The sequence below is a fragment of the Arabidopsis lyrata genome (assembly GCF_000004255.2).
Source record: "Arabidopsis lyrata subsp. lyrata unplaced genomic scaffold ARALYscaffold_2, whole genome shotgun sequence".
Taxonomy (NCBI): domain Eukaryota; kingdom Viridiplantae; phylum Streptophyta; class Magnoliopsida; order Brassicales; family Brassicaceae; genus Arabidopsis; species Arabidopsis lyrata.
Genome location: NW_003302554.1, coordinates 3,690,579 through 3,751,526, shown reverse-complemented (window position 1 = coordinate 3,751,526; position 60,948 = coordinate 3,690,579). Strand labels below are relative to the sequence as shown.

The window sequence follows — 60,948 nt, the reverse complement described above, 5'->3', positions numbered from 1 at the left end:
ATGTATAGAAATAAAAGATTTTTTTTGCGACTCCATAATAAAAATATTAAACTCTTATTTTCTACATTTCTTACACATAATATCCTCTTATTCAATAACAAAAAATATATATTACATATTTTTAAAAATATTTATAATATTTAAATTATATAAAAAATTTGTAATATTAATATTATTTCAACTCTATACAAATTTAATATATATGTATATATATCTTATGGGAACCATTTAAAAGAAATTTTTAAATTCACTTGAATTATATAGCTCTTAAATAAAAGTATTATTAAAAAGAAAAATAACTAAATAATGTTTAATTTCACGGGACGGGTAATATGATGGGACGGGTTTGAATTGATATTTATAAAAGATCGTATACCACGGGTGAAATCCTAAAATTAACAATCAAAATAATCTATCAAACAAATTACATTTTGATTTTTTTTAAGAAAATATAGCCCCGCGGTGTACCGCGGGTTAAAATCTAGTGTTTTTAACATTCTCTGTAATAGCACATACAATTTTTAAAACGTTACCATAGAGGAGTTAACCCTAATAATTATTTAGTGCCCGCCTCTATTTTTCATGGCCGCCAATGTTTTTTGGTACAAAAATTTTTGACTTATTTTTATCTGTGAACTAAAAGACATTTCGGTGGCTGCTCCTTAACTAGGTGAAATGGAGAGAAACAAGATAGAGAGCATATGAAAACATCGATTATCTTCTACTTGAGCGAAAATCAATTGAGTGAATCAATTTCTCGTTTGCACTTCCACATCATTTACCCATCGCCGGTTCCTTTTCCGCTTCATCTACCACTTCCCAATCTTTTTCTTTCACCAAATCCTCAAACCCTAGTTCCAGATTTGGCTGTTTAGGATCCACCATTTCGGATCCTGCTTCGTCCGCAACTTCACCGGCCTCTTAACCTGCGCTTCAATCGACTGTTACACCATCATCTCTGTTCGGAGCCTCTTCTTCCTCATATCCACTTTCATCTCTCTTCGAAGCAGCGCCAGCAAGTGCTTTCAAGTCTTGGTATCTTGATTTTGTTTTTTTAAATGTAAGTTTCTCCTTTGAGTCACTCTTGTCGTCTCTCTCTCTATTCTTATCTTCATTCGATCTTCCTCTCACTCTCAGATCTGGTTGTTTTCAGATGAGAGTTCTTAAGGTCGCTCCTACTTCTCATCATATGGTTTATGCAGATTCAATTTTGGGCGCTAGAGATGGCGGTGGTTGTTAGTCTCAGTTTTGGAGAATTATCTCTACTAGAGAATTGATTAGGTTTCTTCCTCATACTCGTTCCTCAAGGTTTAATTTTTTTCAGTTTGTTATGAGTTATGTTGATTAATTGAATTGAGCTGATGTGATTTTTTTTCACTCAATAGATCCATTTATTCTACTCATGACGACAAAGCTATGATTTAAAAGCAATTCGTGTTTGTGTGTTTTGGATCTGAATATGGACTTTGTTTTCTCTACGAAATTACCACTTACTAGATTCTTTTTACACAAAGTTTGAGTCTTCACGTTTCTTTTTTGGTCTTGTTTTGTTGTTTAGCTCTTGGCAAAGGAGGAAGCTAATAATGATGATGATATCGGAGAAGACGTTTCAAAGATTGAGGTCCAAGCGGTCTAAGGGTGTGAAGAATTGAGAAGTTAAAAACAAGAGTAGTATGAAATTTATCTTTAATTTGTACTTTTACTTTGTAATATAAGTCTTTTGTATATGATTTTCATATAAATGTAATAAAATATGACATTTTATTTTAATTTGTCAAATTATCCAAAAAATAAAAAATTAAAACCTAGAAAACAATTACAAGAATTGTTACATATATAAAATGAATAAAACAATTTGTAACAAAATATAATTGCTATCGTAAAATATACAATGACATAAAAAAAATCGTTATATTTGACTAAGATACGATAGCAGTGCTAAAAACCGCTATCAAAAGCGGCGGACCTATTATGACGGGAACAGACATAGCATTTGTCAAAACGCTATGGAATAGTTAGATAGCATTATTCAGATGCTACGAAAAACCATTTTTCTTGTAGTGTGTGTAAGAATATTGGTTTGTGTTAAAAAGGAGCTGTCATCAAACTCTTCCTCAAGCTCCTTCTTATTCCATTTTGGTACTTATAGGAATGATTTTGAAATTAACAATTTATTCGATACTTGGGGACAAGACATGCACGTAGCCACATACATCATCTTTAACTATTTGCCCATAAACTTTCACATCATCCTCTTAGACTTAAAACTATTCTTTTTTTTTTGAATAATATGTAAAATTTACATCAAGTGCAACGATTGGTTAAAAAAATTTATACAACTCATTAGACTACTCCTTATCTTGAAGCAAACCAAGCTTCCATACATTCATCATATATTCTATCTCCTTGTTTCCGTATCGAGGAAATCCTATTCCGAACCTGTTTGTCGAGGTTACGAAGCAGTTGCGCTGGCGGTAATGGTGATTCCCCATGCCTCCTGCTATTTCGTTCCCTCCATATAGAGTAAATAGCGAGCTGAAAAGCGTACCTCATTAGGAAAAGGCATTCAGTTCCCAATAACTTGTCTCTGAAGATTTTGAGAATATCTCCCCATCTTGTACTCAAAACTATTCTTATTCTCAAGAAACTAGGAATGCTGATTTAAAAATACAGTTCGGTGATTATCGAATATCTTAAGCTTTGGAACATATTGTAGGGGTTTAAGAATCTCGATTTGAAAATTCGAAACCATTTTTTGGTCCGATTTCTAATAAAATTGATACGCCACTGTTTTATAAGAGCTGAAAAAAAAAAACTTGTAGAAATGGTGGGATCATAGTATGCTATATAAATTTCTCAAAAATAAAAATAAAAATATCAAGGTTTTTATCTAAGAAACACCATTATTTTATAAAAACACCTTTACTAAAAATTGAAAACATTCAGGAATACTTCTTAAATTTGTAGAAAGCTTTCCTAAAAACTTCTTTTTCCCTTACTAAAAATTTATTGTATTTTGAATTTTGGAATTGTGTAGTTTAGACTTTTGATATTCAAAAACATGGCTAACAAAATCATTTTTTAATTTAGTTTTTGCCTTTGAATTTATTCAGTTTTTACTTTATCATAATTTATCGCAAATATTACATAAGGCGACATTCTTATTTTCCGTGAAAAAACACTTTAAATTGGTTTGTCAATCATAAAAGTGGCATGAGTGCTGTGCTACCCACATATTTCTTTATTCCTAGCTCGATCTACAAACTTTAGATTCTGATATGTTTCTCCACAATCTGAAGAATTTTTTTTCCATGAAATCTCATCCATACAATTTTATATTATTCATTTCTAAAAAGATAAATATATATTATTGATTCTCTCTCAATATTATTTTCTTTGTGTAGGGTGGAAATACACAATTAGTTCAATGCCTCTGTCGTTACTTTTCTGCTACTTAGCAATATATTACAAGTACGTATAAAATAGTACAATTGGTTGTATTTTTGCAAACAGAGTGGGAAAAACGTAAAAAAGGGTTGAAAAGACGAGACTTAAATACAAGTGCAAGTGCTTTTTTTTCTTTCAAATTTATAATGACTAGGTCCATTACGGTTTCCTAATTGTGGTTTTGGGTGACGTCTTTTCGTTTAATCTTTTTCACCTCATGCATGTCAGCATGTGTTATGTGTACATATATCTATACATTCTTATTTTTTAGTAAACTATATGTTATAAACAGTAACTTTAATAATTGAGAGTTTGGTTTAAGAATTAATTGAATATTTTTTTTGTTAAAATTGTAGTGAATTGATTAGTTTAAGAATAGAACCAAAACCAAGCTTAATTAAATTAGATTGATTCCTCATGTTTCAAAAGAGGATTTTAGACCCAAAACAATGGTGATTTTTTCTCAGTATCATTAGCCCAAAAACAATTTTATAATGGACCAAACCACATAATTGGGCATGATCCGTATCAATAAACTGATACATGTGATACTCAGTTTCGTGTGACGTGGCAGAAAGCCATTGGACCGTGAAACGCGGTTTTGGTAAAAACAGAGAAAACAAAAAATCATTTGCTCGAATCGCCTATTTTTCTCTTCTCTCCTCTTCACGGCGAATCGTCGATTCTTCTTCTCATCCTTTCTCATCGCCGGCGGTTCTCTGTAGATCTCTGTCGAAGAAGCACATGCACATGCTTCACCTCTCTGTGTCTCGTCGTCATCTGTCTCCGTCGATCTTCCGTAGATCTCCGTCGAAGAAGGATCTGTCGGTTGGAGAGAAGAGATCTCTGTTGATACCGATATCATTCTCACTACTGAAAACAGATTTATTACTAGTATCATAAAAATCTCAAACAATAAACAAATATTAAAATTAATAAGAAAAATTGCTAATGATACTCAATGAGTACCAACTATGTGTATATACTACCACGTTGCTGGCTCCAAGAAGCCTGGAACGCTGCTCCCAAATGCTGCTGCCGCTGTTAATGGTGTGGCTTTCTACCGGACCCTCGCTGGCAAGCTCGGCCGCAAGAAAGTTTACGGTAACCTTTGCTAATTTCTTGACCTTAAATATGTTCCAGTACTTTTACGTCGTTTTAAAATGTTCCATTAGTTACAAGAAAGTAGTACACCATATGGATTAAGTATTTAGTTGCCGTGAAAAAGTCTATATTCTGAAGTTGTTGAATTTAATCGATTGGTAATACTAGAACTATTAGTTCGCGGGAATAATAGTAAAAAATAAAACGAATCACGGGAATCTTAATAAACAAACGTGATTTAACAGAAAACTATACGTAAAAAATTCATCTGATATTGGTTATCAAATTTAGTGCAATGGCGGATTCGACTCGGATCGGTGGGACTAGTGGTTACTTACCGCCGGAGAGTTTCCTAAAGACAAACCGTTGCTAGTTGCCACCCTAAAACAGATGTTTTCAGCTTTGGTGTTGTGGTTTTTGAGATTGCTTCGGGTAGACATGCCGTTGATCTTTTCTTCTCTGAAGATAAAATCATTTTGCTTGATTGGGTTCGGAGATTATCTGATAACCGGAAATTACTTGACGCCGGAGATTCTCGGTTACTAAAAGGATCTTATGATAACTCCGATATGAAGAGATTGATTCATCTTGCTCTACTTTATTCGTTAAACAACCCAATACATCGTCCCAACATGAAATGAGTGATCGGAGCACTTTCCAGCGAATTTTCATGTAACTTACCGGCGTTACCTTTGTTTAAGGGCCATCCTCTTTATATTCCTTTATCTACTTTAAAATCAACCTCAACTTCGGCCACGACGACTACGACTAAAAAAAACGATGACCACCACCTCCACAACTAGCTTCAACGCGTCTTTGGAGTCGACGCCGTCGTCAAACTACGTTACTACCGTTGAGGATTCCATTTACCAGACGGCGGAGACTGGAGAAAATCAGTACTTTAATTACAACCGCTAGAGAGTGACGTGATCAAAGTCTTTCGTATTGGACACGCTAAGGGAGACTTCATACAGCGACCTCGTTTTATCCACTGATAATTTCTCCGATGCGCGTCCGGTTGCTGAGGTTGATTTCGATACGGCTTATTATGGTTTACTAAACGGAGACCAGCAGATTGTGGTGAAACATCTCAGTATGACTAAATGTTTCGACGCTTGTTACCCGGTTCTCCACCGAATTACTTAACCTAGCTAGGCCGGCTTCGACATCGTAACCTTGTTATGCCCAGTGGGTGGTGCACTGAACATGGAGAAATGCTTGTAGCGTACGATTATTCCGCGAATCGTAAGGTAAGCCATCTTCTTTTCCATAACCGTATTTCGAGAAACTCTGTTTTGCGATGGAAAAGTCGGTACAACGAGATTAAATCGCTTGCTTGCTCTGTACGTTACCCTTCTAGGAATGGGACGAACAAGTCATTCACCGAAACATTACTTTACTTCCTCAACAATATTTTTAGATAAAGTTATGAATCCGCGGCTCTGTGGATTTGCATTGGCCGAGTTTTTGTCTAGAAACGATAAGGCTCATTCAAGCTACAAAAAAGGAAGGATCCGCTCAAGGGATCTTCGGTTATATGGCACCAGAATACATGGAATCCGGCGAGGTACAACCATGACGGATGTATACAGCTTCGGCATGGTGGTGCTGGAGATGGTTATGGGGCATCCCTTAGTGGATTACATGAGGAAAAACGAAGATGCTCTTTTGGTGTTGACTGTTGAGAATCCGCGAAGTAGTTGGTGACCGGAAAAAAACTCTTCGAGGAGATTGCAGATATTCATTTGGAGGATGTGTACGAGAATCGAGAATTGGCAATGCTATTACGGTTAGGGTAGGTTTGCACGAGAACCGATCCGATGTTAAGGCCTAGCATTAGCCAAGTGGTGAATATATTGGATAGAAGCGAAAGGTTCTTCGAAGAGGAAGGAGGAAAGGAAGGTGACGTGAGCCGGAAGCAAATGTATAATTCATTGATTAGACAAATGCAAGCGTATATGAATAATCTCAGAAAAAATCATACAATACATAAAAATTTAAGACGACAATTAGTGACTTTACATAAGAACACAAATTAATAAAATAATACTCTTACAAATTTAATAAAATGATAATTATGTATATGAATATACTACGTGACATATAACATAATACATGAATCTTTTGTAGTATCAACGAAAGTAAAGATTCGATTTTAATGGAGATTAATAAATGTTTCATCGATATGGAAGGAGTCAGCATCACGACCACACCTGTTAAGTTTTTCACAACCTCTATGGTAATGGTTAACTGGTTGTTTGACACATGAATTGGGGTTTTTGTAGCCACATGCCGGAATTTTGTCTTTTCCAAGTACAGATCCGTACCCTAATGTTCTTGCTTCTCCACTTCCACAAAACATAAATAATATAATCATCATTGTAGCAAATAGAAAAACAATAGGACTCTTCATGTATGCAACCATTTTTTTTTTTTGTAAATTTTATTCTTAACTATTTTGGTGCTTTGCTACAAGAATTAGTGAGTAATTTTTGTATACAATGTTTCAGAAATTTATAATGAGACAAGAGTTGGTTAATAAAGTTATGTTGTTACATATGCCAGGGAAGAATGCATATTCATGGAGTTCATTTGTCATAAACATCTTTGTTTTTTTTTTTTTGTTGATAATTTGTTTTATCGACTGTAATATTTAAAATAGATAAATCAACTTTTGGAAGGTTTGTGAATATGCCAGCAATGTTTTTGGTTACATAACAAATTGTAAAGACTTTTGGTATTTGTATTTTAAACGGTTAAAACTTTAAATAAAACTACAACATTTTAATCTGTAAAACTGAAACGGTTGATACCCTAATCAAAATTAAACATAAACAGCCACAGTCAAAAATTAACTTTGTTTGCAATATTGAACGTAAAATGGTTTCGAGTCTGTTTATTGGTTCCAAGTAGAGTTTGGATACACCAATGAACAAGAGCAAACACAATTGTTCAGAGTTCAGATTTTGAATTATAAAGGTCAAAGAATGCTAGGGCCGGCCCGATAGATATTGTTGTCCAAAGCAAAAACAGAGTCCTTAAATACCAACTTCTAATTATCAATGTTGCATAGACGATTGATAATGAGTTGGATGCATGACATTTCCCGATAGAAAACCTGTAGCAGCTACTTCTTGGAGTCCAATAGCTAGCAAATTCTATGGAGGATATAATATTACATGCCCATCTTCACAATGCAAATGCACTTCTGGTGCCACACTGTTGACATCGTTCCGTTTATGTAATCTGGTGTGGACCATTTCCGCAGATGTGGAATGTGATTCCGAGACTTGACCGCACAGAATCCCAGCAGTAACTGTCTTAACCGATATATCAAATGAGTTTCCACCAGTCTCTTCAAAGAGCACAAGTAGATTACTGGACGTGGTACATGGTACATGAACTATGATATTATATTAGTACCATGGGATTCAATAGTTATTGAGGAGTTATTACATGCACAATACCTAGTTTGTATAGGCTTTCCACAATTTGTTGTGCAATTATCTGAATAGTATGCTCCACGATATGTATTACATTATTATACTAAATTTAATTATCTGTTTTTACTTTGTGAATATGCATGGTTCATTATTTTTCAACTCGAAATCCCAAAAATCTAGCGTCCACTATATTATGTCACCTCTCTTGTTCTTGCTCTTAAAAGATTCCACTTGTGTCGATCATAAAATCCACCTTGACGAAAGTTAATTTACTTTTTGCTTTTTGAATTGAGGAATAAGAAGGATTATTGTACACTATTAGTTATTATTCAAAATAATAATTACTTTTGAGTTTTGTAGTTCTTTTAAAATCTAGTATTATTAGTATAAACTTCGTATAAATAATTTTTAAATATACAAATTTCAAGATATGTTAGATATCAACTGGATTCATAATTAAAGTTTTTAAAAATAGAAAATTTTGAATACACAAAGCTCTTTAAGAAATCATTAAATCTCTCAACCGTCTTAATAATAATAAAAAAAATTAACTTCCACTTTTCGCATGGTATTTTTTTGACATCTACAAAGTGTTAGTTCGTTTCTTAACCCCAACTCATCAAATATTCAAACTTAGGGTCTGATTGGTTTAAACGCAGCGGTTGCGGTTGCGGTTGCGGGAGTTTGCGGAAGCGGGCGGTTGCGGTTTCAAGCGTTATCAAGCGTTTTGAACGACTGGTTTAGCGTTTGAAAATGGATGCGTTTGCGGAAGTTTTATGACTGGTAAACCAGCGGGTGCGGTAGCAGTTAAATAAAAAATGACTATAAAAATAAAAAATATTACAAAAAAAAAGAAATAAAAACACCAATATATTATTATGATAATATTAGAAAAAATGAACAGGCTTAATAATTAAAACCATAAATAAAGTACTAAATAATTATTCAAAAATAAAAAAAAATTATAATAAGATAGTACTTTATGCTGGGTCGTTAACACCAAAAATTGTATCAAGTAATGGGACAAACTGTAAATAACATTGAATTCAATCAAAAAGCAAGTAATTTTCTATTCGAGAAAACAAATCGAAACATATATTCAATCAAAAAGAAAAGCAATATATAATGAAAAAAAAATATATTCAAATTGATTTTCATCAGTTTGGGTGGAAGACATTGAGAAAATAAGGTTTTAGAATATTGATTAGGGTTTCTGATGAGAACGTGATACAAAGATGAAAGATATATATAAGATTAATATATTTTATAATAATTATAAGTAAACGTTTGATTTTTTTTTTTTTTTTTTTTTAAATCCAACCGCTACCGCCCGCAACCGCAAACGCTTGCGGGAAGGACCTTTTAAAATTCAGCGATTTCGAGCGGTTTGAAGCGGTACGGAGCGGTTTCTATGATTGGTACCAACCGCAACCGACCGCTAACAACCGCTAAGAGGATGCTAGCGGGAGAACCAATCAAGCCCTCAGTATCCAGTATTTTGAGAAACAACATTGGTTTCAACAATTTTAGTCTACCGTTGCTGAAAAAAAAAAAAAAAAAAAGTCTACCGTTAAAAATTGATGATTCGGAAGATACGTTGACAAAGGACATTTCTTTTATACAAACCACATCGTTTTGTTTTTCTTTTCAGAGTCCAAATAATGAAAACGACGTAATTTTTAAACACTGATGATTTAGGGATTTCAACATCTTCTTTTTCGGTTCATTCGTAAGTTTATGTTTCTCTACTACGACAGTGTGTTATAGTTTCAAAAAAATCGGGATATGAGGTTCTCTATGGATTAAGAATAACATGAAAAAGAACGACCTGATGTTGAAATTCCTAATGTGTGCCTTAATTTCAAAATTACGTCGATTTTTGGACTATAAGAAGCAAATGACAGATGTAGTTTTTTCTAAACAGAATATCACTTTGTCGTTCTCTTTTTCATCGTTTTGTCCGAGTTATCAATATTTAAAGGTTAACTAAAATTTTTAAAAGTTAATGTTGGTTTCGGTTCAAACCTAGAATCTGGGTCATATTTTTGAATTTGGATGAGATTGGATTGAAAAAAATCTTATCTTACTGACCCCTTGTTTAAATTAATAAACTCTATGTATATATACATCTAAAATTCCATATAGAGACATTAAACGAAGTATATTGTAACGCCCCGACCGTTCCTACCAGTGGACCCCAAGTCCTCTTTCGGGTCCATGGTCCCACCCCTGTCCGACGGCCAGTCCGTTACGTCCGGGAGGCTTTAAAGACTTGTTTACCGACCCTACAAATCACCACATGATCTTTCCTTGTGTTTTGTCCTCACTCACACAGTTCCGACAATCACTTTCCGGAAAGTCACCCATCCTGAAACTACTCCAGTCCAAGCACGCTTAACTGTGGAGTTTTCTCAGTATAGTTGACCGAAAAGATAAGTGCACTTTGGTGACATAGGTGGCCAAATCAATTTTTTTTTAAACCTCTCCGCATGTACCACCATATTCCTGAAACCGGGGTGTTATAATTCACCCCCATTAACAAATCGCAACGTCCTCGTTGCGCACCAAGACCGTCACCCCCTACGGTGTGAGCCCTCTTGACTCTACATTCGTCTGGGTTCAGCTTTGATACCACTTGTAACGTCCCGACCGTCTCTACCAGTGGGTCCCACGTTCTCTCTAGGTGGCCAAATCAATTCTTTTAAACCTCCCCGCATGCACCACCATATTCCTGAAACCGAGATGTTACATATATTACAAAAATAATTTGTTTGTGAATAAATTAAGCATATGAGATGTTAAAAATATTTTTTACTTTTTGTTATAAAAAAAAAAAAACTAAACAGAATGTCATAGCAATGTTTCATTTGTTTTAAATTGCAAGCAATGTTTGAAAAAGAAAAAAAAGCATATACTAAAATAAATATTTTGAAAATAAAGGAGTAATATATCCAACAAATGATTTTATTACTTTCTAATTTGCAATCAGTAGTCTTTACATTATTGGTATTTTAATATGTTATTTGAGAATAAAAGTTGACTAAAATTATAAAATAAAATTTTCATATTAAAAAAATATGAAAGTTCATTTTACCAGGACTAAAGACATCAAAACTTCTATTTTGTAGTTAGAATTTATAGGTTGAGATCATAGAATATTACATTTCCCCTTTTTCCATTTTGGCGGCAAATGGACACATCCTATCTTTGTTTTTCCTTTTCATTAAAAAAATTTTTGACGCTAAGTGGGTCTCATAATTCGATGGTAAATAATTAAATATTAAGTATAAATTATCCACGTCATTATCTCTTCCTGATCATTCATAACTTTATACACAAAGTCAAAAGTCAAAGGCTTTGACTTTTGTAACTAGAATCTATATATTCTTTCAAAAAATGATTATCTAAAAATAAAAAGAAAAATATTATAATGAATGGTAATGACTATGATACTATATATATATATATATATATATATATATATATATTATATATATATTCCTCAATTATTTTGATTCACTGAAGATGACATAAAATTAATTTTTCCTCTTGCGAGAGAAAGAAAACAAAAGTGACAGGAATGGTAAACTAAGGAACAATTGTTGGCCGTTCAAAATAAAAAAAAAAAGGAGGAACAATTGACGGATTAGGTCTATTGATGGACATTAACAAGACTAAATGAAAGTGATAGAATTGTTGTGACAATCATTTCGGACTATATGGAAGTCAAAGAGTTACACTACTACTTTGTCTTTAATTTCAATAGTATATTCATATTATTGGCATTAATATAACCAATAACCATTCATACCTCAACTATAATTATGTTGTATATTATTAACAACACTAAATGGAAAAGAAAAAAATAATAATGAACACTTAATTGGCAAAGTTAAAGCTATCAACGCCAACTCTTCGAAACGGTCTTAGTGCCATTGCCCATTTAGAACTTCTTCTTTTCATAACTTTATGTTTTTTTTATTGCACATTCTCACGTGATTAATCACTATTGTATTATCACATTTTAGCAAAACACTGGGTAAATATAGAGAATTGAGTTTATATAATTGACTTTTCAACACTTATCACATTTCTTTTGATTAGTGTATATATTTATTATAAAAAACTTAGACCTGAATTTAAGACTAATATAGATGTTGTAAAACGTTTGGAAGTTTGACTTTGACTGTTTATATATAGTGGCTAACAAAACAAATCACAAATCCACTTATCCTCAACAACCGGAACAACGACAATACCACTTGGTTAGTGTTTGTTGATAAGATTTAAAAAAGGTCATAATTTAAATCCAAGTAAAATTAACAATTACTACAGACCACATTAAATGTTTCTGATTATATCGTGTAGGAACAACAATATTTGGTCTTCTCTTCGGACCAGAAAGTGTGTGCTACGTACGAAATAACGTAATCCTATAGATCAATAGTAATGTTATTTCACGTCCCAATAAAACTTTAGGTTGTCCTCCACTTACTAAATCGAGTTTGCCCCCCCCCCCCCCCCCTACATGCATGTCACACCTTGAAAACACTACTTTTCTAAATCTGGGTGATAAAAAAAAGTCATGGAATTCTTTTTTAGAATTTGTCAATTTCAAAACCAAAAGAGGAATGGTATAATTTGATGCATTTAATGTCAAAGAAACGCATTTCTTATAGAATAGGTATGACATGAATACATGATTCCCCTTGACACTATATTACTTCATCATTCTTATTAAAAGTGTCCTTTTAAATTTATTTCACACATTAAAAAAAAGCAGTTACCATTTATGTAATAAACTTTTTTAATACGGATTAAGGCATTAAACGAGATTTTTTTTTTTTTTTTTTTTTGTCATCCGAAATTAATTAGAGCTCAAAAGAGCCATTCATGTGGAATGTTGTTTACAAATGTGATATGAAGCGATTTTGTACGAATTTTTCGTGCCAGATGATCCGCTTTTACATTAGCATTGCGAGAAATTAAAGATAAAGAGAATGATGAGAATTTTTCCTTGTCGCTCTGAAATTCCTCCAAGTACACTGAAAACGCCGGCCATTCGGTTGGAGAAGACACCATCTTAACCAGATCAGAACAGTCTGTAAGGAACTCTACCTCTTGATTATCTGCGCCTATCATACACTTCATCGCCCAGAGAAGGGCCTCGAACTCGGTATGTAATGGAGATAAACTTCGACGGAGATTTGCAGCTCCCATGGTTGGCGGTTCTCCGTATGATGATGTACAAAACCATCATGTACCAGAAAACTTTGTGTACGAGATTCTGTTAAATAAATTTGTGTACCCAAAATACAAACGATTTTTTTTTTTGAACACCGTAAATACAAACGATATTTATGCAACAAAATAAATTCATAAACCTTCACGTCGTAGAAACAGAGAGAACAACTTTTAAAATAAATTAATTGTATTCTTCAGTATATATACACTATATATATATATATATATAACAGTATATTGAATAAAAAAACATGTAATTAAAAACTAATTTTGTGTCAATAATTCTCACGCATAGACTACTATGTTTAAACTCATGTAGTAACGTAATGTAACGCAATGAGTTTGCCATACACTCGTGGTTAAAGATTAGTCTTGAGAAGTCTACTTTATACATGGCTGGAGTTTCCGAGATTCAAAAGGAAGAGATCCTCCAACAATTTTCTTTTGAATATGTTACATTACCGGTGAGATATTTGGGACTTCCGCTGTTAACAAGAAGGATGATATTTTCGGATTATCTACCACTTTTGGAAAAGATCATATCACAAATTAATTCTTGGACGGTCAGGGCTCTCTTCTTCGCCGAGAGACTTCAGCTGCTAAGGTCGGTGATTTTCAGCCTCACAAATTTTTAGATAGCAGTTTTCTGGTTGCCTAAAACGTGCATTCATTAGATAGATAAAATATGTTATGCGCTTTTATATATGGTCGAGACGTTCGAAGAACTCTCGGAAAGTGAAAGTTGCATGATCCGATGTTTGTACCCCAAAAAGGGAAGGTGGCCGTCTAGGACTGCAATCAATCTCAAGACGCAAACAAAGTGAGTGTTTTGAAGTTGATTTGGCGTATACTATTAGCATAGGAATCACTGTGGGTGAAATGGGTGAAAATATCTAATACGAAGTGGTTTCTTTTGGGCAGTGAAAGATACTAAGACTTGTTGTTCTTGAATCTAAAAAAAGCTTTTGTATATCGAGAAATAGCAAAGAAGTTCCATCGAGTTGAGGTTAGAAATGGAGAAGCTTCATTTTTTGGTTTGACAAGTGGAGTAATATAGACTGTCTCTATGAGAAACTTGGAGCGAGAGGTTGTATTGATTTGGGAATCTTGGTAATTACTACAGTAGGAGAGGTGATGGACATGAATCGCAGAAGAATGCACGAGGCAGTTTTATTGAACCATGTCGAAGAGGCAATAAGAAAACAAAGACTCACACGGAATGCTAATGAGCCCGATGTTGATTTATGGAAAGGGAGATATGATCATTACCAAAAAGAGTTTAACTCAAAAGAGATGTGGTTGCAGATACGCACCTATAAGCCATTGATGGAGGAAAACAAAGGAATCTGGTTTGCCTACTCGACTTTGAAGTACTGTCTCATTACATTGCTAGTTGCAAAAAAACAAAGTAGCAACGTGAGACAAGAAAATCTAATGGAATAGACAAGAAAATTCAAGCTGCATTCTCTGCCAACACCATGTCGATACAAGGAATTATTTTTTCTTCATGTGTCCTTATTCTCTAAAGGTGTGGAAGAAACTCGCAACATTGATACTCTCATACTCGTCCCTAATTTCACAGCAAACTCGAAGGACATTCTCAAGCTGAACAACGACAATAGTATTGGCAAGACAAATTAAAGTGTTTCATATATATTAAGTTAAGGTACATTTTTCAAAACGAGCGCAATCCATTCCCTTTGAAGAAAAGGGAATAACATATGACATGACGATGAACCATCTCCAAGTGAGAGGCTATTAAAAATGATTGATAAAAACATTCCAAACCGCCAAAGCACAATTCAGAGTGGAGGAGATTTGAAGTACGCATAAGGCATTCAAGATTGGTTGAATCAAGACAAAATGAAAGATAACTCTGTTTTTTAGTCTTTAAAAAATAGTATGCATTAAATTGTAAACACATTAAAAATATATATATACTTTATCACTATATTCTTAAAAATTAAAATAAAACAAACTCAAGGCAAACTTTTAAAGTATATGTTCTGGTTGTATACAAGAACAAAAACTGATTTTGTTCAAAAATAATCTAATTATATAACTTAGGAGGCGTAAGTTATGCAAATTATCAACTCAATTTTTGTCTGCAAATCCATCATTTACATCTGTTATGGTAGACAAGACATGTCATAGAAATGCTTCATTTTCTATATTCAGAAGTAATTGGAATCTCATCAGATGTTTTTTCTTTTTCCTTTTTTTTCCCTAAGAGAGAGCATTTATATAGAAAGACTAACTTAACAACGAGGTCGCATCATTATAATTGCTTTTGAAGAATTTATGTCCAAAGTTACGAGCGATTTTTAGCCATTCAAGGGGGAGAAAATATCGGCTTTATAGCCCAACATGGATTTGTAACATCCTCCATTTTCAGAAAATATCCAATATATCATAAAAGAGTTAAATTAATCAGATTACTTTTTGTATGGAGTTTGGTAAAAGCATTATATAGTTCTAGTGGTAACGTCTGCACTGTTTGATCCACCTGTTTCTTCATTATAATACAACTAGATTCTGACCCGCACCTACGTGCGGGTTTCATATTTTAAAAACATTTCTTACAAATTTTATTCAATATAGATAATTTTGTTATTTTATGATATATATTTTAGTGTATTAGATCTAGATCCACACGTACCTGCAGAAATTTTTTTTTAGAAATTGTTATATAGATTTTCAAAATTAAAAATATTTTGTTGTGTTAGTGAACTTCGTAATAATAGAAATATTATAAAGTTAGAGTAATGAATGAAATTCAGTTGCGTTAGTGCATGCATAGTTATATTTTAAGATTCGGACCTACACGTACGTGCGAAATTATATTTAAGATAAGATTAAGATATTATTTAGTTGCAAAAGTAAAGTGATGTTACGTTTTTATTTTCTAAACTAATCAAAACATTTCTAACAGTTTGATTATATATGTTAAATAGGATATTAATATTGATTCGGTTTTAGTTTGGGTTATTTCATGTATATTAGCGTAACTATTTTGGAATAAGAAACCTATCTCGTCATGTATCTGTCATAAATTCTTCGTCCCATAATCCTTCTTGTATACATGAAATAAAAATATTACGGTCCTGTATCTGTCATAAGTAGAATATGTGTAACTGAAAACGTACGTATAGGATTATATGTGTAAACAAATTTATTTTATATAGTGCTCATAACACGAACTCATACCATTTGACTAATATATCTCTGCTGGATAACCATCCAAAATTGTTGCTAGATCGAACGTGCCGATCCAACAAAAGATATGTCTAAATCGAAACATGTAAGACTTCAATATTTAAGACGAAGATGTAGGCTCCTAAGAAATTTAATGTACATATTTTCTTAGATTGACTTAGGTTGTCCAAGATCAAGTGAGAGTTTAAGACTGATCGAGATTAAAAATATAGAACTGGAATAAGAATTCAATTATAATAAGTCGTAAATATTTGTAAAAATTCTAGTTTGAGAAACATAATTTTATTTTCTGTACATAATCTTCATTTCTAAAAAAAAATTGTTTTAGAAACTTAGTTACTTCTATCTATAAGTGGATATATCTTGTAACTTTATTATTATGATAATCAATAATAGTATTTGCTGAACAATTTAATGTTCTTAATTTTATCAATTTATCATGAACATATGAACATTTACGATATACGTCATGATCCAAGATCATTAGGCTGATGATGTAATCGCACATTGTTTCAAACTATCGTCTAACCTTGACTCATATACCACTTGTTACTTATCAATCATGATGTTAATTGACCTCCAATTCTCTGGAAATCTTATTGATCCATAGGATTCACTTTTCTCTCACAATCGATAACTCAGAAAAAAAAATTCATACACGACTTTTTGATTGTACGTACCCGTTATAAGACTTATACAATAGTATGTAGAAAAACTTAAGTGATTAGTTAAATTTATATAATTTGTGATGCACATTTCAGGGCCGAACACATGTTAGAAAATTTTGGATAGCGATATATACTTGGACTGATATTTTAATATGCAACCTATTTTTCAGATACAAAATATATATTTCTATATATATATATATATATATATATATATATACATATCTTAATATCCAACCTCATACCTTATCAGAATACAACTTTTTAATAATAATATTTATTTGAATTTCAGTATTACTTGTTTTTTATATGAAGGCATGAAAAATAATTTTGTATTAAAAATATGAATTTTTTTTTATTAATGATAAAAATGAAACTAAGTTATATATATATATATATAATACCACTTTAAACAAAACTATAATTATATATATATATATATATATATATATATATATATTGAGTCGTATAGGTGTATATCATGATATATATTGGGATGGATTAGGAAGACTAACAAATTCCAAGTTCTTTTTCCATCCCTATTTTTTATTTCTGCCACAGTTACATCACAAAGTCTTTAATCATTTTTGTTTTGCCATTATGCATGTAATTAGTAACATAGTTGATATTTTTGAAAAATAGTACAAGATTTATTTTTCAATAACATGCACTATGAGGGTTTGAAAATTGTATTGTTTCATAAACGATGGTACTATACGACACATAAATTTTGAGAAAAACCAATTAGTATTGTATGTTCGTTTCTTCAATATGCTTAAGTTTTTATTTTTGATTACCATAAAATATTATTTTAAAAATTAGAAAACTATTCCAAAAATAAATATTAAATAATAAAATAGTATTGTTAAATTGATCATCAATCAATCTCTAAAGATATGTTTATGGATTTTTGATTTGAAGACATGAAACAAATATCCTCAATCTGCCGTACTCACCATTCCTTTATTGTTTTTACGCCAAATCAATGACTATCAACATATAACTCCGTCACAAAAGTAACTAATACAAATATAATCTACAAGTTAGGTGGATAACTCCGTCACTAAAGTAACATATTCCATAGTGTAAAACATGAGAAAAAGAATCGTTCGAATCAAGATGAATAGATGATTAGTTGATATATAATGTTGTAATAAATTTGTAAATAGCAAATAAGCATTTGGACGTACTTGTGTAGAATCTACTGACCAAATATAGGGTAAGAGACATGTAATTGTTTGAAAATCGGCGTCAGACCCAAATATTTTACGAATTTTCCATACTAAATGTTTATGCTCACATGCATGTAAAAACTACTTTTCAGTAGATCATCTATACTAACATACATATGGATTAACACTAAAGTTTCTATAGATCGAAATTATAGCAGTTTTTTAAACCTACATAATTTTGAACGTGACTTATATACAACAATTATATATTTATAAAAAAAAAAATAGTTGACAGGAAAGTAAAAATTTATCAAAAGATGGACCCAAGGAGAATGTAAATTTGATCCACTATAGATTAAAGAAAATTTTGTGGCCACTTTAATATGCGGCTGCCAATGCCCTTGCTTTCTTTTCATTGTACTATGTTCTTCTTCTTTTATATTATACGTATTATATAAATACAAATTTTCATTATATTATAGTTATTTCAGATGCATTGCACTTGGAACTTAGACACCGTTTTTCTAGTTTCAAGCCGACTAACCATACTGTGATTGCCGCGTGTACAATAGATCCAACAATGCATTTGTTTTTTAAAAAGAGCTTATATGAGATTTGACAAATCTAGCAGAAATTATTAGATTTGGGGTCCATATTTCTTCTTAAATCTAAAACCAGTTGTTACAATAATTCATATGAATGTGTAAAATTACCTTTCTCTGAAATCGGTATTTAGACTCATATATAGTTTGATCCATGTTCTCATCAATATTATATTTGAGTTGAATAATTTACCTACCGAATAGAAATACATATTTTGGTTTTTGCTTCTGGAAAAAATACACAAAAAATGTAAAAGAAAATGCAGATCAAATAAACTAGAAATTTATTCAATACGGATATCACTTCATGTTAGCCTATCAACCCACGTCCTACATTAGAAGAGTAGAAAACTAATTGTTTAATAAAACGATTAATTGGTATCAAAGCCTATGTTCAAGAAATGGGTCTAGGAAAGTAGTGTGGAATGCATGTTTGCTGTACAAGGAACTTTCAATATGACCTTGCAATTAAGGGGTGTCGGAGTATGGGTACCAGGTTTAGTTGGAGGAGAGGCTATTGGTTTATTGTCTTTTGTTTGGAAGGGAGTTTGAGGAGAAGCGGCTAAACCCGTACAGATTTGTTGTTGGATTCCTTTCCAAAAGACCCCTACTAATCGAAGTTAGACTTGATTTATATATTACATAGTTTTTTTCTAACTTCCAATGTAAGACATAAGTAGATATCCCAACAATGCTGCTCCTCAACCTTTATTGTATGTGTCAACATTGGTATATAATGCAATTAAGGGGTGTCGGTGTATGGGTACCAAGTTTTCTGCTATTGATTCGTAGTAAGTAAATGTCTAGATCTTGGCTAGGTACAATAACCCATTTACGAAGGATGTATAAAAAAATGGTTTCGGTTGGATCTCTTTTTACCTCTGGCTAATATAAACACAAAAATGTTTTGTAAGCGTTAATGTATTATATTCATACATCTATACGATACTTAACGCTTACAAAACATTTTCCGCAAGAAATTATAGAGCTATGAATTGTTACCATGAGACTAATAATTAACTTACTTGTTTATTCGGGTATTTATTTGTTTTGTCAATAAAATCTATGAGGTTTTTACTCAGCTTTTTGCGGGGAGTTGAACTTTCGTGTTCAGACATCCTGTAGAAATGGCAATGCCACTAATTCTAACGGGTGTTGGCCGTTTATTAGGTTTTTATGTCACAAAATTTATTTATGCGAAATTAACGCATGTTATTTTAGATATTGTATATAGAAAATCTTGAAATGCATATTTAATTTGCACATTTTTCTCTTTTTTTTGATGCGTGTACTTCAACGACTAACACAATCTCCTATATGTAACAACATAATAACCCGTGAGTCTCTTGTTTTTTTTTTGGTAGGAATAACCCGTGAGTCTCTAACAAAATGAAAAATTAAACATAAAACTATATGTTTAGGTTTTTGCCCCAAAAAAAAAACAACTATATGCGAATTATAGAAATAATTGAGACAATTGGTAACTAATACCAAAACAGTTTCAAAGTCTGGAATCAGAACCCAAATAATTAACACACGTCTTGATTCGTATATTAAAATAGGACGAAGATTTTACGCTGCATTTGACTTTGTTTTTAAGGATAATGGAACCATAATGTAATGTTACAAACTAAGCAAAAACTTGTTTAAAGAAAATGGAACCATAATGTAATGTTTAGAAAGAAAAAAAACAACATGATATATTGATATGATGTCTTGTGCGTTTTAATTAAATTCATACCGACAACCTTTTTGACTTGCTTCCCCTGTCTTTGTTTCTACCCACACAGAGATCAAAACACCACATTGCTATTAGCATTAAAACAAAAGAACATTAAAAAACACCTAACGAATATTCCTTAAATCTAATCATTTCTATTCAAATAAGTGCAACACACTCCAACACCTAACCTGCCGATTCCTTCATACGATATACCTTTTGTACTTAGATTAGATTAATTAATAGTTGGAATAATTCCATTTGACAGTAAACCACTCTGATACAATAGGCTTTTTAGATAATAGACTTTATTGAATTACCGACAAGTGGAAAATTTTGTATATGCGTTGTGAATTTTACGATCCCTAGTCTTGTCTTTTGCTTGTCATAATGAAATAGCTACCATATGAATTAGTTATGAATTTTGTACACATAAAATTCATAACTAATTCATTATGGTAGCTATTTTATCAATTTATTTAATTAGTAAAATCAATATTAAAATATCTTAAATTGATTTGCAGAACTTTGCTACTGAAGTCTGTAGACTGTACGTAGTTTTTTGCATATATTTTAATCCTACTCTTGAAAAGGATCAAATAAAAATATAAAAGACAAATGATTTAAAGTAGTTCATTTTTAGTATGAGAATTATGTCCACTTTTCGTTTGCTAATTCTTCAATTAACTATACAACCTGATAGTCTGATCCTATCACGATCATCCGTTGATCCCAAAGCATGCAATCAAATACTTTAACAAAAAAAAAAAAGCATGCAATCAAATAACTCGGTCATGCAACCGGCTATCCAATCCACCATATGCACACATCACCCAAATCAATGCATATTTTTATCAAAGTCGTTTCACTCTTTTTTACCCAATCTATACATTCTTTTTCACCCAAGATAGTGTGCGTTTTTACCAAGTCAACAGCCATTTTTCGTCCTCACATTAGCCAAATCTAACATATCCAAAGAATCTAAACCGCTTTGTTGTTTCCCAACCAAGATTCCTCTGACGAATCTCGGGTTTAATTCTCTTTTGGTACGAAGAAGCATGCTTTAAATCGGAATGGACTAAAGGCTAGTTCCGGGTACCGAAAAAAATTACGGGCCAAAAGTCTGAAACTCCCGTGATTTATCTATATATAATAAAAAATTTCTGAAGTACCATCTTCGATCTTTTTCTCCGACTTTTCTATGTAAGAAAATGTTTCTCTCTCTCATTTTTTGCTAAAAAGCTCATTTTCTGGGTTGTGACAAAATTAGAATTTTTTTTTATTGAAATACGAATGATCCAGTTTTTAAAAAGAAATATAAATAGTATGTATCATCTTACATATTTCATATAAAATCTCGAAATACATTTAAATCACAAATTTTCTAACCTCTTATATCACAATTTTTAATTAAATAGTTAGGTAAATTTTTCTGTCATCAATTTTCTTGGATTTTTTTTTAATAGTTATAAAGATAATGAGATTTTACCTTCCAAAATTACCAACCACGTACTGCCGTCAAGCACCCAAGAAACTTTCATTAGTCCTACACTATGACAAATCGTCGGTAAGCACGTCACAATTTTTAAAGTCATAACTAAGCTTTTTGGCAAATACATTTCCACAAAAACTGCTTTTTATCGTCATTTTCCAAAAGCATATATTTGTCCATACATATATATCTATGATTCTATATCAAATGCATACGAACATATATCATCTGATTAGTAGACTGAGCTTGAAAGAGGATAATATTTGTAAAGATAGTCGTGTAGAATGTGGAACTTGAGGAAAATCCAAAGTGGCAACTGGCAACCCATAAATGTTAAAATATTGCTAAGAAAATGGAATCGACGACCAGGTTTCAGTGAATGAACAAAAGAGGAAAAAACGAAAGTGAAAGATAAAACTAAAATTAAATGAGAAAAAGGAAAAGGAAAAGTATTTTAAACCCAAAAAATAAGATTATGTAGCTTGATTAGTTTAACCCATTAATTATAATATTCCTAAATTAGTGCAATTTTTTTTTCTGTCACCTCATAATTTTTAAGGTTAGTTCGCTATATTTATTTGTTGATGCAAATGTCTTAAGGTAAATTTTTGGAAATTTGATTGTCATGTACACGAAATAGACGTCGTCACATAGTTATACATGCAAATTTTGAAAATATTTGGTTATTTATATAAAATATTGCCATCAAATACGGACAATCCAAAATAAATATAAATCATGTTGCAAACACCATAACCATTTTATTCCGGTGTTTCAATTGCCGAAATCCGGCGTTGACCAAAAATCCAGATTTTGACAGCTACAGAGTATGATGGTTATGATGTTTGCAACATGGCTTATGTTTGTTTGGGGATATACGCATGTGAATTGTGATGTCAATACTTCGTATAACTAACAAGATTTTTATAAAATCTACATGTATAACTATGTGATAACATCTCTTTCGTATGGCTGATAATCATTTTTTCTAAATTTTTAATAAGACATTTTTTTTGTCACATCTTGACTAAATAGTCGTTACATATCGTACAATCATATTAGAAAATATTAATATATAACATGTTATTTGATCAAACAACATTACCAAAAAATTTGTTATCTCTTTCTTCGAACAACATATTATTTTTCTAAATCAATCTCATAAATTTTTTTTTGATAAAACAAAATATATATATATTTTTTTTAATATTTAATGTGTGGTTGACAAAAAAAAAAATCAATCTCATAAATTAAAAGAGCATATCATTTAAGATAATAATATACGATTTTTTTACAACTCTCGTTTGTCATGCAACGTACCTAATTAAATGTATTTTTGTATAGAAATAAAAGATCGTACTTATTTACATATATAATGTAATAAAATCATGAAAATTTAGTATACATCTCTAACTTAAATTCTATATAAATTTATTTCATCTTTTTTGGAGCATGAAGTTAAAAAGAAGACAAAGAAATTCCATGTTCAAATATTTTCAAATCTAACAATAGATGATGCCGAAAATCTACCCGAAGACGAACGCTGCAATTTTTGTATGGTCAATGTTTATAAACATATATGGACCAAACATATATATCATATATAAAATTTTGCATTTAATTACTATATTTACACATGAACATAATTTTATTGATACACCAAATAGCAGTTTTAATTGTTTTCGTGGACGTCGTTATCTTCATGTTTTCATATAGTCGAATAGATTGAGAAAAACATGAGGTATAAAATAGTAACTCCAAAATTCCAAGGAAGATATTTTCGAGTATGTAGCCAAAAAAATATTTTCTAGTTATTATATACAGAAAATGAAAAAAAATATAAAAAAAAAATAATAACACGAGTTTAGAGTAAACCCAGCAAATCTAAAATGGCAGAGACCTGCAATTTAAATTTAAACCGGTCAATCATCAGAGACCTGCAATTTAAAAACACTAATTATCTAATTAACTAGTATGATTGGGAGCTTTACTGTTATTCTTAGCTAGAAAATTTAAGATTAATAATTTTGTTACGGAAGATTTAAGATATTTATCATACAAGAAAGTTTTTAACAATGTGTATCATGTATCAGACCTAAATAAAGTATGAGGAGACAGTGAAAGAGAAACAGAGTATGATAGCACAACCCAAAAGCATTAATACAAATATAATTAACACAATCCTTATCAACAAATACACTACGACCCTTAAATATTCCACTAAACTACAACCAAATACTTTAAACATGCACGATAGTGAGCTGTATCTTGGAAATTCATAAAAATGACATAAACTTTTGACTCATACATATACGTTGAAAAAGTATATGAAAGTAGAATGACCAACAAGTAAACATCACGAAGCATAAAATCTAAAATATCTATTGTATACATACTTATATACTTTATTACATTCCAAAATTCAATTGATCTATCATAATTAGGCATCAAATTAAAAAATGGAATATTTGTGGTGGGATAGAGATCCACATCTTTTGTAGAAAGTGCGTGTGGGGCTTAACTTAGAAAAAAAAGGAGGAATAGTGAGAGGAGGAGACACACGGCGTTTTCGTTTCTGCCTAGAATCTACACTTAGTGTTACGTAAGGCCAAAGAGTCAACGACTTTGGCTCCCTCTCTTCATCTCTTCTCTATTATAAATTGAAGGGCCAATAACCCAACTCTATTTGCCCTCAAAGATAGTAAAGACAAGCCAAATAATAATCAATCTTTCTTCTATCTTCTTTCTCTCAATATCTCTCTCTCTCTCTCTCTGGCACAACTAAAGTAGAGATATAGAGAGAGAAACTTTGGATTTTTTGTGGGTTTGTGAGAGATGGCAGAGATAAACAAACAAAGCAACAAATGGGAACAAGAAGTGGTTAGTAATGAAATGAATAATTGGGAATTGGCTGAAGAAGAAAGTGTTGACTGGAGAGGGAGACCTTCCAACCCTAACAAGCATGGTGGAATGAGAGCTGCTCTCTTTGTTATTGGTACTCTCTCTTTTATATATATATAATCTTACAAAAGTTTCTTAAGTGTTAAAGACTTGTTTATAGCCTTAGATGGATCATCTTGTTTTTGTGTCTTTGTCCATAAGAACTCGACCTTATCCAAACTTTGGTCCCACTAACTATAATTCTATATTCCATGGACCTTGGTATATGTTTGATTTCTCGATTATATTATTTCTTATTGATTTGTGGTTTTTGATTCTATTTCTTTTAGGACTACAAGCCTTTGAGATAATGGGGATAGCAGCAGTAGGGAACAACCTTATAACTTATGTAATAAACGAAATGCATTTCCCCTTGTCTAAAGCGGCCAATATTGTTACCAACTTTGTCGGTACCATCTTTATCTTCGCCCTCCTCGGCGGCTACCTCTCGGATGCCTTTTTAGGCAGCTTCTGGACCATCATCATCTTCGGCTTCGTCGAGCTTTCTGTATGTTCATCATCTCTTTCCAGTTTTTGACATATCTGTATATACAATTCTCTAAGTTTCTTGGCTTCCAATTTAAAACGAAAATATATATAAAACACTTTCGATATGAGATTTCTAACAAAATCTGTTTTTTATATATAATTTGCATACACGTAATTAATTTACGTGGAGTATGTCCAGGCAACATGCCTTTTGTGTGTGATCTCATTATGATTTAATTAACTATTTACAAAAATACCTTCGCTACAAACACTCCACTGAAACATCACCAATTAATGTTTTAGATCATTGTTTCACATTCCGAAACTTTCTATAAGTTTTTATGTCCTTTAACTCGGATTGCCACGTGTATTCCCAGGGTTTCATACTATTATCAGTACAAGCACATTTACCCCAACTAAAGCCACCAAAGTGTAACCCATTGATAGACCAAGCATGTGAAGAAGCCAAAGGTTTCAAGGCAATGATCTTCTTCATGGCACTCTACTTGGTGGCGTTAGGAAGTGGCTGCGTGAAACCAAACATGATAGCTCACGGTGCGGACCAGTTCTCTCAGTCGCATCCTAAACAATCTAAAAGACTCTCATCTTACTTCAATGCCGCCTATTTCGCATTCTCAATGGGCGAGCTTATCGCTCTAACTCTCCTTGTTTGGGTTCAAACTCATTCGGGAATGGACGTTGGGTTCGGAGTCTCTGCTGCAGCAATGACTATGGGCCTCATTAGCTTAGTCTCCGGTACTATGTATTTTCGTAACAAACGTCCACGTCGAAGCATCTTCACTCCCATTGCCCAAGTAAGTTTATGTTGTCTTTTAACAATTCTTACACGAAAAAAAAAAGAAAAAAAGAAAAAGAAAACAAAAGAACATAGTGATGATATAATTAACTTGAACTTTTTTCATCCAGAAGATTCCATTAAATTTAAACTTTAAGAAATAGAGATATTGATTCAACATAGAATTCAATACCTCAATTAAATAAGCCACATAAATTCTTAAAAGCGCGCGTTATCAAAATAATGATATTTATGATAGTTCCATCGGTAGTAAGATGAACCTAGAATATATTGTTTTTAAAAAGTATGTTTTACACATAGAAGACTTATTGATAATGGCTTTATTTATAGATAATCCGTAGCTATGTTTACTACACTATACATACTTTAATATTTACTTTACAAAATCATTCTCTTGGGTTTTTATTTTACCTACCATAATAGTTGACTTCTAAGATAGATCTGTGTCAAAAAGCAATATATATATATATATATATATATATATATATATATATATATATTAAAATAAACGAAAATCTGGTGAGACGTATTTTTTCCAAATTTGTCTGCATGCGTGTATGTATACGTAAGTCCATATCTAAATGGACCCGTGCATATTTTATATGGACAATTTAAGACCAACCACACATATAAACTATAGAGTTGACTTCTGTCTCTACCAGATAACAATTATAACCAAACATTTAAATAAGTTGATTATGCATGATTTTATACTATTGCAAAGGAATTACAACACTTTATATATAGTCATAAAAGTAAGAACACTTTACATATTTTGCGCTAATGTTGACCCCCATATCGTTGACAAATCCCGATTATGCTTTGTTCAAAACTTACGGTTTATGATAACTTTATAAGTTACTAGCTAACCGATCATCATCTAAACATTATATATATATTATTTATATATTTCAAAACACATATTTTCCTCTACCTTGTTTTCTAAACTTAAACTGTGAGAAATTTACTTATATATGTATGCAAATAAATTTGATATACTTCTTATAGAAATAAAATTTCACATGTGTACAAATCGATATATGCAAAGGAAAATTCGACCCACTTGGCTTTATTTAGAGAAATAATATTAACACACGATATTCAAAGTGAGGAATCGTGGTCACGTGTGTGGACAAGACAATGCTAAACAGTTTGGGCCATGACTCATATGAAAAGAGAAACTGATGTTTAACATTATAATTGTGCGCTTTGAAAAAACAAAATGATATCCACTTCTATGATAGTCATTAATATATTATAATACATATACATATTCACAAAATAATATATCTATATATACACAATAATAATACGTAATGGTCTCTGTATTTCAGGTTGTTGTGGCTGCCATATTAAAAAGAAAGCTTGTGTCTCCCTCTGACCCAAGAATGCTTCATGGAGACCACCATGTCGCAAACGACGTCGTACCCTCCTCCACTTTACCATACACTCCTCGTTTCAGGTCTTAGTCATACATTGAACTCATTATCTCACTTTTTCTATCATTCATGTTTCACTTTTTGGTCGTTCTTGATTTGATCATTTATAGATAGTTATATCTATTTTCTTAGAAGACCGAACAAAAACTTCTAAAGAAAGATTCCAAACATTGGTTGTTTTTCCGTTCACGTGTAATGTCTCCTTTTTGTTTTTTTTTAATAAAACCAAAACTTTAAAAGGTTTAATCAAAATTCATTTCTAAATCGTAAAGGCGTAAGTTAAAGGAAATATTAAGATTTTTTTTAAAGTTACAATATAGTTTTTATAAAAACAAATGTCGCATGTAATCACAAATTCTCATGAAATCCGTGAAGAATATAATCATATCTAAGGATTATATTTGAACGTTTGGGCAGGTTCTTGGACAAGGCATGCATCAAAATCCAAGACACAAACACCAAGGAGAGTCCATGGAGGCTATGCACAGTAACACAAGTAGAGCAAGTAAAAACCCTAATCTCACTTGTCCCAATCTTCGCAAGCACCATCGTCTTCAACACAATCTTGGCTCAGCTCCAAACGTTTTCGGTCCAACAAGGAAGTTCCATGAACAATCGTCTCTCAAATTCTTTCCACATTCCTCCGGCTTCACTCCAGGCCATCCCTTACATGATGCTCATATTCCTCGTCCCTCTCTACGACTCTTTCTTAGTCCCTTTTGCACGTAAGCTCACAGGACATAACTCAGGTATTCCTCCATTGACTCGGATAGGAATCGGACTCTTCCTCTCCACTTTCTCCATGGTTTCAGCTGCCATGCTCGAGAAGAAACGTAGAGACTCTTCAGTTCTTGACGGTAGAATCTTGAGTATCTTCTGGATCACGCCACAGTTCTTGATCTTTGGGGTCTCCGAGATGTTTACAGCTGTTGGATTAATCGAGTTCTTTTACAAGCAATCTGCAAAGGGCATGGAATCATTCTTGATGGCATTGACATATTGTTCCTACTCCTTTGGGTTTTACTTCAGCTCGGTGCTCGTTTCGGTCGTAAACAAGATCACTTCGACGTCGGTCGACTCTAAAGGGTGGCTCGGAGAGAACGATCTGAATAAGGACAGGCTCGATCTGTTTTATTGGCTTTTAGCGGTTCTTAGTCTCTTGAACTTTCTTAGCTATCTCTTTTGGTCTCGTTGGAACATTAAGTCTTCGAGAAGCAACAACACTAACGTGGTGGGAGATATGAACATTTAGCTTAATGCATATAAAATGTACAATAAATATTATATCACCTATTAACATGCATGCATCTCCAGCATATAATTAATATAAATAAATTGTTGTATTAATCCTTTGATTTCATAGTCTCAGTTCTTGTACTCTTTTTTAAAAATTTGATAAAATATATATGACCGTAACTGTTAATTTCGATAAAAGCTTTATTACATATTAAAATATATCAATAGAAAACTAAACAAAAAGGGAAACAAAAATAATAATTTTAACATCCACTAGCACCATGATTACTTAAAATTAGTCGAACTAATAATATGAAACCAAAGATAAGAAATAAATATAAATAAAGTATGGATTTACACTTGTACTCTTATCACTAAAATATAATAGATTTGGCCCTAAAGGTTTGTCACTGAGTTAAACAAGCTTTTTTTTTTTTTGCCAAACTGTAAATATCATATTAATGAAAGGAGTTTTACAATGTATAAAAATAGAGTATCATATTATTATTTCTGATAAAATTGTGTGTTATTCATAAAATATGGAATTCTATTCTATACTTAATTATTTATGTACTAGAATTAAATATGTTTTCTATAGAATTACTTTTCCCTATTATATATTTTCATGGAATTTCATTGAAACCTATTAACAAATTTATCTTAATATATTTTGTCTACAAGAAATCCTATAAAATGTTATACCATTTTTTATGTTTGATTTTTGGCCTTTGTGGAATCTTATATATAGCTTTAAAAAAAAAAAATCAAAGTATTCATTAAAGATATTTTAGGTTTGTTTCCTTATTTATGCTTTGTCGTTGTTAGTTGAGTTGTAGAGCAAGAGTTATCATTACCGAACCGATTTTTTATATTAAAATTCGATGCAAATTTTTTTTTGATGTAACTCTCGTATTTTGATAAATCACTATAAATCATGTGTGTCTTTTAAAGATCAAATTTAGGATATAAATCCTAACATTTATATTAGAGTGACATGTTTGTGTTGTAGTTCAGAAAATGATAGAATACGAAGAATAGACATACGGTATTGAAATGTTTGACGGTATGTATATCATATTTTTGGAAGATGAAAATAAGAGATTACATAAAATTCTATAGAATTCTAAAAGACATCGATTTAGAGATTAAATCGTGAAAATAAGCTAAACTTCATACGAAATAAAAATAAAAATAAAAATGGATGAAATCAAAGGAGTCGGAAAGTAATGATGCAAAATCGAAAAGAAATTGCCAAGAACCGATGAAGATGATCATCGAAGAAATCAAAGAGTATTACACATATATATTTTTTTTTATGGAAAATCTGTTTTTGTTTTTTCACATCTAAGCTTTGCATACAAGTGTAAAATCGAAGTATCTTCTAACTAACCGAAGTATTGAAATAATGATAATTAAATCTGATACTAATCAACTAATCAAACTAATTAGTATCAAATTAACCAGATAAAATAACTCGAATGTTCTATACTGAAATTTACGGAATCATTGTCACAGTACACAAACAGGAAACACAACACCAACATTTTCTTTCCCACAAAAGTTATCTATGTAAATTAGAAAAGAGGAACACGATGAAAAGTGATGGATTTGTTATTTTGCTCAATGATGTTCTCAATTTGGACACAATCTAATGGTAAGAAACATGTCTGGAACATGTTGGGTGTTAAAGATTGGCTCGTCCTTCCTTTATCCACTATGTATTAATAGTTTCTTTATATTCAACTTTACTTTACTCATTAATGGTTAAAATATTGCATCAATTTGTCTCCCATTTTTATGGCATTAGTACATTCTCCCACTTAACACAGTTACTTCAACTCTAGAGTTATTACATGGAGTGGGTTTCATAATTTGTGATGCTTTTGTATTATTTTCCTGCCGCTCTTGAGTTTCTGAAATGCGATTTTTATTATTTGTATCTACAGATATATTTACTGTTAAACCATATTCTTAATAGTGGATACCTCATCTGAAATTATGTCAGTAAAAATATATAATGACTTGCGGATCTTCTGAAGTTATGATTAATTACTTTTACTTGATGGATTACTTTTTTGGCACTTTCAAACAAAACGTACAATGAAATGCAAGAAAGAAGATCTTTTAATAATTTCAAATCGACTTGATATATATATATCGCCATATGGCCATATATATAAACACAAATTGATGTTAGAAATCGTTCGTCTAATTTAAATCCGTATATTGCATGTTGTTAACAAACAAAACAAATCATCGATGTAAGAAATCAAGACGAGCTACCATGTAATATCAGATTAGTGTGTCAATCGTTTGAAATATAGAGAAAAATGCTTTAAAAACCAAATTAATTTTAATTTGGAAGTTTAATACCTAATATTTTTGGATTGGAATAAAAAAATCTCATCTAATTATTTGTGGTCATAAAATACCTCATATATAAATTACTGGTCGAATTGAACCCACAACTTATTTTAGTACACTTAATCTTGTTAGTTATTTTTGCTGTTAATTTAGCAACATGCATGCAATAGTCTATAGATTTTAATATATGGTTTGATTATAGAAAATGTATTGTATTATTATGATTCTTTCAATCTATTACTAATATTATTTTCGTAACTTGTGCTTTCATAATTTTGTGATCAATTGAGGATCATATGAATCCCGATTGTTATGTATTTACGTCTAGTGTGTTAATGTTGACTTTGTATGTAAATTTTCCACTATATGTTTTGTGTACTACTTTTTATATATTATCTGTTTTTAGTCACTTTGATTAATGTTATAACCGACGTTACACCAAATCGTAATATTATCTGCCTAGCAGCATCACATGCCTTTGAAATTTTGAGTGAAAAATATGGTAGGCTGTTAAAGAGTTTTAAATAGATCTGTATTGGGCCTCAGGATTGGGCTTAATAAATACTAATGTATGTATAGTTATTGTTTTGAAAAGCTTGAAAACAATGTGAACGATGGCTCGGCAAATATCCAATTCCAATTAGAGCCCAACGTTTTAAAAACAAAACCGGACCGGGGCCGAACCAGATTAATAATGTTTGGACTATAACGCAACTTGTGTAGAAACTAGAAATGTTCTCATGTTTTCTTTACTTCATGACTTTTGTGTTCAACTCCAGACATTATAGTTTCACAACACAAATCATCACATCGCATAAGCATAAAAAAAATTGCTTTATCTTCTTTTTTTCTTCTCTTGAACAAGTGGTTGAAAACAGTATGTACATAATAGGAACACAAATTATTGAATGTACTTATAAAAAATACAAAAATTTGATATTCACATACACAAATATTTTATAATATAAACTATAAGATAATAGGTCATACACTTTATATTATGATAAACTGATAATATATATATATATATTTAAATAATATGTCAGCATAAATAAATAACATGATACATGAATAGAACATGCCACAAACCTCAATTTGATAATTTAGCCATCCACATTAAGAAAATAATATAATACCAAAAATCATGTTTTCATAATAGTTAAATGAAGTGTAATAAGATTTTATGCCAATTCATTGCCATCATCTTCTTTCTTTTTTTCTTTTGTGTGAAACTAGTCATTGCCATATTATTAAATACAAGATGACAATGTGTAGTTGCAAAAACAGACTAGTTTACCTCAGGATCGGCATAGTTCAAATCAAGAACAAACTTAAGAAGAACATAACATTCAAATATATATACTCAATCACACCCAAAATCGGGGCTTTGACAACATGCCTATATAAAGTAATAAGGATCAACCACCCCCAAGATCGCAGCTTTAACAGCATGTCTCTTCGCAATCGTACCGTTGGAACTAGATGTAGTATTTATGTTATTGATATATATGTTTTGCGATTTAGCAACATGTTTCTTCGCAATCTTACCGTTGGAACTAGATGTAGCATTTATGTTATTGGTAGATATGTTTTTTTACTTTATGTAACTTGCTAGTTTAATGAAAGTTTTATATGTTTGAATTAAATTTTCAAAACTAAAAAAATTAGTTTTTGCTTACAAAAAAAAAAAAATCAGAATAAAAAGATTGGTTGGAGACAAAGGAGACATGTCCATGCTTACCGAGAAGAAAACACGTAAAGCTCGTGATGGTACTGTCAAAGACAAAACAGCTCAATTATTAAGCATACATTAATTATTACTGGTAGCCTAAATCTCTACTTTTGTTACTAGTTAATTAAAAATCATTTTATTAATCCAAGTGGTATGAATCTTTTGTAGCGCGTGAATCTCAATTGAGTGCCCACCCAAGGGGGACAAGCAGTGAAGCTGTAAGAAACTCTAGTGGGTTTGCATTATTTTACATTTAAACAACACATGCCATTTTTGCTTTTTTTATTTATTTTATAAATATAACTTTGGGTAATTGCATTATATCAACAGAATTAATGTGGTATTATTGTAGTGTAATTTGACTAAAGTTACATTTTTTTCAAATTTAATGAGTAACAAATAAAAATCTATTTACTGAATTCTACTATCGCCACCGCCAGTTTGAGTAGATTCTGCAATTTGAAAGATCACATTAAAAGATGAAAAAATTAGTTGTGATGTGGTGTTTTACTTCAAGAGAATATGAGTATAGTTCAAGATTGATTATTTATTTTATTTTTCATTTCTTAAACTTTCTATACTGTATTTTGCCCAAATTCGAAGATTGCTAGTGGCGTTGATGAAAAATAAAACTGGTGTGGTGATCTTTTGTGTTTTATAAACAAAAAAAATTATTGATGCTAAAATCGACACTAACATCGCATGACATAAATAAGCATTTACACACAATGTAAGTCATTTTCAAATTTAAATAAACAATGTTCATTTTAAAATATAAAGTTTTGTTAATCCGTTATTAAGATTTCTGTAGTGCTAAGTAAAATTTAAAAATAATTAATTATTTTGTTAAGAGTGATGTACCGACGAATAACAATAATTCAATCATATGTTAAGAATTATATATATGTTGACCTATATATTATTTTTTCTTTCATTTCATACAAAATATTATTTTGAAGATTTTCACTCTGAGTTAAGAAACTTTAACTGAAAGTCTAAAATTAGTGCAAGCCAAGAATATTTGAAACCACCAAAAATAGAATTTGTTTAAGTTTGATATTATTAAATATAATTTGGACACTATTATTATTTTTAAACAAATATAGCTAACATCACAATTTTCATTCGTCCTTCGTCTCAAGCATCGGAACTGGGATGAACAACAAAATCGTAATCGCTTTGTCTAATTCCATTAGCAATTCCGCTTTTGTTGAGTGAATGGACTGAAAATGTTTCACTGATTTATGCTTCTCTGTTTTTGCATTATTTGTAATGGGACCATTTGTATAAGTTTACGATCGTTCAATTGTAAATCTAACTAGGAACAGAGTAAACTTCAATTGTGTTTTATATATATATATATATATATATATATATATATATATATATATATAAAGATAAGAAAAGTGGTCACTAGGGACATAGTAAACTTCAATTATACAGTAAAACCTCTATAAATTAATACTCTATAAATTAATAACCTCTCTAAATTAATTAATTCTTCCGGTCCCGAGTTGGGACCAGTGTAAAATATGACATAAATCGATAAATTAATAAGATAATAATTTTTTTGAAAATCTCATATAAACATATGGTCCCATCGATATCATAAATTAATAATTGTATAAACTTATCAATATATATATATATATATATGATATAAATTTATATATGTCATATTTGAATTACTATGATATATATTTAAAATATTCTATGTAAAAAATTTAATAAAATATGACTCTATTATTCGAAAAAAGTTTGTGTTGTTTTTTTAAACTTAATAATTACTTATCTATTTGTAATTAGTTTTTAAAAGATATTACTTATAAGAAAACCTTATTTTTAGATAGAAATGTTTTTAAGAAATTACAAAAATAGTAAAATCTCTCTATAAATTAATAATTATTAATTTATTGATAAATTAATACCTCTCTAAATTAATAAAATTTGCTACTCCCAACATTATTAATTTATAGAGGTTTTAGTGTGTATATATATATATATATATATATATATTTATATATAATTTTAATTTATGTCCTTAATTTATATTATCATTTTGTAAGGGCTAAGCTCATTGTGTTTGTACCCACCTAAGATCCTAAAAATGTCAATAAATATGAAAATATTTTGATAAAAAAAATCAATCAATTTCACATAAAAGAAAATAAAATTTTTGAGAAAGATAATTTTATGTCGGGTACCAGTATTTTAATTAATAGTGAAAAACGTTCCATTCCAAAGAATTTCTTCTTTTATATCTTCATCTTCATTGTCTTTTTCATCTCATTTTCTCTTTCTCTTTATTGTTTTTTCTTTTCTTCTATGCCTTTCCATGGCGATGATTTTAAGTTTGCTATACGATATCTTTTTCCTTGTGCTCATATCAATTATGCTATTTTAGCTTTGATTCTTTATTTTTTTCAAGTGAAAATTTATCTTTGCACCAACAATTCCTTGATTTTAAAAAATAGAGGAGAATTTACAAAAACAGATTCAAAACTTATAATTCCAGATTAAAGAAAATCTAGTCGATGTTCAAGAGTTGGAATCTGAAGATCTAATTGAAGTGAATTCCATGATTATCAATAATAGACCGCTAAACCCCAATACTCATGAAGTTGCAAAAAAACATTGGTTGTTATGCCTTGAATATGAAAGAAGCGGTGGTAGTTATAAAATCGAGAAGATTCACGTCAAAGGATGATGAGTCCTCTTATACATACATAGTGATCAGAATTTGAATCATTAAAGATAATATAGATCTTAGGAACCTACCCAAACTTGCCCCTTTCCTCTTAGCAAAAGGACTATCTTTTTTAAGAAAGAGGATCATATTAAGGGTGAAAATCCACTTAGGAAAATAATTAGCCAAGAAGTGATGACTGATGTTTCTGCCAAAAAGAAAACAAAATCTCAAATCTCAAAGCCAGTTTCATATCTCTTTAAGAAGAGAGAAGAAACTTAAGAATTCCAAAAATAAACATGCGTGGAAAAAATTGAGATATCATACTTCAAAGTGTTCTCATCTATTAAAAATTCTAGAATAACATATTATTTCATCTTCGATGAAGTATTTTATTTGTCATTTCTTCTAACTAGGCTAGCAGCAAATCATTATGCCCAATTTAAAGCTCACTCAGGTACTTTGACTGATCGATCTCCATCTCGATTCGATTAGATTAGTAGTTTACCTTAAACCACCAAACATTTTATACATTTATTGAGTTGAAACTACCAAAGATAAAGAAAGCCATGACATTTCAACATATCAAAATAATGCATGGAAATACCCAGTTCAATGTTCCTTAGCATGACGAAAATCAAAAGAAAATATTTGGAAGAATTGAGTGGTATCGCTTTGTGCCGCTTTCTTAGCTCAAGGATTTTGGATTCTAGCTACATCAACTTCGTTATCAGTTTAATGCTTGATAACTTTGCCTAGATGTATTTCAGTTTTTTTTTGTTGTTGTGAGGGCTAGCATGATTGTCACATGTTGTATTCAAATCTGTTTCCGTATTTGCATATTTTTTAATGTGCAAACATTTTCAAATTCGAGCGATATAATATTTTTGTAAATCTAAAATATAGGTGAAAAGAAAAAAAATTGTGAAGAAAATTAGATACTTATTCTAAATATTAGTTAAGACTTTTCTGTTCAAAAATTGAATAGTAAAAAAATTTATTAGCATTTTAAGCTATTGTTAGACCGATGTTTTATGACCAATATAATTGATAAAGTTATGTTTTTATAATGTGATGTTGATGATGAGTATTAAGTAAACTAAAATAGTAAAAATGTGATTCATAATGCACAAATTCAATTTTATAAATTTTTACAAATAAAAAGAATATGTATTTTCACTTCAATTCTTGAGAAAAATTTATGTATTAAGAGTATTCTACCTTTCTAATTTACTACTATAGCATATGACAATGTTGATTTTGTCACTCATATGAATTTTGTTAAATATATAATCTAATTTGAAATACAAAAATCATGATTCATGAGGCACGTTTCAATTCACATAATGGGAAATATAGAAAAAAAAATAGCTTTTTATTTGAGCTGTACTATAATTTTTAAAAAGAAAAAAAAATTGTTTCACAAAGATTACTGTAGAACCTTTATTTTATTTCCTATTAACTAGTGTTAATTTAATGAAACAACTAATGAATATTAATCACGAATATATTTGTAGTAGTACAAGAAATTCTTAAAATGTATGCAAAGTCTAAAACATACAATTTATGTAATAGTTTACTAATCTTTAAATAATTACACTTCCTAAGAGTCAGAGGTTTTTTCACTAAATTAACAGCTAAAACCCCAAAAAAATCCGTTAATCATGGCTAGTTTCAGTGAAGTTTCCTCAAAGAAATGCTGTTTTTTTCAAAGTAAAGAGACTAAAGAGAGCAAAGTCATTGCTTGTGGTTAGAAACGAAAACCCAAAGAGAGGAAACAAAGAAAATAAAAGAAAAAATAAAAAAAAGAGAAGAAGAGAAAAAGAGGCAAGCCATAGCCAAAGGGTTCGTGTCGGCTTCAACCAAACACTGACGGTGTGTGTATACACCTTTACATACACACCTTTATCTCTCACATCTTCCCAAATCAATCTTCTACTGTTTTCTTTTTTCCTCTTCTTACATTATTTTTGACAGCAATTCTCAGTTTCTCTCTATCCCCTTTCTGGGTTTTGTTTGAACCCTAGCTCGCTTTGGATCCAGTGGTTTTAAGTTAAAGGTTGGATTTTTATTTCTGGGTTTGCTTGGTTCTGCTTAGTAAATGTTGGAAAAGGAGGAGACTTTAGAGGATCTGTAGTCAGATTTGAGCTGGGTTTGTCGATTTTACCGGGATTTTGATTTTGGGGTTAATGTAGATCAAGAATTGTTACTTTGTTTCATATCCAAATTTCAACTCTTTTTTTGGTTCCTGATCTAAAAATCGTTTCTTTAAGCTTTCTAAATGGGTTTTGTCTTCGGTGGTACTGAAATTTTGTCTGTAGCTGTATTCTTCTCATAGATTTGATTCTATTACATAATCTTAGGTTCTGAGTTTGAAATCTTGGTTTTAGTAACAGTTTTTGTGTTGCATAGTGTGAAGTTATAAGGACTGAAATCTGTTCATTTTTGGTATGTTATTGAGCAGGTTCTTGTCTTGCTTTTGCTTTATTTGTTCTTTCTTTTTACATCTTTGTTTGAGTGACTATTGGATTTTCTCTTCAAATTGGGTAATAAAATTTTGAGAATCTTAGTCTTGTGATGTGCTTTAGACACAATGTAGAACAAAGCAGTTACATAAATGGCCCACATTTTGTCAGTAAATTTATGAAAGGGTTTTAAATGTTTCTACATAATGACATCTATCAGAGTTTTGTTTGTCTAAATTAGAGGAAGGATATGTCCATCTTCTGCTTTTCTCTTTCAGAATAACATTTCAATCTTATAGTTTTCTCTTCTTTTGTTTTTGTTGCCCAGGTAAATTTATCGAGATTAAGGATTCCAAATGGCAGCTACCACTCATTCATCTGTAAAACCGGGAGGTTCGTGGAATATTTATTGCAACCCTTGCTTTGTTTTTGAGAAACTATGTTGCATAATGCATCCCATAACCGTTATTTGTATCTTTGTAGGAGTTTTAAGTGATGCTTTATGTACGGAGCTCTGGCATGCCTGTGCTGGACCTCTTGTAACGCTACCTCGTGAAGGGGAACGAGTTTATTATTTCCCTGAAGGCCACATGGAGCAGGTATTCTTATTGGGTTGAATCACTTAACATTGTGATAAACCGTAGTACCCTCATTTGCTAAAGCCGGTTATGTTAATTGGAGTGTTCTTACTCTATGTCACTTCAGATAACCTTGTTTATGCTTTCTAGCTTAAAATAAAGTCACCAAAACATGTATTGTTGTATAGAACAGATAAATGTACGACCTGTTTTGATTTCACATGATTAATTGTTTTGTGCATCTTATCTGGTTATCACATTTATGCATTTAATTGGTCACTTCCTATGCAGCTCGAGGCATCAATGCACCAAGGTTTGGAGCAACAGATGCCTTCCTTCAATCTTCCATCTAAGATTCTCTGTAAAGTGATCAACATCCAGCGCAGGGTAGGCTGAATTCCATGATATATGATAATTTTTCTTCATGAAATGGGTTGGCTAAATAATTTCATACCTTGTTGTGCTTCACTTTGCAACCTCAGGCAGAGCCCGAGACTGATGAAGTATACGCGCAAATAACCTTATTGCCAGAACTGGATGTAAGTAAATTTGATGGTTTGGTGTTCTATAAAATACGGTTTTGTATTTTTTTTTCCTGTTATTGATTTTGGTGAAACTATTATGTTTGGTTATCAGCAAAACGAACCAACCAGCCCAGATGCACCTGTTCAAGAACCTGAAAAGTGCACTGTACATTCATTTTGCAAGACACTAACTGCTTCAGACACAAGCACACATGGTGGATTCTCTGTGCTACGGCGACACGCAGATGATTGTCTCCCACCCTTGGTCAGACTTGCTTCCGGTGTTCTTGTTGCTTTTTGGACACACCTCCAACTTCTTTTTTTTTTTTGTAACAGTTTGCTTTCTCTTTTCTAGGATATGTCCCAACAACCACCGTGGCAAGAATTGGTTGCAACTGATCTCCACAATAATGAATGGCATTTTAGGCACATTTTCCGAGGTTTTTACACTTGGTATCTTATTATGAGATGGTCTACTGTGGTTCCTTTACCCTAATGCTACTGCTACTGGAAATCTTTAAAGCTTTACATAATTTTGCATTAATATTATTGTTTCACGTTTGTTTTAATCATAAGGTTGTGACTGACTACAGGCCAACCAAGGCGCCATTTGCTAACAACTGGATGGAGTGTATTTGTTAGCTCGAAGAAACTAGTGGCTGGTGATGCTTTCATATTCTTAAGGCAAGTTCCTCATTTCATTTGTATGGATATTGTTTCTGCCATAAACGGCTGGACATGTGACATAGTATTGTCTTTCAGGGGTGAGAATGAAGAGCTCCGAGTTGGTGTTAGGCGGCACATGAGACAACAGACTAATATCCCGTCATCTGTCATTTCAAGTCATAGCATGCATATTGGGGTCCTTGCGACTGCAGCTCATGCCATTACAACAGGGACAATCTTTTCTGTCTTCTACAAGCCCAGGTCTTTTTCTTACTTTACTTTAATTGAGACATTGACTGGGAACAAAATCCTAAAAAACAGTTTAATGCCATCAAATGGTCGAAAACACATCAGTTGATGCATCTGACTGTCAGCCTAATTTAGAAAACTTAAACTTTTGCTATGTTAGATGTATCTGTCCGGTCTGGGACAGACACGCCAGCCATTTTTTTCTCCAAATATGCATCTTATGCCTTTGAGTTACTGTTGCTTGCATATGCTTGATGATAATCATTTTGCTGCAAATTCAGGCTGACGTATCTTCTATTATCAGGACAAGTAGGTCAGAGTTTATTGTGAGCGTCAATAGATATCTCGAAGCTAAGACCCAGAAGCTGTCTGTAGGCATGCGTTTCAAGATGAGATTCGAGGGTGAAGAAGCTCCCGAGAAAAGGTATCACATCTAACTATCTTGTTTTCTTTTCGCTGATAAAGCTGAATGCAATATAACTTCTGGCTTTTTATGTATATATATTTTTTTTTTCTTATTTTAACAATGCAGGTTCAGTGGGACAATAGTTGGTGTTCAGGAAAACAAGTCTTCGGTCTGGCATGATTCTGAATGGAGATCGCTAAAGGTTAGAATATTCTACTGTTATACTTTGCAGTGGAGCAAGTTGTGGGTTTGTATTTCTTTAGTTGAATGAATAGAGTGATGCATCTTAATATGCTTCTTTGCAATCTGATCATGCTTCAGGTTCAATGGGACGAACCCTCATCTGTATTTCGTCCTGAAAGAGTTTCACCTTGGGAACTTGAGCCCCTAGTTGCAAATAGTACTCCTTCTTCACAACCTCAGCCTCCACAAAGGAACAAACGACCGAGACCTCCTGGTTTACCTTCACCAACCACCGGTCCATCTGCTCCTGGTATTCTGTTTTCTCTTCTCTTCTGAACTGTTCTTCTTTGTGGCAGCTCTGGCTCTTTTTATTGATGCTCTCTTCAGTTACTCCAGATGGTGTGTGGAAATCCCCGGCAGACACTCCTTCCTCAGTGCCATTATTCTCTCCTCCTGCCAAAGCTGCTACGTTTGGTCATGGTGGGAACAAATCATTTGGAGTATCTATTGGATCAGCCTTTTGGCCCAGCCATGCAGATAGTGCAGCTGAATCCTTTGCTTCAGCGTTTAACAATGAATCTACTGAAAAGAAGCAAACTAATGGAAATGTCTGTAGGCTTTTTGGGTTTGAGCTAGTTGAAAATGTTAATGTGGATGAATGTTTCTCTGCTGCCTCTGTGTCCGGTGCTGTCGCTGTAGATCAACCTGTCCCATCCAATGAGTTTGACTCTGGTCAGCAGTCTGAGCCGTTAAACATCAACCAATCTGATATTCCTTCGGGGAGTGATGACCCTGAGAATTCCTCTTTGAGGTCTCCTCAAGAATCACAAAGTAGACAGATACGTAGCTGCACAAAGGTGATTATTAGCCTCTTGTATCGCTCAATCTTTCAAAATCAATTTTTTTTTTTTGTTTTTGGGTCACAACTCCAATATTGGTCTTAAATTGTCAGACCGTGACTGCGTCTTGCTTTTGACTAAAACACAATGTTTTTGGCGATTTGATTTAGGTGCACATGCAAGGCAGTGCAGTTGGCAGAGCTGTTGATTTGACAAGGTCAGAGTGTTATGAAGATCTATTCAAGAAGCTGGAGGAGATGTTCGAAATCAAGGGTGAACTCTTAAAATCTACCAAAAAATGGCAAGTTGTTTACACCGATGATGAAGATGACATGATGATGGTTGGTGATGATCCATGGAAGTAAGTGCATTTGCGGTCTAATACTCACAAGAAACACAGCATTGTTTACAATTGCAGAGCATCATCTACTTTAATGTAATCCTTTTTCTTTACTGTTGACATTATGGTCTTCTGTTTTGTGATGCAGTGAGTTCTGTGGAATGGTGAGAAAGATATTCATCTACACACCTGAGGAAGTGAAGAAACTTTCACCGAAGAACAAACTCGCAGTCAATGCAAGGATGCAGCCCAAAACTGATGCAGAGGAAAATGGGAATACAGAGGGCAGGTCATCATCTATGGCTGGATCAAGATGAGTATATCACTGTTATGCTTTAAATGTACTTGCCACGTAGGAAAGATGAAAGCAGAAGCAAGAGATCGTTAGACAATGTGAAAATTGAGATGTCTGTGTATAGCAATGAAGTTTTATGTCTTCAGGTCCCATGAATTCACTTAGATGCAATGTGTTTTGAGGAGTTGTGTAGCTTTTGTACGGGAAAATGTGGAAATTAAGATTCACGTCTTGTTCTACGTTAACTGGTCATAGTCAAAAATAAAATTATGAAACTAAATCTCCTCTTGCTTTATAGTTCTTTGTTCACATTGTGAGACCTTAAGAATAAATGATGGTACAAACAAAATTCGTTGCTTTTGTTTCAATCTTGTTGCCAAGATGAGATAAGCACACGACATCACAAGTAGAGAGACGCTGCAAATACAATGTCTCTTTTGATCTTGGAAACAGCTTCTTCTAGTTTAGCTTCAAGCTGTGTTTCTCCTATAGATTTTGCAGCTACTATGAGCTGTTGCAGAACTTCCTCCATTCTCCTTATCGCTCTGATCAAGCTCCCTTCGAAAACACGAGCAATCTCCATGACCTCATAGAATTTCGACCCTTTTGCCCAAGCATGCACCGCCTCCATTATATCTGGTCTGAACGATTGAACAAAACTCTCCACATCGATTTCGACCTAACACATTGCCATACCAGACAAAGTTATGGACCAAAGCTCATTCAAATGGTCAAGTTTTCTTGGATGAGCAAGGAGAGAATGTGTTAGTGAATACCTTGCAGTCAAGCTGAAGTTCAGCAACACGCCTGGCTGTGTCCTGTAACTGTATGAATAGCAAGTCGAGTTCTTCTCTAGGTTTAGCGGCATCAGGGACTCTCTCTCGCCACACAAAGCAAGAGAGGAGCGAAACCAACTCCTCCACCTTTGCATCCTTGAAGATACCACTGAACATTAACTCCGTTAATGTCAATTCTTCTGCACTACTGATTTCACATGCAACCTTACCCTTCAACTCCACGACATTATCACTAGTGATGTATCTGCGTTTCAATAGAATAATAAAAAAAATTAAGCTAATAGAGTCATCAATGGAACATTACAGTCCTGTAACTTTAAAAAGAGCAGAAGAGAATGATGTAGCTGACGTATAAGATTGAGTTGGTTTCATAAGTATATTTTGAAAGTGAATGAAATGAATTTAGCAAATATTTACCCTAGTCTTCGTAAAACACGCTTTCTGGCTTTGAGTTCATCTTTAAACGCCAATGCTGTTGATGATCGGACAGTTTTTTTAAGTGACTTGATCTTGGCTGTTAGCTCTTCCTTCATGTGTAGAACTTTCAGCTTTTCTGTTATGAGGGGAGATTTCGCAATTTTGTGTTTTTCAAATAGATTTTCCAGAGCCTCCAACCGACGAACTGTCTTTTTGTAAGAGCTGCTCTTAATCTAATGAAGTAAAAGTTGTATTCATCTCTTGTGAGAAATGAAAGATAGCAGAAGCAGAAAGGTACTGGGGAGAAAACAAAATACCTTCATATCAACTTCAGGATCTAGGGGTATTCCATCAGGATGTCTAGCGAGTAACTCAGAAACCTTCTTCAGAGCATTCTCTCGAGCTTCCAGTGGTACAAGATCTTTTGGTATATTCATGATTGCACTGCTTAAACTCTTAATCTGTCCATGATGATAAAGAAAAACAATAAGATCATCAATAGCAGAATCAAGGAGGATGAGCCGCACAAGAATGTATAAGACATTATAAAGGACTACAAGACAAGAAAAGAAAATTAAACGGAGCAGCCATGATACCTGAGACAAAAGAACAGTGACCACAACAGGCTCACCACGTTCCTTAATTGGCACAGCCTTAACTTTCTTTTTGCCAACACCATCTTTGCTAACCATACATCTAGTCAATACATCTACAGAGTAGTTTGCATCCTCCGGTCTTCTATTATCATCATCTGAATTAATTACTCATGTCAAGACGAAATCATTATATTGTGTGAGCAGATTAATACCATTATACCAAAATTTAATTCTCAAGAGTTCCAACCTTCAGATAAGCTTTTGACTTTGTTAAATTTCATTATCACTCCCCATGTATCCTGGTCTTCAATGCTAAATGATTGTGTCTCTTCATCATCATTTGTGCAATCGAGACAAACAGCTCTGTTTGGCAGCAAAAAGGGTAAGCAGTACTTTGGAATGAACACAATTTCACGTATATCCTTCTTCAGACTCTTATATTGCAAAATCAGGTTATAGTAATTTTTTAAGCTTTCTTCTTCTTCAATCACCATAGAGTCTCTCTCTTCTTCCAGGGATTTTATTTGCTTCTGCGAAGACCAGGCCACAATCAGATCATACACAAAAAGTGAACACTATCATCAGGAAATCTAACATTTAGCATTTTGCAACTGCACCTCGAGATCAGGTATAGCACGGTCAGCTTGAAACTGAAAGAACGAATTGCGCAGAAGATTCTCAGGATCACCTTCTTCACACCGCAACTGATTTAGAAGCATGTTATAGCTTAAATGGAAGGCACTGGTGAATAAAGGAAACAAAACAGTCTTGGTGAGTGAATATGTCAAGATGTCTAACCCTCTTAAAGCAGACTATCAATCAGGGTGATAATTTTCTACCCTGATAATAAAATACATATTTGAAATACTTAACCATGTACCTGTTCAAAGAATCAGCACTTCCTTTGAGCATTGATTTAGCAACAGCGGGTTCCATTTTCTCGTCAACCATGAGGATGCAGATACCTCGTTTGTCAATACCTCGACGTCCAGCACGACCACTCATCTGTATGTACTCTCCACTTGATAGCCACCGGAACTTGTCTCCATCAAACTTACGTACATTGGTAAACACAACCGTCTTTGCCGGCATGTTCAATCCAATACTAAATGTCTCTGTTGCAAACAAACACTAAAAGAAAATACTTCAAACTTCAGTGGCAATGACATAGTAAGAACGCGTATACACAATCCAAAAGAGGAAAAACTTAAATCAAAGTGATGCATGCCAAAGAAACTACACGAAAACATCACAAAATCACATACCAAAAGGTAGCAAGAATTGACAATATGGAAATTGTGGTTCTGCGCATTCACCTACCTTAATAAGACCTTCCTGAAATAATATCTCAATTACTTCTTTCAAAATTGGAAGCAGTCCTGAATGATGAACGCCTATACCACGTTTCAAGATGGGTAAAATATTTGACACCTGCAGTACATGAAGCCATGAATTATGTCAATTTCCCCGCAGGACAAATATATTTAACAAGCCAAATCGCATCTGAAACTAGATCAACTACACAAGCACCAAGACAACCCTTTATGGAACATCAGATTTAAGGAATATAAGCTATTACATGGTAGTGAAAAGTATAATATCTAGGGAAAGCTCAATTTTTGTGCAAGAGGATGGCTGGCTACAAGGCAAACAAAATATAAAATAAAATATTGAGATAAAAGAGGCGACGAGATTAGTGGGAAATCCACTACTAGTAAGCCAATATACTAGCCATTTCCTACAGAGATGTGCACATGATCATCCTAGCCCACAGATAACCCAACAACATTAAAACATAATAATATGTTTCAAGAAGTTGTGGAAAGTATTCACAAAAGATATAGGTTAAGGCGCATTATACAAACACTAAGCATCTTAGAAAGAGCTTTAATGAATGCTTGCCTGAGGTAGCTTCTTATCATCATCTGAAAGCATATCAATTGCACTAGTAAAGATTGTCTCCACAGCGTCTTTCTCATCATCGCTGTTTAAATCCATCTTAGACATCTGTGGAACAAACAGACAGGCATTATACTCACGTTTTAGTAGTAAAAGAACGCAGACAATGAACTTCAGGTTGTAAAATACACATAAAACAAGACACGCCATAGAGTCATTGCAAGGTGCAGAAAACCACAGTAGAAAAATCATAAAAACAATTTTTGAACAGTCTATTCAGAGAAAAAAAATATGAAGAGTGCGCTGCTGCAATGTAATAACCAACTGTCAAGATTAAGAATGTAGAAACGTTTTTCATTCAGTGGTGGGAATAGTATACTATAGACAATTCTTGATTCAAGTGAGGGCTTCTTTTGCGACCCAACTCCTACAATTGATCCAAGATACCCAGAATACTCAGATCTTCAGCTACTAACTCTATTTAACCCCTATCAGGAATAACCGACTCCAGCAAGATATTTTTTCTGAGCTGGCTAAGACAAAACACCGTAGTCAATAGACTTTGCTAGTTTCTGAATCAATTGAAAACACACATGAACAGATATAATAACCAATATAGGTACCAAATCTGTAACGCCCCGACCGTAAAACTTGGATGCTACAACATCTTCACACAAGACTCCAGGAGCTTATAACAGTCCCTCAAACCCCATATTATTTTAAAAGGGATAAGACTGATCCCAAGCATAAAAAGAAGACAGAACAGAAAAGACCCAAGTTTTGGGACCAATTTTCTTATTTTCAGCAGAAACAAATTCAGATTCCTGTTTGGCTACTAGTTACAAACAAAGAACATACCCCAAATGGGATGAAATGATCATATGACAGCGCTAATATCTAGGGATTTTGAAAGAAGTCAAATAAAATTTTTTGCTGGTAAACGATATCTTTACTAGCACCAGACAAACAGAAGAGGAGGAAACTAACCTGCATAGCAAGTGCCTCGCATTCCTTTTTGCTGAAACTAAACAAAATTACGGGATCATATTGTCGCTGAATTATCATTTTCACCAATTTGAAAATATCACTTTCTTCACCAAGTTTTCCCATCACTAATCCCTTTTGAGACTTTCCATTATCTCTTTTCTTGTCACCCTCATTAGTCGGAACTAGTGCGTTAAGAGATTTCTGGAAGCTATCCTCGTGAAATTTAGCCTTTTCATCCACAACCAAGTAAAGTCCATTACCTCCAGCAGGAAAGACATAATGCTGAAGCGGAGTCGGCCGATAATCGGTGTAAACAATGTGGCATGGTTGTTGGTGAACCTACAATACCAATTCTATAATCACATCTCCAGAGCAACCACGCCAAATATAATAAAATTTCATTTGTTTTAAACAGGCTGTTTTACTATGGCGTACTCAAAGAAACACCATATATATATGAAAACTACATTGCATTTCGCCAAGTCATGTTTCTATTTCCTCCAAAATAAATAAAGATATGAAATCATAATTGTAAGTTGATATGAAAATGTATTCATCCATTCACAGAAGAGAGGTAGAAGGAGTAGCAAGCGTGAAATTACCTTTGCAACCCAATCAGCAAACTCCTTGGCATTGGGAACAGTTGCAGATAGAAACACAAAACGAGAATTCTTCGGAGCCATGACAATACTCTCTTCCCAAACCACACCTCTTTCGCTATCTCGCATGTAATGCACCTCATCAAAAATAATCCAGGCAACCTCCCGCATAATCTCAGACCCTTTATACTGCATACTACGCAAGATCTCCGTGGTCATGACCTGAAACAAATAACAAAAAAACTATGAACAAATAGCAAATAAGCAATCTCTGAGACAGAACCAAAAAGTAGTAAAGATACTTACAAGGCAAGAGGCATTAGGATCAATAGTAACATCTCCAGTCATCAAACCAACATCAGAAAACTCTTCTTTAAAATCTCTGTACTTCTGATTACTAAGTGCCTTTATAGGAGAAGTATAAATAACCCTCTGGTTTTCCTTCAAAGACATGGCAATAGCATACGACGCCACAACTGTTTTACCAGCTGATGTATGAGCTGAAACCTAAACATGAAACCACACAGTTTTACCAAAAGATGTAAACTTTACAGATTGATTAACCCATTCAATAACACTTGATAGTAAAGCTTGGAGCTTTGAAATCAGAGTAAAGCTTACCATGACTGATTCGCCATTATCGAGACACTTGATAGCTTCAGATTGGAAGGAGTCAAGTGTAAAGGGGAAATTTTTAGCCGGTGGTTTCGCGTGGACGGAGGGAGCAAGAGGAACGTAATTTTCAGGGAAGGAAACATCGTGAACGCAACCCACAAGCTCTTCGTTGATGATTTGGGAGGAATCGTCTTCTCTCTGAACCTTTTGCGGCGGAGCAGAATCAGAAGATACCTCCACTGATTTTCTCTTCACGGAACCCATGGTGTGTGTAGTTTTAGTTCTCCGCCGACGAGTAACGTTTCTTCCGGTGGGTTTTCACAAAACGAAGAAGATGAATACTTTCTCTCTCTTTGTCTCTCCACGTGCGTGCGTTTTAGGGTTTCCTTTAAGCCCAATTTTGTTTACTTAAGGCCCAATTGTTTTTTTTTTTTTCTCAACGAATAACGATAGGGGTTGGTTCATTATTATTAAATCTTTATAGTAAAAATGTCAAATGATTATTAAATCTTGGTAAATTACATGTGTTATTATCTCGCCTTGAACATGTTTGATTACAAACAAACACATCAAGAAATATCTAAGACTTTGAACAAACCATTTGCTTATCAAAGTAGCATTGAAAATGTCGCTATAAAATCTTTATACTCTTCTTAGATAAGTTATACACTTATATGAATTAAAAGATAAAAACACATGAGAATGAACAATCTTATCATAATTTGCAAGTTTACGTAAAACTCCTTATTGGTAAAGACTTCGGAAACTTTGTATAGCTTTTATGATGTCTTATATCATTGTCTCATCATAATTTGAATGCTCTGGACCGTACAAGACAAGCTTCCGAGCTTATTTATGAGAAATACCATATACTGTGGAGGACAACAACAGTTTTGGTATCACGCAAATTCCACAAAGCTCCATTTAACACAAGAAGATAATCAATTTGATAAACACAATAGAAAGCAGACCAAGTAACTTGTTTTAACACAGAACCAGCAACCTTAGTATGGTGGTGGAACAAGAGCCAATAGTTTGATTGGGAACCAAAACACATCAACACAATGCAAAAGAGATTATTATTATTACATTACAAGGATATATATATAGCCACAATCCAATTGAGAAGATATTAATTGACCTGAAAAACAAAGAGAGAATAACTGATTAAATTTCATGAAAGTACATAATCAAATTTGTTTTCCATCAAAAAAAATGAAGTCGAGTCATCTTCATTGGTTTTTTCTTTATGAAATTTTTTCTCAGATTATTGGACTCGGGAAAGAATATATTATTACCTCGCTGTCTTCTGGTTCTAGTGGCCAGTCATATCGAATAAGAGGAATGTGTTGGGTTTTATAGTAATCTTCTCCTCCTTTGGAAACCCTCTTCTGAAATTCTCTTTCCTTTGTGTAGAAACTCAATTCCTGTAATGAAGTGATAAATCTCAGCCCATCTGGAAGCTCCTTTAGCTTATGACACCAATGAATAATGAGAGAATGAAGAAGGGGCATGGAGCCTTCTTCTACTTTCCACTCTTCCCATTCATCTAGTCCACACAAATCGAGCTTCAGCAATTGAGGAAACCCACCGCTGGAGCAAACCATTTCCCTCCCAACATAAGCGTTCCACCATAAAGAAACCACTTTCAGTTGTAGCAGTTTCTCTAAAATTGGCATCGGATCCTCCTCCAAACGACAATCATGTAAAGATATGGTTGTAAGATGAGAAGGAAAATGTTGCACATCAGGTAACATCGGCCTATATATCAACTTCGGGTGTTTGAGATGAACGGAATTCTCGGGAGATCGTATAGTAAGATCTTCCAAGTGTCCCAATTTACTTAGAGTTGAAGATAGAGTTTCCATACGCCACCCCTCGCCACTGATAAAGATATGGAGACTCCTTAGCCTTGTCATACGGTGAAGATCCGTCGCATTGCTATTCTCTGTTGAGAAATACTTCAACGTCTCCAATTTGAGTAGATTACCCAATTCCAACTTTGTCCTACTAGTTGTACTCCATGGTAAGCAGAGATATCTCAGTTCTAGCATCTCTTTAAAGACATTGGGCACGTCATTCAGATGAGAACGTATATTTAGATTAAGATAGAGCAGCGACTTCAGGTTCCGCAAAGATGAAGGTAGATGAGTTACCTTTGCGTCATATAAACTCAAATACTTCAAGTGGATGAGCTTTCCAATGCTAGAGGGTAACTTCCCTCCCTCAAATTTAGCCCATCTGAGATCTAAAACCCTCAACAATGGTAACTCCATGAAGTTTGATCTCATCATAATCCAATCATACCCAACTGGAATAAACAAGAGAGATCTAAGTTTGGAATTCTTCATGTCCCTCTCTCCACTAAAAGTACGGGTGCCGTACACAACGAGTCTACGTGATTTGCTAGAAGCTTGAGAGTGTACGCTTGAGCTGCTGGCTGGATCACTAACAATCTTTACAAAGCTCTCTTCCTTGGCTTTTAACAAACAAATCTCTCTCATCAAGTCATGCAACTGACAAATTTCAAATCTCGAAGTCGCCAAGTCTCTTTGAGAAATAACCATATTTCTCTTCACTAACTCTTCTATGTAGAGATCTGCAACATCTCGAATGGAAGCTCCCTCGTAATGCCTAGGATTTGTTATTCCTTCTGCAGCCCAGACATAAGACAATCTCTCTAATTCTATTTCACGATCTTCTGGAAAAGAGGCTAGGTAGAGTAAGCAGTTCTTCAAATAATTAGGCAATCCTTCAAAGCTCAAAGACAGAACATGATTGATCGAACTGCTATCGTCATCATTGGAACTAATCCCACCTCCAACTATGTGAGATTTAATATTCTCAGATATCATTTTCCACTGACGTGGTGTGTGTTGGGCAGCTAACAACCCTCCTAACACTTTGACAGCCAATGGTAGTCCTCCACAATGTTTGATCATCTCCTTAGCCATCTCTACCATATCTTTATCAATTATATATCCTACACAACATTACGCAGTCAAATATCAATTAGCGTAGGATCTTCAATTTTAAGATATAGTGAAACTAGACGTGTTTGAGATATCGTAGATGGCTTTCTTAAGTATTGATTGAAAGATTCTAGTGATTTAGTGAGCTTGGTTCTTTCACTTTTTGAAATAATTTAGAATCATCAAAATATCTTCATGTTTTGATAAAAAGAATTTGTAATTTATGCTTGGTGACTGTCTAATTTGAAAATATGAGCTTAGTTTAACTAAGTGATTAACGAAGTAGTTGGTGTCATGGAAGTGGATTGACTTTGCTCGAGTGTTTCATATCCTAGGATTGAGTTTTATGAATAATGCCTTAGCATCATAATCCAGTTGTTAATCTAATTAACTAGTCAATTGTGTTACTCGTGATCCACTACTTTAAATATTGGCTCATCTGTGGTTGATTATGTTTATAGTCTTTTTACCTTTGTTTGCTTGATCTCGCTGAATTTACTTTAGTGTTCTTTTAATGGCTCTGTAAATTTCTATTGCTTTACTTGTTGGTTTATACTTTTTTTTTTTCGGACAAAGTTGGTTTATACTATGTTAGCATTTTCTTAAATAAAATAGTATGATTTTATGTATATATATATGGTCGGTTTATGTAAAGCTTACCAGTTGTGCCGTTCTTAGGAAATGCTATCATTTGTAAAAGTTTCCAACATTCATCAAGAGTTAGGCCTTCTGGTTTAAAGGTGACACATTGTGGATGTACATCATTATTGCGAGAAGTAAGCAGCACCTTCCAACCAGCTGCAATTAAGCAACATAAGTGTTTATGAGCAATTTGTGGCCCTTTGGATTATCTTCCTTTAAAGGGGGAAAAATATAGAAAAAGAAAATCTAGCTTAAGATGTCACCTTTTCTCTCTGGAAACATTCGCTTTATTGTGTCCCAGTCTGTACTTTTCCATACGTCATCAAAGACGATCAAAGCCTTTTTTGTTTCCAACAATTGAATGAGTTTCTCCTGAAGTTCGTCTTCATTCATATCAGAAATCTTCTTCCTTTGTGATATGTTCCTATCAGAAACTTCATCTGCAGGACTAAGACTCTGCTGTAGTTTGTCTTCCTTCATGTCAGCAACGTAATCTCCATGACTAAGATTCTTCAAGATGGTCTCCCACACATGCTTCCGTGTAAACTCTTGCGATACACACACCCACGCAAGTCCATCAAAATGACCTTTTACCTTATCATGATTAAAAACTTGCCGTGCAAGGGTGGTTTTGCCAAGACCACCTAAGCCAGTTATGGATACGCCAAGACTGCTATCGTTTCCCACCAATTCCTCAACCAATTTCTCAACATTTTTCTCCAAACCAACAAGATTGGTTTCAGATTCAATAGGAAATGTATGACGCATCTCCCTTTTTCTATCCTGTAGAGCCTGCAAATACCCACCTTCAATAATGTTTGATTGTATGCCTAAAGTCTGCATAACCTGGATTACTTTGGAGATTCTCGTACTAATGCTTGTGATTTCTAAGGCAGTCTTCCTATGACCACTTTGAATGCAAGCAAGACTACTCATGTGATTCTTGATGCCACTGCTTTTACTTCGTTCTCTCTTTAGAAGATAGGCTTCAATTATATCCTCAGCATCATAAGTGATTTCTTTTACCTCGTCTACGCAGTTTCTTGCAAGTGCAGTTGTTTGTTTCCTTGCATCCGCATCACTCAAAAAGGACATTAACATCTTCATATCACTCTTTAGCTCAGTGATTTGCTCTTCAACTCCCTGAAATCGCTCATAATTTTCGCTCACGAGTTCCCAAAGCTTTTCAACACCGAAAGATACAATTGCGTCAACCATAATTGTCCTGTTTTAGAGGAAACGTTAGTAAGGAAAGGAATTACTAATAGAAATGAGTAAAGGTAAAATTGTAAATTTTTTGTGATGAAATTGCGGGTGTGTAAATAATAATATATATTTAGCTTTACATATTAGATTACATGCTTTTATTATTATGTGTATTATATTTCCATTCGAAAAAGTTAGAGTGTTAAACGTCCAAAAATAAATAAATGAAAGCTTTTTGAGATTTTTGGATTGCGTGCTTTTATTAGTAAGCAACCCTCTAAATGAAATAGATGGTTTTTTCCTCTTACTTGTATCTCTGTAATTTTGGGATTTTCCATCATAAACCATTTCTAGACTACACCAATAATTTAGAACTTTGGGATCATAAATATCTATGTGTAACAGCAATCAGAGAAATAAGCAAGAGTCACATATCATCGTTTCAATCGATTCACACAAGGTTATTATTAACCAACGCGGAAACGACGACATTAGTATTAGTATTTATAATTGGCATCACAATTACAAAACAAGCTCTTTCGCAGAAGACGAAAATTTAGAACAAAGGCAGTTGACACACTCAACAACAATGACCAACGATAAAGTCATATTTAATCAATAATCAAACACCAAACACATATCAGGTTTTGTTTGTTATGTCCGGTTTTTGAGTTAGACTCGAATCCATTTAAACGCGGTTTGTTAAACGCCATTTATGGCCAATTATACGAAAACCAAAATTTAATCCTGTTTTTGTAGGATTTTGAAGATTTTGAAAGTTTGTGTTGCATTATGATGAGGCAAACAATGTAGGAGTAAATAGTTTGGGTAAAAATTATTGGGGTAGTTTAGAAAAGTCAACCCTTCAGAATATAACGTACAAAAGTGGTATTGTACTCTTTTTTTTTTTTTTGGGGTACTCTTAGATCAAAAGAAACCCATTTGAAGAATCTTAGTATATGTTGACAAACAAAAAAAAATGAATCGACGATTCAAGTTTCCTAAAACATGATCTAATAATTTTGCATGTTTTAAAAAGAAATAAAAAAAATCTAATTTAAAGAGTAGACTCGATTTGATCAAAACAAATACAGAAGAAAAACTTTCTGCAATCAGAAAAGAAAGAAACTTCGAAAGCAGAGTACATTCAATAACAAACAAACTGACTCACCTCACCTGTTGAAGCACTTATTTTCTCGTTGTCCTTTGCAAGAAGAAAGATGATTTTTCTTTGTTCTTTAGTTATGAGGTCTCAACTTATTATTATATGGGAGTAAGTTTGGACCCGGTAGCCAATAAGCCAAGTTGAAGATATTTAAATTAAAGTAAGACCGGGAAAGTAATAATATTAATAGGACCTTGTGCAGTGCACTTTAGAAACTTGGGTCAATAAATAAAAAAGACCAATAAACTATCTCGCCACTCTGCCTTCAAGCCGTCAACTCCGGTGCTTTAATCATTCTTTAATTATTTGATCCGTAATCTCCGTTAAATCTTAGTATTGACAAATTAAAAAAAAAAAAAAAAAAGGCTGGACACGATTACTTTTTACGCGCTTCGTACTTATGAGTTATGACTTGACTTTTACCCAGCTATCAAATTTTCAATACCCGCAAATAAAAGTCGAGTATGATTTTCAAAATTAGTAACTCATATGATCAAATTTATCGATTTTAGATTTTGATATTTGTTAAACAAAAATTTCTTTTTATTTATTTAAAAAAATATATAAAGAAACTATACACACATGTCAAATTTATCAACGTGTAAAACCTAAAAAAAATTAGTTTAGAAAAAAATTATAAGAAAATTATACGTATATATCTTATATTAAACAATTCTAAGAATCTAAAGAAGATAAATATAAGGAAACTAGATGTAGCTTATGAAATAAAAATAGAAACTTAAGAAAAAAATTAATAATGCAACTATACATATATATCTTATAAAAAAATAATTTTTAAAAAAGTAAAGAAGATAATTATTTTTTTTGGTAGGAGATAGTAAAGAAGATAATTATAAGGAAATAGATATTTCTTATTAAATAAAAATAGAAATTAAAAAATTATTTACTAATTCTAATTTAAAACTACTAATTTTAAAAGAAAAAGATTACTTTTTCCTTAAAATTAAAAAAGATTTATGAAATTATACAATCTTATTGTATAGTATGGTAATTAAAGAAATTTATAATCAATTGTTAATCCTAGAAGAAAAATGATTCTAAATGCTCACCTCTATGAAATAAACAAATAGATGGGGATGTGCCTTTAGTCAAGTGGTTAAGTCCATTTGACTCCGACTTCCCCACCGGAGTTCGACTCCACTAAGTCGCGTTACCCCGCGTAGTAGGAATTGGTTATGGATCGGGCCTTGTCGATACAAAGATGTCAAAAAAAAAAAATGAAATAAACAAATAAATAGATAGACAAATTAAGAATATATGGCGATGGAGGCAAATTAAGAATTATGAACGGCGATGGACATAGAATAGAGTTGTTGTCGAAGAAGCTCCACACGATGTCAGAGGAGATAAAGAAAGTGGAGAAATAAGAGCAGTTGGGGAAAGAGAGGAAGATGCGGTAACTGTGGTATTGATGTTGATGACGGTGGTTCAAGCTTGGTGGTGGTGACAGTAAATATTGATGAAGGTGGTGGATGGGAATTAGCGAGATTTTGTATTGATGGTTATGATGATTGTGATAGTTGTGAGATTCAGTTGTGGTGGTGGCCTGGTGGGTCGGAGTAGTGAGACTCAGTGGTGATGTCCGACGAAGGAGAAAAATAGTGATATGGAAAAAGAAAAAAAATATGGTGGTGAAAAAATCCAATGAGAGGGAGAGAAAGAAAAAGAAAGAGGAGATCGAGCAAAAATAAGAGAAATCTAATGAGAGAAAAAGAGAGATTTGAGACTTCTCGCCGGCGAGAATAAAGAAAAAAGAGACAACAAAGAACTCATGAGTAATATGGGCAAAAAAATGACAAAAATCTTATAGCAAATAGACATTGTTTAATTAATATTATTTTCGTAATTCTCTTTTAGTCTTAGGTTATTTAGTGCATATTCCCTAATTTCTTATGAATTTGTCTTTTTTGTTTTGAGGATTTCTCATATTATCAAGTAAAGTTACATGATGTGGATATAGACTTTCTCATATTGTCACAATTTTGTTTTCATCTTGCCCACATTGAAATTAGAAAGTGTTATGCACTCTTACGATGGATGTAGATAATTTATTAAAATTCAATAATATACATTCTGTAATATATAATAAACAAAACTATAAATAGTATTTTATATTGCACAATATGCATGATTAATCTATATTTAACAAATAATTAAAATACTATATTTCCTAAATTAAAACATATTTTTATATAACTTTAGTTAAACTTACAAAAATAAAAATTAAAAATGACAATTTTGAACGGTAACCCGTGCACGGATCCATATCTAGTTAAATATAAACAATAATATAATTACTTTACCCATTTTACCAGTTACCCATTTCTATAGAACAACAATATAACATTATCTTGTCCCACTGGTTTTCGAAGGTCTTTAGTCTTTCGAAAAAAGGATAGAAGCAATCAACACTTTATTGGGCTTGCTTCTTTTCAGTATAACTAGATATATTATCAAAAAGTCATACATTTAAATTCTGAAAGCCCAAATTTTCAAGCTAATATTATTTTTTCGGAAAATTGTCCAAAATAATCCTATTTATTTATTTTTAGACGTATGATATCCGAAACTTTTTGTTTTAAAAAATAATACACATACTAATAAAAGCGTATAATTTAATATCCATTAAATTAAATAATGTTATTTGTAGACCCGTAATCTCATAACAAAAAAAAAAATTCTAATTCTAGCCTTATTCATCTGTATTAATTATTAATATATATATATATAATAATAATAATTAATAAATAAAATATATAGAAATATTGTTTCCATTTCTTCTCCATATATATTTATTTTAAAAAATAAAGATAAATATATAAATTTCTTGACATAATCTGATATGATTTTGTTTTCTTCGTCCATTACAAAAATATAATCCAAATTTCAAATTCAAATTTTCAGCCACCAAATGCAAATATATGATAATTTGAGGGCCGATAACCCGAATCCAGAGGAATTGTAACCAAACGATCCAAACCTTTTTGCGGCTCTATTACGGGAAAACGGTATTTTTCAACCTCAACTATTTGCTGGCCCCAAGCATCCGTGGTCTAGTGGCAGAGGAAGTTTTGGGAAAGGGTGAAACTCCCAAACCTGAGTTCGATTCTCTCTGGAAACAAAAACACATTTGTTTGGGAAGTCTGTCAGTTGGACCTTGGCCCAATTGGTTTACCTGGTAGCCAGAAATGCAGGCGGCCTGACTACCCCTGGCACTTAGTCGGAAGGCATTCCAAACTCGGGATAGGCAGTCCACTATGTAGCACCTCGGTGCGTTCCTACCGGGGCCGACCGGATAGCCGATAGGGTTTATCAAAAAAAAAAAAAAAAAAAAACTATTTGCTGGCGGGTTTTTCCAACCCAAACTATGACCCTAAGTTGATTTCAACCCAAACCTAAAAATAATTTAAAATCGAAACATGAACTAATGCAAATGAGCCGATTTCAACACGACGCGAAACGGTGTTAGTTTAGAAGTTAACGGTTGCTCAACCTTGGGTAATTCTCTCTCTACAGTATTCAGCAAACCCTGAAAATAAAATCAAATAACCTTGAGAACCGTAAACTTCCGAACTAACACTGTTTCGCGTTGTGTTGAAATCGGCTCATTTACATTAGTTCAGGTTTCGATTTTGAAATATTTTTGAGTTTGGGTTGAAATCAACTGGGGGTCATAGTTTAGGTTGGAAAAACCCGCCAGTAAATAGTTAAGGTTGAAAAAGGCCGATTTTCCTCCATTACTAAGCTTGAGACATACATGAAGTCGGATTCATATTCTGTCAAGAAAGATAACATTTTTTTGTGTTTATTTAATTGTTACTATATTATTTTTAACATATATTATATATATGTTAATAATTAATAGAAATGAGTAAAGGTAAAATTGTAAAAAAAATTTGTTATGAAATTGCGGGTGTAAAAATAATAATATTTAGCTTTATAAATTAAACTGCATGCTTTTACTAGGATGTGTATTACATTTCCAATCGAAAATGTTGGGGTGTTAAACTTCCAAAAAGTAAATAAATGAAAGTTTTTTTTGGATTTTTCCCTATGTTCAAACCTCTTTGCTTCTTTATATTATGATGTCTGTAGGGTTTTGTACAACATCTTAGATTTGGAATTGAGTTTTACTAAAAAGCTTTTAAGCCTTGAAAAGAAGATTCTCAAAATATATTGCTTAAACGTCACGATTCAACGTTCCAAGCAAGATCATAGCTTGATCAACCTTATATCCTGTACAACATTATCAAGTAATAACCATTCTCTGTTTGGACCTAAGATATGGTTTGATTACAAAAAAAATTCCGTAGGATCATGCCTAAGGCTGTAAAAATGCCTATGGCCGAGGAAATTAAAAAATGCCTAAGGCTGTAAAAATGGGCTTTATTCTTTAATTTTTAATAAGAAAAACGAAAATGGACTCTCAAAAATAATATTTTTGGCCCCTTACCTAACATTATTAAATAAAAATGGCCTCTTTTGCTTAAGAAATGTTTTGAAAATGAAAATGAACCTCTCGGCCAAGACCCCTCCATCCACCATACTTGATTTGGTCCCAGTCCTGTTCTTTCTACTACAAGAAAACTGGGAATTCGCGAAAGACTTGCCAGTCTCCAATAACCCGAAGAGTTTTCCCTGGAGCTCGCCCTCAGTCATCTCTACCTCTCTATGTTCATCATGTTTTGGACTAAGCCTCTCCAAGATGGTTTGCCACACCCACATATGTTTTCTTGTAAACAGCTGTGAAACACAAATCCAACGAAATCGTTTTTTTTACCTTATCGTGATTAAAAACTTGTCTAGCGTGAGTAGTTTTACCAAAAGCTTCCATCCTAGTTATAGAAACCTCTAGAATGCTATCTTCCTTCACCAAATAGCCAACCAATTTCTTAACATTCTCCTTCAATCCCACAAGATGATTTTCACTATTGCTGAGAAACGTTTTTTGCATCTCTGAGAGATGATCTCCCTTTGTCATTCTTGAAGAGGACGCGAATTTCACATCCCCTTTGTCTTTCTTGTAGAGGATGTGAATATCCGCCGTCATGGACAAATCATTTGTTGCACCCCAAAACTCTACATATCTCGTATCACCTTGGAGTTCCTCTTACTAATTTATACCTCTCATATCTGAAGCATTTTCCATGTGGTCCACTAAAATACAAATGATCATGTGGTCAACTATAATACAAGAAAGTCCTTTAAGACGATTCTTGATGCCACTTCCTTCTTAACATATGTAAATTTGCAATTTGTTTCAAAATGTATATACAACCAAAATGGAAAAGATTATGATTCTATGATATACTCTATATTTACTGCTTTCTTATCGTTGTTAAGTTCAATTTTACTGTGTTTCATTAGTATTTTCATTGTGTTTTGTTGCATTTAGTGTCCAAGTGAGTCTTCATGCATTTAGAAGTCCTATAGTGTCTTTTTGTGTATTTTGGTGTGTTTTGTGTGTCTTTTGAGCTATTTCATGTAAAAATAATGGAGGACACACATTTGGATGCAAAGAAGAGAAATGACATTCAGAACCAGTCCGAAATCCTTCAAAGATCGACTCATATAAAGATCTTTTATTGAGATTTAGCTTCGGAGCTATTTATGAAACTTATAGGAAACTGAGTTAGCTTTCCAATGGATGTGATTTAAGGCCAATCATAGCTACGATGCAAGAGTTATGGTGGTTTTAGTGGACATATATCACTCTGGCGCGAAAAAGAACAAAGGAGGAGCCACCGAACATTTCAATCGACCTGTTGGTTGATTTACTGATCGATTGGAACGAGAACAGGCCGCACATGAGAGGCAGTCGAGGGAGCAATCGACTGATGCATCTGTAGAAGCTTTTGGGTTTGACCCGGTTTATCTCGGATCGACCCGGTTCGATCCTATTTTGTATATAAGCAATATTTAGACATCTTATAACCTAAGTTTTATTCTCTAAAGTTGGATTTAGATCCAAAATCTCTTCTTGATGTTTTGGATTGAACTTCAACAATTCATGCCACTTTAGTGAAGGATTCTTCATCTCTATCTTTTATCTTTATGTTTATGCATTTCTCTTTTCTCTTTCCACCATGTTTAGTATTTAGTCTTTTTGTTTGATCATGGTTTATGCTAGATTAGGATAATTTGATAGTTAGATGATGATGATCTAGGTTTCTTATTGTTAGATCCTTCATCTAGGTTGCTCTTAATGCTAGGGTTGACAATGAACGACGTGATACTGCTGTTGTTACCCGTGAAGCAGAGCATTTCTGAGCTGTGGCGCGGCTGAGCAAGAGGACAAGCTCGAGCACTTGTCCTTGTTAAAGAAGTACATGCGAGCAAGTGATCCGGCCTTTCTGGACTTCATGGAGACACATTCTGCTCCAACAACCACAGAGCCTTTCTCTCAATCGGTCTTCCAGCAACAACTCCATCTGCTTCTTAGGTTATCACTTTCCTTTTCATATCTTTCCTAAACTTTTCCCTATCAAGAACTTGTCTGTTCTCAAGAACTTGTCTGATCTTTTAAAATACTTGTCTGTTGTATTTGCTACTTAGGTGTTCTCTTTTCTATTTATTTGAAACCTTTTTGGTTTCATGGTTTATGTTAAGACCCATATCTATCTGAGATGTTATTTAAGTTTGATTTGGTTTCTTTTTTGTCTTGTTTGTTTGCTTT

At 32.9% G+C, this 60,948-nt stretch overlaps 4 protein-coding genes, 1 long non-coding RNA gene and 1 pseudogene across 9 annotated transcripts; 4 read left to right on the top strand and 2 right to left on the bottom strand.

Annotated features, from left to right (window-relative positions):
• Positions 1-503: 503 nt before the first annotated feature.
• Positions 504-1,770, top strand: LOC110230786. 2 transcript variants are annotated; one of them, XR_002333939.1, is made up of 3 exons: positions 504-1,060; positions 1,154-1,308; positions 1,559-1,770. It is a non-coding gene; the product is annotated as an uncharacterized LOC110230786 (long non-coding RNA). The 2 variants fall into 2 exon arrangements; XR_002333940.1 differs by having other exon boundaries at positions 511-1,060; positions 1,154-1,281.
• A 2,680-nt stretch (positions 1,771-4,450) lies between these two features.
• On the top strand, positions 4,451-6,647 carry LOC110230779 (annotated as a pseudogene).
• Positions 6,648-24,714: 18,067 nt separating this feature from the next.
• On the top strand, positions 24,715-29,194 carry LOC9324248 (protein NRT1/ PTR FAMILY 4.3). Its single transcript, XM_002888139.2, has 5 exons — positions 24,715-25,103; positions 25,339-25,556; positions 25,915-26,352; positions 27,689-27,816; positions 28,211-29,194. The coding sequence occupies exons 1-5, from the start codon at positions 24,944-24,946 to the stop codon at positions 29,043-29,045; spliced, it is 1,779 nt and encodes a 592-aa protein (XP_002888185.1). The 5' UTR covers positions 24,715-24,943; the 3' UTR covers positions 29,046-29,194.
• An 8,389-nt stretch (positions 29,195-37,583) lies between these two features.
• Positions 37,584-42,601, top strand: LOC9322728 (auxin response factor 1). Of its 3 annotated transcripts, none has more exons than XM_021034632.1 (15): positions 37,584-37,686; positions 38,605-38,669; positions 38,760-38,875; positions 39,146-39,241; positions 39,337-39,393; positions 39,491-39,643; positions 39,734-39,818; positions 39,972-40,062; positions 40,141-40,305; positions 40,598-40,717; positions 40,826-40,901; positions 41,021-41,192; positions 41,270-41,739; positions 41,892-42,082; positions 42,210-42,601. In XM_021034632.1, the coding sequence occupies exons 2-15, from the start codon at positions 38,633-38,635 to the stop codon at positions 42,376-42,378; spliced, it is 1,998 nt and encodes a 665-aa protein (XP_020890291.1). In that variant the 5' UTR covers positions 37,584-37,686; positions 38,605-38,632; the 3' UTR covers positions 42,379-42,601. The 3 variants fall into 3 exon arrangements, with proteins under 3 accessions (XP_020890291.1, XP_020890292.1, XP_020890290.1); XM_021034633.1 differs by having other exon boundaries at positions 37,592-37,870; positions 41,279-41,739; XM_021034631.1 differs by having other exon boundaries at positions 37,593-37,870.
• Positions 42,602-42,618: 17 nt separating this feature from the next.
• Positions 42,619-48,709, bottom strand: LOC9322727 (DExH-box ATP-dependent RNA helicase DExH9). Its single transcript, XM_002886615.2, has 14 exons — positions 48,273-48,709; positions 47,958-48,158; positions 47,655-47,873; positions 47,053-47,391; positions 46,069-46,173; positions 45,487-45,597; positions 45,047-45,297; positions 44,784-44,907; positions 44,414-44,696; positions 44,167-44,321; positions 43,888-44,031; positions 43,571-43,803; positions 43,133-43,397; positions 42,619-43,035 (listed from the first exon to the last, which is right to left on the bottom strand). Exons 1-14 carry the CDS (start codon positions 48,528-48,530, stop codon positions 42,757-42,759), a joined length of 2,967 nt encoding a protein of 988 aa, XP_002886661.1. The 5' UTR covers positions 48,531-48,709; the 3' UTR covers positions 42,619-42,756.
• A 495-nt stretch (positions 48,710-49,204) lies between these two features.
• On the bottom strand, positions 49,205-54,750 carry LOC110230774 (putative disease resistance protein At1g59780). 2 transcript variants are annotated; one of them, XM_021034625.1, is made up of 5 exons: positions 54,258-54,750; positions 52,144-53,105; positions 51,899-52,036; positions 49,565-51,249; positions 49,205-49,407 (listed from the first exon to the last, which is right to left on the bottom strand). In XM_021034625.1, exons 2-5 carry the CDS (start codon positions 53,096-53,098, stop codon positions 49,399-49,401), a joined length of 2,787 nt encoding a protein of 928 aa, XP_020890284.1. In that variant the 5' UTR covers positions 53,099-53,105; positions 54,258-54,750; the 3' UTR covers positions 49,205-49,398. The 2 variants fall into 2 exon arrangements, with proteins under 2 accessions (XP_020890284.1, XP_020890282.1); XM_021034623.1 differs by lacking the exons at positions 49,205-49,407; positions 54,258-54,750 and having other exon boundaries at positions 49,529-51,249.
• Between the last annotated feature and the right edge of the window lie 6,198 nt (positions 54,751-60,948).

What these genes read in the sequence shown, in the direction of transcription:
- LOC9322727 (XM_002886615.2), bottom strand. Translation starts at nt 48,530, where the DNA reads ATGGGTTCCGTGAAGAGAAAATCAGTGGAGGTATCTTCTGATTCTGCT. An exon ending in ATAATGGCGAATCAGTCATG is followed by an intron (nt 48,159 to 48,272) that starts GTAAGCTTTACT and finishes TTTCATGTTTAG; the next exon opens with GTTTCAGCTCATACATCAGC. An exon ending in AGTGCTGATTCTTTGAACAG is followed by an intron (nt 44,908 to 45,046) that starts GTACATGGTTAA and finishes TTTATTCACCAG; the next exon opens with TGCCTTCCATTTAAGCTATA.
- LOC9322728 (XM_021034632.1), top strand. Translation starts at nt 38,633, where the DNA reads ATGGCAGCTACCACTCATTCATCTGTAAAACCGGGAG. An exon ending in ATGATTGTCTCCCACCCTTG is followed by an intron (nt 39,644 to 39,733) that starts GTCAGACTTGCT and finishes TCTCTTTTCTAG; the next exon opens with GATATGTCCCAACAACCACC. An exon ending in AGATACGTAGCTGCACAAAG is followed by an intron (nt 41,740 to 41,891) that starts GTGATTATTAGC and finishes GATTTGATTTAG; the next exon opens with GTGCACATGCAAGGCAGTGC.
- LOC110230774 (XM_021034623.1), bottom strand. Translation starts at nt 53,098, where the DNA reads ATGGTTGACGCAATTGTATCTTTCGGTGTTGAAAAGCTTTGGGAACTC. An exon ending in AATGTTTCCAGAGAGAAAAG is followed by an intron (nt 52,037 to 52,143) that starts GTGACATCTTAA and finishes GCTTAATTGCAG; the next exon opens with CTGGTTGGAAGGTGCTGCTT. An exon ending in TCCTAAGAACGGCACAACTG is followed by an intron (nt 51,250 to 51,898) that starts GTAAGCTTTACA and finishes AATGTTGTGTAG; the next exon opens with GATATATAATTGATAAAGAT.
- LOC9324248 (XM_002888139.2), top strand. Translation starts at nt 24,944, where the DNA reads ATGGCAGAGATAAACAAACAAAGCAACAAATGGGAACAAGAAGTGGTT. An exon ending in TCGGCTTCGTCGAGCTTTCT is followed by an intron (nt 25,557 to 25,914) that starts GTATGTTCATCA and finishes GTGTATTCCCAG; the next exon opens with GGTTTCATACTATTATCAGT. An exon ending in CCATACACTCCTCGTTTCAG is followed by an intron (nt 27,817 to 28,210) that starts GTCTTAGTCATA and finishes ACGTTTGGGCAG; the next exon opens with GTTCTTGGACAAGGCATGCA.